General features: G+C 57.2%; 23 protein-coding genes across 23 annotated transcripts in view; 11 read left to right on the top strand and 12 right to left on the bottom strand.

Moving 5' to 3' along the window:
- Positions 1 to 750, top strand: part of PHSY_001702 (phosphatase) — a gene marked incomplete at both ends in the record, with an annotated part of 1,791 nt that extends 1,041 nt beyond the window's left edge. Inside the window, one exon of the mRNA XM_012332330.1 lies at positions 555 to 750. Within this exon, the coding sequence (XP_012187720.1) occupies positions 555 to 750 (196 nt within the window). The remainder of the gene's footprint in view (positions 1 to 554) is intronic.
- A 350-nt stretch (positions 751 to 1,100) lies between these two features.
- On the top strand, positions 1,101 to 3,359 carry PHSY_001701 (macrolide phosphotransferase k; the record flags this gene model as incomplete). The annotated part of the gene is made up of 1 exon (XM_012332329.1): positions 1,101 to 3,359. The coding sequence occupies one exon, from the start codon at positions 1,101 to 1,103 to the stop codon at positions 3,357 to 3,359; it is 2,259 nt and encodes a 752-aa protein (XP_012187719.1).
- Positions 3,360 to 3,636: 277 nt separating this feature from the next.
- PHSY_001700 (endopeptidase) lies at positions 3,637 to 5,524 on the bottom strand (the record flags this gene model as incomplete). The annotated part of the gene is made up of 2 exons (XM_012332328.1): positions 3,637 to 5,064; positions 5,153 to 5,524. 2 exons carry the CDS (start codon positions 5,522 to 5,524, stop codon positions 3,637 to 3,639), a joined length of 1,800 nt encoding a protein of 599 aa, XP_012187718.1.
- Positions 5,525 to 6,958: 1,434 nt separating this feature from the next.
- PHSY_001699 (protein transport protein) lies at positions 6,959 to 7,384 on the top strand (the record flags this gene model as incomplete). Its single annotated transcript, XM_012332327.1, has 1 exon — positions 6,959 to 7,384. One exon carries the CDS (start codon positions 6,959 to 6,961, stop codon positions 7,382 to 7,384), a length of 426 nt encoding a protein of 141 aa, XP_012187717.1.
- Positions 7,385 to 7,691: 307 nt separating this feature from the next.
- PHSY_001698 (hypothetical protein) lies at positions 7,692 to 11,234 on the bottom strand (the record flags this gene model as incomplete). Its single annotated transcript, XM_012332326.1, has 1 exon — positions 7,692 to 11,234. The coding sequence occupies one exon, from the start codon at positions 11,232 to 11,234 to the stop codon at positions 7,692 to 7,694; it is 3,543 nt and encodes a 1,180-aa protein (XP_012187716.1).
- A 537-nt stretch (positions 11,235 to 11,771) lies between these two features.
- Positions 11,772 to 13,766, top strand: PHSY_001697 (hypothetical protein; the record flags this gene model as incomplete). The annotated part of the gene is made up of 1 exon (XM_012332325.1): positions 11,772 to 13,766. One exon carries the CDS (start codon positions 11,772 to 11,774, stop codon positions 13,764 to 13,766), a length of 1,995 nt encoding a protein of 664 aa, XP_012187715.1.
- An 888-nt stretch (positions 13,767 to 14,654) lies between these two features.
- PHSY_001696 (3-hydroxyisobutyrate dehydrogenase) lies at positions 14,655 to 15,986 on the top strand (the record flags this gene model as incomplete). Its single annotated transcript, XM_012332324.1, has 1 exon — positions 14,655 to 15,986. The coding sequence occupies one exon, from the start codon at positions 14,655 to 14,657 to the stop codon at positions 15,984 to 15,986; it is 1,332 nt and encodes a 443-aa protein (XP_012187714.1).
- Positions 15,987 to 16,205: 219 nt separating this feature from the next.
- Positions 16,206 to 18,389, bottom strand: PHSY_001695 (hypothetical protein; the record flags this gene model as incomplete). Its single annotated transcript, XM_012332323.1, has 1 exon — positions 16,206 to 18,389. One exon carries the CDS (start codon positions 18,387 to 18,389, stop codon positions 16,206 to 16,208), a length of 2,184 nt encoding a protein of 727 aa, XP_012187713.1.
- A 1,080-nt stretch (positions 18,390 to 19,469) lies between these two features.
- Positions 19,470 to 25,174, bottom strand: PHSY_001694 (hypothetical protein; the record flags this gene model as incomplete). The annotated part of the gene is made up of 3 exons (XM_012332322.1): positions 19,470 to 20,728; positions 23,108 to 23,257; positions 24,979 to 25,174. 3 exons carry the CDS (start codon positions 25,172 to 25,174, stop codon positions 19,470 to 19,472), a joined length of 1,605 nt encoding a protein of 534 aa, XP_012187712.1.
- Positions 25,175 to 26,380: 1,206 nt separating this feature from the next.
- Positions 26,381 to 28,012, top strand: PHSY_001693 (hypothetical protein; the record flags this gene model as incomplete). The annotated part of the gene is made up of 1 exon (XM_012332321.1): positions 26,381 to 28,012. The coding sequence occupies one exon, from the start codon at positions 26,381 to 26,383 to the stop codon at positions 28,010 to 28,012; it is 1,632 nt and encodes a 543-aa protein (XP_012187711.1).
- Positions 28,013 to 29,398: 1,386 nt separating this feature from the next.
- On the top strand, positions 29,399 to 30,490 carry PHSY_001692 (halotolerance protein; the record flags this gene model as incomplete). The annotated part of the gene is made up of 1 exon (XM_012332320.1): positions 29,399 to 30,490. The coding sequence occupies one exon, from the start codon at positions 29,399 to 29,401 to the stop codon at positions 30,488 to 30,490; it is 1,092 nt and encodes a 363-aa protein (XP_012187710.1).
- A 201-nt stretch (positions 30,491 to 30,691) lies between these two features.
- Positions 30,692 to 34,885, top strand: PHSY_001691 (hypothetical protein; the record flags this gene model as incomplete). The annotated part of the gene is made up of 1 exon (XM_012332319.1): positions 30,692 to 34,885. One exon carries the CDS (start codon positions 30,692 to 30,694, stop codon positions 34,883 to 34,885), a length of 4,194 nt encoding a protein of 1,397 aa, XP_012187709.1.
- Positions 34,886 to 35,230: 345 nt separating this feature from the next.
- Positions 35,231 to 37,453, top strand: PHSY_001690 (cleft lip and palate transmembrane protein; the record flags this gene model as incomplete). Its single annotated transcript, XM_012332318.1, has 1 exon — positions 35,231 to 37,453. The coding sequence occupies one exon, from the start codon at positions 35,231 to 35,233 to the stop codon at positions 37,451 to 37,453; it is 2,223 nt and encodes a 740-aa protein (XP_012187708.1).
- Positions 37,454 to 37,702: 249 nt separating this feature from the next.
- Positions 37,703 to 40,003, bottom strand: PHSY_001689 (transporter; the record flags this gene model as incomplete). Its single annotated transcript, XM_012332317.1, has 1 exon — positions 37,703 to 40,003. The coding sequence occupies one exon, from the start codon at positions 40,001 to 40,003 to the stop codon at positions 37,703 to 37,705; it is 2,301 nt and encodes a 766-aa protein (XP_012187707.1).
- Positions 40,004 to 41,161: 1,158 nt separating this feature from the next.
- On the bottom strand, positions 41,162 to 42,845 carry PHSY_001688 (hypothetical protein; the record flags this gene model as incomplete). The annotated part of the gene is made up of 4 exons (XM_012332316.1): positions 41,162 to 41,512; positions 41,761 to 42,048; positions 42,598 to 42,736; positions 42,817 to 42,845. 4 exons carry the CDS (start codon positions 42,843 to 42,845, stop codon positions 41,162 to 41,164), a joined length of 807 nt encoding a protein of 268 aa, XP_012187706.1.
- A 181-nt stretch (positions 42,846 to 43,026) lies between these two features.
- Positions 43,027 to 44,952, top strand: PHSY_001687 (fatty acid transporter protein; the record flags this gene model as incomplete). The annotated part of the gene is made up of 1 exon (XM_012332315.1): positions 43,027 to 44,952. One exon carries the CDS (start codon positions 43,027 to 43,029, stop codon positions 44,950 to 44,952), a length of 1,926 nt encoding a protein of 641 aa, XP_012187705.1.
- A 107-nt stretch (positions 44,953 to 45,059) lies between these two features.
- PHSY_001686 (potential transcription factor) lies at positions 45,060 to 51,878 on the bottom strand (the record flags this gene model as incomplete). The annotated part of the gene is made up of 1 exon (XM_012332314.1): positions 45,060 to 51,878. One exon carries the CDS (start codon positions 51,876 to 51,878, stop codon positions 45,060 to 45,062), a length of 6,819 nt encoding a protein of 2,272 aa, XP_012187704.1.
- A 2,044-nt stretch (positions 51,879 to 53,922) lies between these two features.
- PHSY_001685 (plasma membrane ATPase) lies at positions 53,923 to 57,180 on the bottom strand (the record flags this gene model as incomplete). Its single annotated transcript, XM_012332313.1, has 2 exons — positions 53,923 to 56,873; positions 57,030 to 57,180. 2 exons carry the CDS (start codon positions 57,178 to 57,180, stop codon positions 53,923 to 53,925), a joined length of 3,102 nt encoding a protein of 1,033 aa, XP_012187703.1.
- A 496-nt stretch (positions 57,181 to 57,676) lies between these two features.
- On the bottom strand, positions 57,677 to 58,171 carry PHSY_001684 (hypothetical protein; the record flags this gene model as incomplete). The annotated part of the gene is made up of 1 exon (XM_012332312.1): positions 57,677 to 58,171. One exon carries the CDS (start codon positions 58,169 to 58,171, stop codon positions 57,677 to 57,679), a length of 495 nt encoding a protein of 164 aa, XP_012187702.1.
- Positions 58,172 to 58,307: 136 nt separating this feature from the next.
- On the bottom strand, positions 58,308 to 59,511 carry PHSY_001683 (tRNA a64-2'-o-ribosylphosphate transferase; the record flags this gene model as incomplete). The annotated part of the gene is made up of 2 exons (XM_012332311.1): positions 58,308 to 58,584; positions 59,204 to 59,511. The coding sequence occupies 2 exons, from the start codon at positions 59,509 to 59,511 to the stop codon at positions 58,308 to 58,310; spliced, it is 585 nt and encodes a 194-aa protein (XP_012187701.1).
- An 881-nt stretch (positions 59,512 to 60,392) lies between these two features.
- On the bottom strand, positions 60,393 to 63,397 carry PHSY_001682 (hypothetical protein; the record flags this gene model as incomplete). Its single annotated transcript, XM_012332310.1, has 4 exons — positions 60,393 to 60,759; positions 60,887 to 60,975; positions 61,152 to 62,058; positions 63,042 to 63,397. 4 exons carry the CDS (start codon positions 63,395 to 63,397, stop codon positions 60,393 to 60,395), a joined length of 1,719 nt encoding a protein of 572 aa, XP_012187700.1.
- Positions 63,398 to 63,592: 195 nt separating this feature from the next.
- PHSY_001681 (single-stranded DNA binding protein) lies at positions 63,593 to 64,003 on the top strand (the record flags this gene model as incomplete). Its single annotated transcript, XM_012332309.1, has 1 exon — positions 63,593 to 64,003. One exon carries the CDS (start codon positions 63,593 to 63,595, stop codon positions 64,001 to 64,003), a length of 411 nt encoding a protein of 136 aa, XP_012187699.1.
- Positions 64,004 to 64,348: 345 nt separating this feature from the next.
- The window catches only part of PHSY_001680 (heterokaryon incompatibility protein), a gene marked incomplete at both ends in the record, with an annotated part of 3,156 nt that continues 1,601 nt past the window's right edge, over positions 64,349 to 65,903 (bottom strand). The window contains one exon of the mRNA XM_012332308.1: positions 64,349 to 65,903. This exon is cut by the window's right edge and continues 1,601 nt beyond it. Within this exon, the coding sequence (XP_012187698.1) occupies positions 64,349 to 65,903 (1,555 nt within the window).

The raw sequence follows: 65,903 nt of genomic DNA, 5'->3' as shown, positions 1-65,903 counted from the left end.
TAAAACAAAATCGAACGAATCCAAGACATCGCGATGTTTTCAGCAGCGCAAGATCTGTTTGCCGACCGGCTGCAACGCACAGTGCGTCCCCAGACCATCCCTTGCCTCGTTATGGCTTGGTCTTTGTCTCCGCCGTCATCGGTCTGCTGCGTGTGTTGCCAGCATTCCGCTCAACGGAATTTCTGGTCACGACACCTCTCTGGGCCCAAGCTTCTTGGTGTCACTCAAGAATCTTGGACGCCGGTGATCAGAGCCATTCTAGTACAGTGCTCACCTGCTGTTTCGCGTCTCGCAAGCAAAGTTGTTGACGCGGGCTCGCCGCTCGTTGCCCCCACATGAAGCTTCGCTTTCGAACTAAATCGGAAGGCTTAGCTTGGTTGGATGATCAAGACGAGGTGTGTCTGAGATCTCGTCGAAAGGCTGCATTAGGCGACTTAAACCTGAACGACAAAGTTGCGCTCTTGCGCTGCAGGTCATGAGTGTGATCGTCTGTTCTCAGCTGGCTCCGAGGCTTGTGACTTTTGCCGAACGCTAGTTCTCTCTTCTTCAGTTAGCCAAAACTATTCAAGACATCATCTTGCCGAAATCCGGAGCGCTCGGCCTTTGTGTTTCACTACCACACCCAACCTCCTCCGTTTCGGCTTTGCTTGCTTGCCGACAACATACTCGCTTCTGGTGGCAGCGGAAGCAACAACGCCGGAGCTAGTGTCTCTCTTCCGTCCTTTTCACACCTCCATCTCCTTCGACTAACCGGCCCCACCTCTCTTTCACGACATCGGCAGCCACCTTCCGCACCGATTTTCCCATGCTCGGAAGCTGGCTCTTCTGAACTTGCATCGTTCTGCGCCCATCCCCGTCGGAACCTGAAACAGCATCAGACCTTCGACCGACCAAAAGTTTCTAAGACATCGCGTTGATCCGTCACCGTAAGCAGCATCTTTTCCGACAAGGCAGCCTGTTCAGAACTCACGTCGTCAGCAACAGGCATCAGGGCAGTTCCTGGTGACCGACTCGCAGCGCGAACACTCCGTTGATTCCGTGGCGGTGGACGCCACCTCGAGTTCCAGACCAGGACCCTGTAGGGCAGCAAGACCGCCGCGATGCTCCACCCTTCTTACGAAATGTCTTCAACGCCTCAACCCATAGAGCCTCTTTCCAGCTCACCCACCATCGAATATCATCCCTGGTCTTCGCATCAAGAACAAGAGTTGCGTGGACAGTCGTCACGATCACAACTCATTATCCCGACAAACGAATCAGTTTCGTTCCATACAGCTTACTCGCACGATCATCATCAGATAGACTATTGGGAGCAACCTGCTCTACAGCCCTCAAGACCCATCTTCACACATATGTCCAAGCGGGAGATGGAGTCACCGACCCTTAGCGGCACCGATGAGGTGCACGAGGATGTCAGTGCCGTCGTTCGCAACAACTTGCAAGAATATGGATTGCACGATGCTCGTGGCAAAAAGACGCTCAAGTTCTGGATTCTCATCCTGGCCTTTTCCATCACGGTAATGTTGACTGCCTTGGATATGACCATGATCTCCACTGCGTTGCCTTCCATTGTCAAGGATCTGCCAATGTCGACGATCGCCGGCGGGTGGGTGACCTCCTCGTATCTCCTAACCGTGACAGCCTTTCAACCCATGTTTGGCGGAATGTCCTGCGTGATCGGTCGAAGATGGTCGCTCGTGTTCGCAGTGATCCTCTTCCTCGGTGGAAGCGTGATCTGCGGCTGCGCGAACAGCATCCTTCTGCTTGTCGTCGGACGCGGTGTTCAGGGCCTCGGAGGTGGCGGAATTCAAGCAATTGGTGAAATCACCATCTCGGACATCACCACGCTTCGCGAACGAGGTTTCTTCGTCGGCATCTTTGGCTTGGTATTCGCTGTCGCCTCGTTTATCGCGCCTGTACTCGGTGGCTACTTCAGCGACCACGACTGGCGCTGGATCTTCTGGATCAACATCCCCATCGGAGCCGTTGCGCTGATCATGCTCGTCCCTACGATGAACCTCCCCGTGCCTTCAATGCCGCTCAAGACCAAGATCGCCAAGATGGACGTTGTCGCCAATACGGTGCTGCTGGGAAGCGTTGTCAGCATCTTGATCGCGGTCACCGAAGGAGGCGTGTCGCACCCGTGGTCGAGCGCCCGTATTTGGGTACCCATGGCCATTGGTATGGTTGGTTTCTTCCTCTTCCTAGCGATCGAATTTGTGCCGAACAGGCTCAGCACGCATCCTGTCTTGCCAGCTAGACTCTTTGGCAACCGTACAGCATGTTCGGCGTTCCTAATGACGTTCTTGCATGGCATCGCCACGTATGGAGCCATCTACGCGCTTCCGATCTACTTCCAGTCGATTAAGGATCAGAAGCCGCTCAAATCGGCTGTTTCCACGTTCCCTTCCACTGCTCCGACCGCGCCCTTTGCCATAGTCGCTGGTATCATTATGGCCGTCACTGGCAAGTACAAGGACCTCACCTTCATCGGATGGGCTTTCACCGCCGGAGGATTCGGATGGATGACCCGCTTCCAGACGGGCACGTCGGAATGGGAGCTCGTCGTCGCCCAGATCGTCACCGGCGTCGGTATTGGTATCCTGTTCGCTATCACTCTGCCGCCTATCCAGGCCAGTCTGCCGATCGAAGAGCTCGAAACCGCCACTGCGACGTATGCCTTTTGTCGGTCGTTCGGCGCCATCTGGGGTATCGCCATCACGACATCGGTGCTCACGGCGCATGTCAGCAGCAAGCTCGGCTCGCTTCCTCAAGCGGCCGAGCTGGGTCTGACGGGTCCCACTGTGCTGGGCTACGTGGAGAACATCAAGAATCTGCCTGAACCCATCCGCGAGCAGGTCAGGCAGATGTACGCGGACGGTCTGCAAAAGGCTATGTACGCCTTCCTGCCTATCGTTGTAGTCGGGTTCGCTTGTTGTTTCTTCATCAAAGATCTGCCCTTGCCCGATTTCATCCGAGGCACCGACGACGGCAGTACCGAAGAGCAACGACAACAGCAGCAGGAGGCGCAGATCGTGACCACTCACCAGGTTTCGTTCCACAGCTCACCTGCATCCTCCTATGAACCTTACCGAGAGAAGCACAGCCCGGGAAGTCCTCACGATGACACACTCGTTGGCTCTGCTTCGGACCACTCCCATCGCTCTCAGCGTCAGCTCGAGAACCACAGCATACCATCAAAGTCAAGCATGCAGCAGGTCTCGAGCTTCCCTGACGCGTACGCCACAGATGCGTACCAACCCAGGGCCTCAACTCCGCATGCAAGGCAATCATCGGAGGCTACAATGGGCGAGGATGGGTACGGCGGCATTGTCGCCCCTGAAAGAGCCCATTGGTAGACCTCGCAGACAAACTCATGTCCACGAGGGCAGATCCTGTATTCCATTAGCATTACCATCCCACACTTCCAGCAAACAGTCTCGGCATCACAATCATTCTGTCTCACAATGCACATTCTTTCTGCTTTCTTTGTTGGCACGTGCAATCTTTTGTATTGAGTTGCGTGATGCTGTGGTTCCTGTCGCAGGTGGCAGGGACACGGTGCAAGGGCTGCACAGGGGGAGGAAGAGGGGGGGAGTAGGGAGGAGAGCAGAAATGGACTCTGTCTCCAAAAGTTTACTGCTTACCGGCAGTCGCCACCGAGGTGTCGGTCGAGTTGAGTTTTGCCAAGCCGATCTTGTTGGCCTTTGTATTGGTGGCAAAGTACGCGTTCTTCAAGAAGGTCGCACCGACCAACCACTCGTTCTTCTGACCGACGTTGCCGGCGCTGATGGCACTAACGCAGTCGCCGGTCAAGTCGTTCGCATCGACGGGGAGGAACAGCATATCCCTGGTGTCGATGGGGAACTGTGTGCCACCGAACGTCAATGCGACCTGATCCGTGGTGGTGCAGGGGATGGTGTAGCCTCCCTGTCCGTCGGATTTGCTGCCCTTGATCTTGGCGTGCAGAGCATCGGCGTCGCTTTGGGGTGCGACGATGAGCGTGGTACCCGTGTCCAAGATCGCCGTCCTGCCGGATAGACCGAGATCATTGCCCGAGACGGAGATTTGGTCGATAGCGGCTTCCCAGAAGCCTTTGGTCGAGACGTTGTCGATCTCGGTGATGTTTCCGGTGTACTTGGCAGGATCCACACCGCCAAAGGTGACCTCGCCGTCGTTGTAGCCGTCTGCAACGCGTCCGAGGTGGTATCCCATGACGGGGGCTTGAACTTTTCCCTCCTTGTACAGCGCATCGATGGGTGTAGGCTGACCGGCGTTGGAGAGCTCGCTTCTAGCGAGACCCATGAGACCGTCGAAGGGAACAGTGTCGTCTGCGAAGTCCGACGATTCTTGCGTGGAAACTGCGAACGTGTAGTTGGTGAGAGCAAGACCAGCGATCTCGATATTGTCGGTTGCCAGGTTTCCCGACACATCGCCTGTTCCGTACTGGATGGAGAATGGGGTGGAGAGGGTCTTGAACGAGTCCGAGTTGGAGGTTCCGAGCTGCGTGTGCGAGCTGCCGCAGGCTTGGCATGCCGTGCTCGGGACCCAGGTGTCGGCAGAACCCGAATCGATCAGCATCCGGAACGTCTGGTTCTGAGAACCGATCTCGATGGTCGCTACGTAACCGATGTCGTTGGATTCGATGTCCAGGCCGAGGCTTTGGACTGCGGTGGGGGCAGAAGCGTTGGTGAGCTTGTCTGATTGAGAGGCAACGTTGGAGATGTCGGGGTATCCCTGTCCGGCAACTTTCTGGATGGTCATTTTAGCTTTCGATCCGGACTCGAGGCCCGTTCGACCAAAGAGATCGTCCATAATGTTGGAGAGGAACCGACGTTGCATGTCACCACCGGACTCGGTATGGGTGGTGTAGCCTTGACGAGGGTTGGTGTGACGGCCGGCACGGCGGTCGAGCTCTGACTCGTCGGAGAGCAGACCGCGACGTGTGAGGATGCTGACCTTGCGTCGTTCGAGCGCCTGTTGCATCTCTTCGGACGTGGGGGCGGTCCGACCGAGGATCGAAGCGAGCTTGGAGTTGGCTCGGTTGATGTGTCGTTGGTAGAGCTGCGTTGTGGAGATGAATGAAAGGTGGATTCAAAGTCAGTCACGGGGTTGTGCTTCTCTTATTAGAAGGGAGTAACTGGACACTCACCATCAATGGGTTGCTGTCTTGATTACGTTCCAGCCGTTTGAGCTGCACCTTCATGCCCACTCTCCCGTTTGCAGTCTCGAACGCTGATCCGCTCGATTGAGCGCCGCCAGAAGTGATTGTATTGAGAGGAGCGGTGCTGCTCTTCATGCTCGCCGTCGAGCCGCTCGTTACTACGATTCCCACACGAGGTTTTCTGGAGCGTGTCTCCAAGGCCGAAGCCCGCGAATTTGCGTATAGCGGTGCGCCAGACGCCACCGGCCAGGAGCTGGCTGTGTCAGAGTGCACATGGTCGAGGAGAGCATTCAAGTTGAAGGCTCCGATGGACAATAGCGCAAGGAGAAGGGTGAGGAAGCGGGTTGAGAACTTCTTCATGGCTGAGCGGGCTCGAGACGAGGGCTTAGTTCGATAGTTGATGGGGTCTCGCTTCGAAAAAAGGGCGCTACTGCTGACGAGTTGTCGTTGTCGAGAAGCCGAGGGAGATTACGGTATGCTTGAGCCTGCAACGAGAGAGATATGCGAATGCTTGCTTGAGCTGAAGAGGTCGAGCGTCCCTCGTGAGTCGATGCTTTTGTCAGCCGATGCTGTTCCTACGCATGCTTCAGAATCGTGGGTAGTACTTACGTCCGGCCTCTGTGTTCCAGAAAGAGTGTATATCGAGCCAAAAAGAGTGTGTCGAGAAAGGAATGTATGTGCGATACCAGACCGGCCAGAACCAAAGGAAAGGGGTGAAGAAGTCAAGAAGGTGCTCCAAAGAAGATCGCCAGGATCAACAATAGCAGCAAGTGGAGTAAAGAAAGGGGTCTAGAGACGGAAACGAAACGAAACGAAAGGGGGATAGAAGAAGTATGAAGGGATTGGAACCAGCCGGTGGTATGGAGGGAGGGAGGATAGATTCAAGAATCTGGAGTAGTGAAGAGATCGTTGCGACAGGACGGGCTTGTGCCTCTGTATGGAAGCACGCGGCAGCGGAGAAAGGCTGGCTGGGCCTTCTCGCAGCCGGCTCAAAGTCTCGAACAAGGTCGCATCTGTCTCAGATCTTTGTGGGCTACGGTCAGCGTCATGGTGACGTCTAGCTGTGTTCATGAAAACTCTGCTGTCTTTGGGTACTGGCTCGATGAAGAATGGCGATCAATCCTGGCTATCCACATGTCTATGTCTTTTGTCCAGGCAAAAGGTCGTCTGGGGATGTTCAGTTCTGCCGACGGGCACCGCTTGACATCTTGCACGCTCCGGAGGCGAGGCCTTTGCAATCGAGTAGCAGGCCATGTCGAAAAATGCGAAGCCGCTTGACGGCCTAGCTACTCGATGTCCAGTTGGGGAAAGCTGGGTACAGCCAATTTTGACAGGCTGGAGAAATCAGCGTGAAGCGACCAGGTAGGAAAGATTAGGAAAGATTCCCGAATTGATATGACACGTCCAACAAGGCGCGACGGTTCATGCAACCTTCACCCCCAATTGGTCAGGCCCCTTGGCGCCTCGGCGTTGGTCAAGAGTCTAAGCAGCTGCGAACCTCGGGTCACTGGTCGCTATGATGTGGACCGATGGGCAATGCACGCTCATAGTGCTGTTTGACGGTGGAAGAGTGAACATGTCGAGGGACGATGAGCTGAATCGCCTCCCGATTTCGATGCCGTCAAGGCGTTGCCCGATGATATCAAGTGGAGGAAGGGCCAAAAAATAACGTGCATGGCGAACGTGCCATCCTCTTGAGCGTCCACGTTTCACTTCCTTCTCGACTCACTTTCTATCATTCATTCTACAACTTTTGCTAGCGCTCAATCCTGCACAATCACACGAAAGGTAGCGATGGTCGAACACGTAGCGCTCTACATTCTCTCTGGCTCGAGTGTTAAAGGTCAAGCCGTACTGGACAACATCCGATCGAGCGACTTTATCGACGAGATCAACAGCGGCGAAGGACCAAGAGAAGAATGCGGGCTGTATAAGCTGATCCAGCTCGTTCAGCCGTCAAACTCATCTGTCAAGTTGAGCTCAGAGAAGGACGTACTCGAATATCACGACAGGCTGGTCAAAGGTGAAGAAACAGCAAAAGCGGACGGAGAGGATGCTAAGTGGAACACCAATTGCATTCTAATCGCCGACAAGGAAAAAGATGACCTGGTCCTTATAGTGGAGATCTCGAAGGGCAAGAAGACTGGGGACACGTTGAAGGCGAGGGCGAGGTCATCCGTCGAGGTAGTGAGTCTTCTCCGCAGCGGCTTGCTCGCTTGATATGAGATGAGACTAACCGAATTCTATTCCCAAACAGGCCTCCAACGTCTCGATCGCCAACATGTCGCTTCAAGAGGTAAGTCAATTGATCGCTTTCAACCGCTCAACTTCATCTCGATCACTGACATCACGTCTCTTCTCATCGTCCCTGACGATCGACCACAGTACAAGGACATGAGCGGTGGGGCCGACGTGTACGATGCTGGACAATAGGTGCATAAACCTCAATCAAACGTCAAACACACAGAAGTGACAATTGTTTGCATGGGGGACATTGGCTCCCCGCGAAACGTTGGCGTCTGTTGCATCAATCGCTATCATCCAGCAAGCTCTTCTTAGACTTGGTCGACGAGTAAGAGGCAGACCTTGAGCCCATCCGCGGTCTCTTTGGCAGCTCAGGCGGCGCAGGCGACGATGACAGTACGGACGCCTGCACAGCTGTGCCGCTGCCGTTCGCGCCGGACGACACTGCGGGAGGCTTGCTTGGAATCGGAGGCGGAGCAGAGCGTCCATTGGCAAGCGATGCTGGCCCTGACGCGATTCTCCTTTCGACGGTCGGCGACGTGGAGATTGTCTTGCGCAGAGGAGCCCCGGGAGTTGGGACAGCTTCTGTGGACCGAGACGCAATGGTGGGTGAGACCGGCGTCGAGCTGACGCTTGAGCGGTCCAAAAGCTCCTTGTTCCTGGCTGACGAAGTCCCATCTCGCGCCTCGTCCGTGGCAGAGAAGATTTGCTTCGATCCTCCTGCGCCGTCTTTGCGGAAAGGATTCATCTCATCCACGCCTCCATCCTCGCTACCGTCGTCTTCGTCAGCAGATCCTGGCTGGTTCCACCACTGCTGATGGTCATCTGAGGGGTCAGGAAGACTCGAGTCATCTGCCGATTCGTCGGACGACACATCAGCTCCTCCTACGATACCATCGGTGGCCTTCTTCTCCAGCAGAAGCTGCTTTCGTATTGTGTCTCGCTTGAGATGGTCGACGATGCGGACAGGTCCAACAAACGAAGCGTACACTGGCCTGTGATCGCTCGTCTTGAGCTCGGCTCTAGCATAGCCTAGCTGACGCAGCCCAAGTCCACGATAGAGGATGCGGTCGGTCCATGCCGGGATGCGCTGCTTTTCCGAAGAGTCGTACTGATCCGAGCCATTATCGTACTTGTATGTGGGCGCAAAAGTGATGGGACCTTCTTGGTAGCCAGGGAAGACTTCGCCGGCGTCTTTGCTGCGACGAAGCTGGTCTCGCGAGTAGAGTCCACCAAGATCCTCTCGTGCCACCATGGAGCGGACAGCGTCGTTGGTCAGATCGATGCGGTAGTTGAAATCGCCGAGCCAGATGACATGGTCGTGGTTGCCGACCGTTTTGCCGCGTGCGAAGGATAGACCGCGGGTGATGGTCCAGTAATCGGCGTTCCTCTCTTCCCACGCCGAATGTCCGGCAGCCAAGTGGGCTGTCACAAAGCATAATGCTGTATCGTAATAGTCCATGCGGATCGCCACACCGCCCTTGTTGCCGCTCATTCCCTTCAAACCAGTCTTGCGTGTTGCTGCTTCGACCAGCCTCACATCGTTGACAAGCTCCTCTTTGATCAGAATCACGAGAGCCGTTCCTACGAGCTGTTCGCTGCGCAGTAGAATGTAGCGCGAGCGTCCGCCCCGCCTGCGCGCGATCGTGTCCATGATCTTGGCCTCCCACGTACGGATTTTGTCAGGATCGGTCATGAGGATCTGCTGAGGCGTCAACTGCACAATCTCCTGAAAACCGATGGCAAAGATGTCCGGCTCGCGATCCTCGCCGTCTGGGAAGAGCCAGGGAATGAGCGACTCGCCGGGCGCTTTGCCGTTGAGGTTGTACGTGCCAACGTGAATTGTGATGTCCCGGCTGGAAGAATACTCGTCGACCCTAGCATTCAGCTCTGCGGTGACGCTATCGAGGACGGGGTCAAATACGGTGACGGGCCTTTGATTTGCCATGTTGCCGAGCAGCGCATCGATGACATTCTGCTTGTTCTTGTCCTGGAAGTTGTTGATGTACATCCTGCCTGCGCTTTTCGCGGCGTCGCTGAGGAGGCCGCCGAGCGTCTTCTTTCCGGTCCTGGTGAAGCTTGTGTTGAGCGCGCCTGTTCCCGCATAGATCTTGGAGAGTGCGTCGCCGTTCTCTGCCCAGAGCACACGATGCGAGACCCAAATGGGATGATGAGGGTCCTGGAACGACACGTAAGAAGGATCGCGACTGGCTGCAGATTCGAAGAAGGTGTCGAGCATGGAACGCGAGAGCATATCCTCGACGACGTTGGTGCGGTCCAAGCAATCGAGGCAGTTTGTTCGGAAGACGCCCTTCTGGCGTCGAAGCAACTTGCCCGTCGCGCCATCGATGAGCGAGTAGCCGAACGCTTTGCGCTTGAGCTGCACAGGACCGAGATAGCGGAGCTCGCTACGGACGCCGTCGATTCCTCCCGTGTTGCGAGAGACCGTGTGGAAGTCGAAATTGGTCAGGCCAAGGCGCTCGGATCCGTCGTCCAGCACAACGTCGCCCTGAACACAGGTCGACTCGTCCGATGGCAGGATTGCGATCTTTTCTGCTGCACTATTTCGCATGTGTTCTGCGTAGGCCGACGTGAGGACCGTCTCTGCATCACGAATGCCGAGGAGATTGATGGCGTGGATGCGGGAGTAGTGCGAGATCAGGTCGGCAAAATGGCGGTCGAAGGCTGGCTGCGAGGCACCGCGTGAGCGAGTGATCTGAATCTTGGCATTGAAGGCTTGAAGACCCTGCTGCTCCCAGAAGAGAGGAACCGAGCCGCGGACTTGATGGTAGGTGAACGTGGCGTTGCCGTCGCTGAAGAGCGTCTCGGTCTCTACGAAGTTGGCGACATTGCCATCATCGTCAACGCCGCGTGTGTTGAAGCGTGTCCCTGCCCTCTTCCAGCTGAGACGACTGATCAAAGCTAATGTTGCCGTTGCCTTTGCAGCCGTGGCTGCTGAATACGAAGAAGTAGCGCCATCGGCAGCTGTCGAACCAGGAACCGCGGATTGCGTCGCTTGGAAGGCGCCGACGAATCCCTGAATGGCCAAGAGCAGGAAGCAACCACTGTCAATCCTGGCTCGATCTGCTTTGTCGAGACGTTCGCGAAAGCTAATGAGCGGTTCGATCATATAGTTGTTCCATACGAAGCGGCCGTCGTAATGCGAGATGTCGTGACCCAGCTTTTGGCCTGATTTCGCACCGGCAAGACGCTGGTCGAGTCGTGTCGAAAGGTCGAAGGTGCCGCCCTGCGCAAAGTAGAAGGTTCCTGTGCTCAGAAGCTTCTTTAAGCTAGTGCATGGATGCTCGTATACGCTTGGCTGTGTGACGGCCCCCTCGTGGCCTGGTCCGTATGATTCGTATGTCTCTGGTTGCGAGCCTGGAGCTTCCGAGATGAGCGTATCGTCCCATGTCGAGCGGTTGACGCAGTAGAAGGAGACGGCGGTGATGCGCATCACCGTCTCGCCGGGTCGAATAGCTCCAACCTCTTGGGCTGCCTTAACGACAGCCACAAACAGGTCTTGGCCAACATTGATGAGACCGAGGCATCCGTATATTGGCTTTGTAGTCAGTCTCTGCAGGTTAAGGGCTTGTATCTCCTCCTCCTTGACCACCTCTACCACCGCCTTGGCGGTCGGGGCCGCATTGGCTGCGGTGGAGCCTGTTAGTGCGGAAGCATTGTCGTTCGTCGCTGCGGCCGCCTGCGTCGAGACGAGGATTGCCGTGGCAGAAGCGAGCTTTTCGGACGCATGGCCGACGATGTTTGTCTCGTTGTCATCTGAGACGAGTGCGATCACTCGCGGCGCATCCTGCAAGTAGACGTGCATGGCATGTTCCTTCTTCGCCGTCCTGCCCACTTTCGATGTCTAGGGACAGTCTATAGCCGGAGCAGTGATACTTGCACAAAATAATCTCTTTCCATCCCTTGCGATGCTGATGCTTCGTGATTTCGTGCTGGGTAGAAGCTGCGGAAGGACGAATGTCTGTGGTGATGGTCGGAAAGAGAGAGGGGGAGGAAGAGGCACCTCTATCCCGTGCCTGGCTACATGCATGTTTGTGGAGGTTGGCCGCGGCGGGTCTTCCGACGCGGTGCAAATCACCATCACGATTCCGAAACCAACGCATGGACCCTGAACCGACAGTCTCGTCCTGTTCCACTGCTCCTGAAGCTCGTCCTACAACACAGTCGGCGTTGCTTCCGCCACAGTCCAATCCGAGCTCTCGCAATATCGCAGTGGCAATGCTCCGAAGCTGAACGCTTTTCGCATCGAAGGAGTCTGTTGGTTCAAGTTTTGATTCAAAAGCAATCCTTTGAATTCTGCGGCTCATGTCACCTCTAGGAGCGCTGCTTGACCGTGCCTAGCATGGCAGCACCCAATAGCGACGGGGGACCTCGGAAGAAGGTCCGAGCCTTCTCCCCTACCGCGGCAACAATGTCTCGAACGGACCCGAGCAGCGTTCTTCCGCCAGAGACTTTCTCATACCTTCTCAGCTTCCTAGAACCGTCAGCACTCACACGGTGTGCTCGCGTGAGCCGCGCATGGAACAGCATCTGCACTGATGAGGCCGTCTGGCGCTATCTCGCCGTTCAATTCGGCTACTGCCAGTCGGAACGTGCCGCTCAAGAGGCGTCGGTCGGCATCCGAGTAGTGGGCAGTGTCTTGCAGCAGTACGACCATTCCGCCGAGCAAGCACAGTCGCATGACCTGTTGCAAGCCACAATACAAAGGTACCGATCGAGGAACACCACCGCTTACTTTGATGACTGCGGAACCTGGCGTTCGTTATGCTGTCTGCTATGGCGTCTCGAATGTAACTGGTCGGGAACGGATCCGATCGGTCTCCCGACGACCGGCTCGAATCCCGACGACGACGGACACGCCGAAGCAACCTCTGGAACTGCCGAGGCGCTTCCATATCTGCTGCCACATCATCGTCTTCTACACGAAAAGACATGCGGTGCTGGAGTCTGGAGGTGCAAGATCGATCCGGAGGAGCGTACTTACATCGTCACGGGCCAAAATGGTGGCATCCAGGTATTCGATCACTCCACCAACACCCTCCTTTGGCACATCGCACGGACGGCGACGAGACCGAGCCCGCATCTCGAGTTCTCGCGCGGCTGGATGATCTTTGACCGTCCGGGCATCGGTCACTTTGAAGTGTGGCGTCGCGAAAGTCTGGTCCCCGACCTCGGACGTGCTCCAGACCGAGGTCACTATCAGCGTTTCACGATCCTCAGCTCCACGCGGCCTATTCGAGCGTACCGCTTCCAGTTCCCGTACCTGTGCGCTGCGAGCCAGGATGGTTTCATTCTGATCTGGGACGTACCACGGCAGGAGCTTGTGGAGACGATCGATTTTCGAAACTCACCGCATCGAGGAGGCAACATCAACTATATTGACTTTGACAACCAGTTTGTCTTTCTCAACGGGCTAGGAGCAAAGTCGGTCTCGGTGTTTTCGCGTCGCACCAAGAGCTTGGTGTGGAACCTCAGCCAGCATTTTGCATCTGGTCAGCCGCCGCCTACGACTTGGCGTCTGAAGCAACCTGCAGCGTCAACCTCGCCACAATCTGCCTTCGTTCGACAGCAACTGGTGAAAGCGCCTCCAAACCTTTGGCAGGCCGGCCCGAATAGCATGAATTGGGCCCAGCTAACCATGACGCCGTACCAGATTTGGTCTGCCGTACATCCGGACCTCAAGACCAAGACGTTGCTGATCCTCGGCCAAGGCACGGTGTTACTGATCAGAGACTACCAGAAATTCTTCAACCATCCTGACAAGCCTCCGGAGCTCTTGGTCGAGATCGAGTTCGAGAATCTGGAAGAATACTATCAGCAGCGCGTCGTGGGGGGTGTCGAGGAGGACCTGTCGGATCTGGGATGGAACAACCCTCGTATGTGGGAGACACTGGGCGATGCACAGTTGACAGTGCACGAAGGCAAAGCTGTCATTGTCAATGATCGCGCGCTGATCCTTGACCTCACTGCGGGAGCGTCAGCGACGCCAGACGACGGTCGAGGCGACGTAGCCGCTGTGCAGAGCACGAAGCAGCATTGCGAAGACGTGCCTGGCTCTCGAAGCTCGTCAGACGATGGATCGACGCAGGCAGAGCAGACTCGGGACGCTGATGCCGATGCGGGCTCTGGTCAGAAACCCGCCCCTCCGATCTCAGTGTTTTGCGAGGCCAATCGGCCTGTACGTGACTCGTACCGACAATGCAGCAGCCTTCAGATGGACGAGGTGGGAGTGTACATGACCGCTGACAGGGATGCGTTCGGCGAGATGCACTGGGGTGGCGTACTCGACACTCTGAGCGACGGAAAGCGTATCCTTCTGCACCTGGACTTTTCTTAACGAGCCCGGTCTACTGAAGACACTTCGGAAGAGATTTCAGAGCAGATTCCTGATTCGGCGGACATGATCTCCGACGATTGAATCACTCGTAGCTGCGACGACGATGCCAGTGTCACAATTCACTGTTACCCGATTTGTGTGGACGTAGTTGACTGTGCTTTGCGAGGATCTGTGATTTCGAGCGGACAAGCTAATGTACAATGCCTCTATCCCCCGTGTGAGGATGTGGCGATGGGAAAATGCGTGTTGAAGGTTTAAGAGGGTGAAGTGTGGCGCTCATCTAGTGTTCCAAGAATCGAACGTCGCCGCGCTTTGGTTCTGCAATATCGGATCGAGGATGGAGAGAAGGAGGGAGTCAGACCATGTCAGAACGACGCTCTTATGAGCAGCAACAATCGTGCTTATACTCACTGACGATGGGATGCAATTGCGCCATGTAGATGATGAACCACATGAGGTACATGCAGGTCAACGCAAGCGTTACCGATGTTCGGATCAATCTGTTGGGGGTCGTCGAAGCCACAACAAAACACAGCCGAGTGTCAGCATCGTAGATCCTGTCCTGGATTTCTGAAGTCAATCGAGCTTACACTTGATTTGGTCCCTTGGGCGTTGTGACCCAGACGGCGCTGCTCGCACCAGCAGCGATGAGAAACACCCAGACGGTCGTCCAGCCCGACATTGTTCGACTATGCTACTGTGGTGTGTGAACGTCTTCACCTGCTGGTCAGCTTTTGCTGTGCTAAAGAGATGTCGTTCAACGAAGTCGCGAGCGGGTGTGAGAAGCCCTTGCAAGATAGAGTGCGAGCGGAAGATAGAGATGATGCTGGTGTGTGACAGGGGTCCCATGAGCGTGCATGCGGCTCCAAAAAGCTGCAGCTTGCTAAAATGCATCGGGGCCCGATTTGCGCCTGGCTTGTGCGTAAGCTTTCGGTTGCTCAGCGCGGGAATTCGCTGCACGCATACGTAGCGTCGGTGAGCTCTTCCACCGAAGATGCGCCGCCCTTTCGTGGAGGTTGCTGCGCATCTTCTTCCTCGCTCTCTTCCTCTTCTCGCCCCTCTCTTTCCTCCCTTGCTCTTACATACCGTCTCTGCTACTCAGTCTTCGTACAAACTCTTCGCAGAATGGCATCTCAATCGCACCTCGGCAGCGCCGACAACGTCAACATTCCCTACAGCACGCCCAGCACGCCTCATCCGCAGCATCAGGTAGGATGGATTGGCCTGGGAAACATGGGCATCAAGATGGCAGCCAACTTGGCTAAGCACATGCGCGAAATGTCCCCACCCTTGCCGCCGCTTCTCGTGTACAACCGTACCGTATCGAAGGCGCAGGCTCTAGAAAAGGAGCTGGACGGGCTCGTCAAGGCTGTAGACTCGGTCGAGGCCATCGGCACACGTTGCGATCTCATCTTTACCAGCTTGTCAGACGACGATGCTGCCGAACAAATCTACGAAGCTCTCTTGCAAGCTGAAGAGAAACGTGTGGGAAAGCATGCCCAGGAGCGGATCTCCTCTGGCTTCTCCACGCTTCTCATCGACACCAGCACGCTTTACCCCGCTACGACGGGTAAGCTGGAACGCAAAATCTCGGCGCTCCCCAAACGTCACTTTGTCGCTGCACCTGCCTTCGGTCCTCCACCCATGGCAGCCACCGCGAAATTGGTGTTCGCCGTCGCAGGGCCCTACAACTCGAAGAAATTCGCCTCGCAATTCCTCGTTCCCGCCATGGGTAGGAAGATCATGGACTTCGGCTCCAACCCCGAACGCGCAGCGAGCTTCAAACTCATCGGCAACTCCATCATCGTTTCCACGATCGAAATGCTCAGCGAAACGATGACGTTGGCGGAAAAGACAGGTGTCGGCAGCGATCGCGTCTACGAATGGCTCGAAGAGTTCTACCCAGCACCATCTGCTCTCGGTTACGGAAAGAAGATCCTCGACAGCAACTTTCAAGGCGAGAACGGATTTACGCTTAACGGGGGGATCAAGGATGCGAGTCACATCATCAAGCTGGGAGAGTCGGTAGACTGTCCTCTACCCATCATTGAGTTGGCCAGGCAGCACATGGTCTCGGCAAGGGCGATTGGCGGCGCTAACCTGGATTGGAGCTCGCTGAGCGCTGGCTTCAGGGTGACCGCCGGTGTGGAACCATTCGAGAAGAAGGAGATGTTGAAGAAGTGGGCAAAGACCGAGAAGGACGGTGGATCGTCTTCTTGAAACGCTGGATCTGCAGGGCATACCGTGCAACTCGGTCTATTACTCCAAGCAATGAAAAATCCTTCAGACTGTTGTATTGTAGCGAATGGTATTGATTCGTGGAGCTGGAATGACAGCAAGAGCGTGCAGAACGCGAACAGCTAAATGTACATGAGGAGACAGAATTGGAAAGGTGAACGAAAACATGCTAAAGTCGAGGGTGAGCGAGGTCGCACCTTCTCAAGCCGCAGTAGGTGCCAACTGCGTGGCCTGCGTTGCCGGTGCGGAAGCGTTCCAGAGCTTGTCCTTGGCGCTGACCTTGATATCGCCATAGGCCTCATCCTGTTGCAGCTTGACGCAGTCCTTGGTACCGAGCACGAGCATCTCGAAGAAGAATCCTGCTGCAGCACGACGCGAAGCGTTGGTCGAGATCTTTGCGAAAGACAGCTTCTTCTCTTCCGTCTCTTGGTCGACTTCGACGAATCGCGATTGCGTCTGCGTCTGTGCAGTCTCGTCGTCATCAGCGATGGCGGATTCGGCAGAGAGTTGCGATCGGACGACGCGCAAAGCACGGACGGTGCTCTTGGCCCAACCCTTTGTGGAGGCTTCTGCGTCCTCCGATGCCCGCAGTTGCGATGCTGCTGCCTGCTCGCCTGCTGTTGCCGACTCCTCGGTGGGTCGCACATCAAACACGCCGAGTGGGTTGGTGGAGCTCACAGCGAGCGAGTCGAGTCCGCCGTCGTCGATCTCGGGTGTCGACATGCGCGACAGAGCGGGCAAACGACCCGTTACATCGCCTTCCGCGTCCGCCTCCATTTCCGCACGCGACTTGCGCGAAGATCGGCGCAGACCATCGTCGCCAAAGTCAAGACCTTCAGCAGGTGGCAGGTCGAACGCGCCATCGCCACCCATGCTGAAGTCGAAACCGGATTGGTCCTGGTCCATGTCACCGAAGCCAACAGATTCGCGCTGCCCTTGTGCGCGGCGGGCGACACCCATATCTTCGTAGTACTCGTCACCAAGACGGGCGCGCTTGTTGGGGCTGTCGTCGTCGCCGAGCGCAGCCGCGCGTCGGCGTCGCATGGCACCGAGATCGAACGTGAAAAGCTCGCTGAGCTCCGAGGCAAGTCCATTGGGTCCGATAAATTGCGAGCTTTTGTCCTTGTTCGAAGGGTCTGCGAATGGCATAAAGTGCGAGAAGGGGTCTTCGCGGATGGTGAGCAGGCGCAGGTAGGCTCGCGATCGTGGGAGGTAGCGCTCTTCTGTCAAGATGTCCGAGAGATTGGCGGCCTGACCGACAGCGCCTTGGCTGAGGCCTTGGCTGAGGCCACCGAGCTGCGTCTCGGGCAGCTCAGTGAGCGCATCGACGATCTGTTTGCGGGCCTTGGCCTGTCGCGTAGCAGCCTCGTCCTGCTGGCGCTGCTGAGCGACGTCACGAATGCGCGCCGCTGTTCTCGGTGTCATGTCGGCCATTGCGAGCGCCATGCTGTTGTCGCCGGGAGGAGGCGTCGTCTGACGATCGATGTCCATGGGTGCGTCGAGGCCGAGATCGAGCCCGTCATTGTCCAGTCCGAGGTCGAGTCCGTCTCCGCCAAGATCAAAGTCGGGCATGCCGACGCTGGGAGCCTGCGATCCACCTGCCGAGCCAAGAGTGATGTCGTTGTCCATGCCGAGATTGAGCATCGATGCGACAGATTGGCGACCAGCTTCGCTGGGTGCGTCACGACCTACGCCGATGCTGAGTGAGTCGTCCTCCGGAAGCGGATCGCCGTTCTCATCGACTAGCTGACCAGCGTCGTTCCTGCGACCTTCGACCTCGGGGAAGTCGTCTTCGAGACCGAGATCCAATCCACCATCGGGATCAAAGTCTTGTGATGCAATACCATCGATGCCAGACGAGACGTCGAATGTATCGTCGAAGGCACTATAGTCCACGGTGGGAAGGGTGATGTCGGCGGCGCGAGCGGTGTGTGCGGTGGGGTTGTCGGCGAGCTTCTTAGCTTTTTTGGCCGCAAGCTTTTCAAAGTCAATATCATAGTCGTTCATTGCCTGGTCTGGCAGCAAGATGTCGAGATCGGTGCGGATGTCAGGAAGCGTGATGGCGTTTCTGGAGATGTTGAGCTGGTCGCTGGTCATATCGACGGCACCGGAGCGGAAGGCCATTTTGATCTTTAGCAGGGCCTCGTTGCAGTCCTCGAGGAGGTACTTGGCTTTGCGAGAGTAGATGCGTACGACACCGAGCAGCAGCTGACCAGAAAGACGCAGCGCCATAGGGACGACCTCTTGGCCCATGATGGCGCTGACACTCTTTTCGATGCTGGTCTGGAGAAACTGCGTTTTGCTGAGCTTGCGCTCCCAGTGAGCAGCGAGCCAGACACGAGCCAGCGGCCCGCGCTTGGCAAGGATGACGTCGCTGTAAAACATGATCACGGAGCTATCGAGTGGCGGCCAAGGGTATCTTGCTAGTCAACGCGCCCGAGATCCTCGTGGAACAGATGCTGTCAAAATTTGTGGGCGTCCACGTACAAACAGAGACTCAAGCGCCGATGGTGCGCTCTACCTCGTCAGCAGTGATGTTGCACGCGAAAGTTCCTAGCAATAGGGCGAGTGACTGAGTATTAGCGTCAAGGGAGTGTGCTTCGGACACGTCGGCGCTGCTGCTTGGGCTGAGTCGATGACGGGGCAATATTGATAGTGTTCGCCTGCACTTGGGGTGTCGATCCGGCGTGACGATAGGAACAGGGCCGATGATGGCGAGGTGGAAAGGGCGTCCAAGATGGTTGAAAGGACGGAAGGATGAGTCAATGGTCCGATCAAGTGAATGGATGGATGGAAGACTGCCGACACGCACAGCAGGAAATGCGAGGGCCCCTGCAAATGCGGATGCGGATGCATCCGAAATATTGCACGACACGAGAACAGGCGTGAAGCGCGGAGCTGAACGCGTTTTCCCACGAAAGAGTGCGCAGAGGCTGCTCGGCCCAAATCGTCACTAAACTTCTACTTTCAACGCCCCGATGTCTCAGCGACAATTTCGGAGGAGCCGCGTCCAGCTACTCAACGCGACGGAGCGCAGAATGAAGAACGCGGCTTCTCGATTTCGCCCTTCGTCGGCTGTTGGGGCGCACACTGCTTGAACAGATCATCATGCTCTGCAACGGCGGTCTTATTGCTCTTGACCTCGACGAGGCCAGCGCACGAAGCAAGATGCATCCCAAATCTCGAGAATTTGCTCAGGCTCAAGCTCAGGCTCAGGTTCACGCTCAGGCTCAACGGTTGTTGTACACACAAAGCGAGCCAGCCGATGGTTCTGTGGAGTTCTCACGGTCAAGGTGGAAAGGCTCCTCGGCTGGCACTGCGGAACCTTGTCAAGCTCAGATCAAAGGAATCGATCCGGTGTTCAGGCTTGAACGCGAGCAAATCGCGCTTGTGGATGACGAGGGAAAGATTGTCCTGGTATGCATTGTTCTTGAACACAGCATGCTGATGGCAGATTGCAAATGACTAGGCTTTCTGCGTTTTGGCTCGATCGATGTTGCGCTCGTGCGTCTTTTGGGTATGATACGAACTAATGGGGTTTTGTGCACCAGCTCGGGCCCTGCTCATGTTGCGCGAGAGCAGTGTTTCCGTCGGCAGATCCGGCATGGGTCCCATGGGACGAGACGGCATGGAAGCACGGGGGCTAGTTCTGTCGACGCGAGAGTGTGATCCTCGCGGCTCTCTGGCAAGCTTCGGTCCGCCGTCCGTCTTACTGTAGCTCTGACGGTCGCGGTACGATCTGCTACGATCCGGGTCAGCCGGTCCTATCTTCGTCCGACCAGCGTCCTGAGAAGCGCGCAGCTGGGGCGAGACTGGCGTTGGTCCTGACCGTCTCTGTTTCGCTGTCGAGGCGATCGGCAGATATCTGGTGTCAAGCGGGGTCTCAGCTTCCGCCGGTGCCAGAGCTGAGATGATGACGCGGTCGGGTCCAGATCCGCGCACCGCCTGGAAGCCGTCAGCCTGCGACGTCTTACCAAGGGGATACGAGCCTCCTTTGGCCGATCGGTAGTTGCCGAGACGCGGACGGAGCTCCTCCTTGTTCTGCAAGGTAGCCGTGGACGAGTTCCAATTGCGCTCTTCGAGCTCTGCTTTCCAAGCGGTGCGTGTGTTCTTCGACTTGCTCGGCTTTGCCGAGGGCCGAGGTAAAGGAGGCCGTACGGACGAGTCCGAACTGCTGCGTGCCTCGTCATGCTTGGGTTTGCCGAGGATCTCCCTGCGCAGTGAGTGGGTGGGTGTGTTGAACGCGACCTTTCGAGGAACGCGAGGTTCATGTTTGTTTTTGTCCTTCGATGCGTTTCCGTTCACGGCATCCGAGGAGGTCTCGGTATGAGATGAGCGCATCGAGGTCATGGAAGGTCGCCCATCTGCTCGTGGTCGCTCCCTCGACGTCTCGGCCTGCTTGCGGCCTGTCGATTCCGGGAAGTACTCTGCGTGGTCGCCCCTGGCATCGCCGCGACTCCTATCCATTGAACGATATGGTTTGACAGGCGCTTGTGACTGATTTGCAAATGACGATGTCGTGCGCTGATGCGGCCTTGTCGTTGCTGGTGGTCGGGAATGGGACTGCGGCGCCGGTGGGCGACTCTCGTTGAAAGAACGCTTGGGATCTTCGGGTTGAGTCTCGCCTGTAAGATCGACGCTACCGAGTCCCAGCAGCACCGAGAAGAAGCCCGTGCTTTCCTTTGCTTTTGCTTGTGTCATGATGGCAGATGACACGACGATGGCTACCGAAACATGTGTGAGTTGCCTATAGCGCGGTCGCTGGTCGACCTTTCGACCTGCCCTCGTCGTTGCGGGGGTAGCGCAAGCAATTCAGAGGTGGTGGTGCAGAGGCGTTTGAGGGTAGAGGTGGAAGATGGACGATGAGACGCTGGTTCACAGCTTCGGCCCTGACCACGGGCGAGTCTCGGAGCGGCCAGGCAAAGGTGGTTTGAAGCGATCGATCAGAACTCAAGCCCACGTTCCCATTCAGCAAAATCAATCAGGAAGAAATCTCCGCAAATCTCAGGTGAGGACAATCGAATCCAGGCGTTCTGCATGAAGCACATTTCGTAAGACCCTGGCCAGATCCTTGCTAAACGAAGCCTCTCGCCTACGAGGCGTCCTGAGTTCTTGGCGACAAGATACAGCAGCACAGCCGAGACGGCTGGTCGTTTGGCGACTAAGAACAGAAATGCGGCTTTCCCCGCACAGATGATGCCGTTGCGCGCCTTCTTTCGTGCTGGGATCGTTCGTGACACCGTCGACGGCTTGCAGATGAAATCAAAAGCGCAGGTGGGTGCAGCAAAATCTCGTGTCAATTAACGAGTTGGTTCGTAATTCTTGCTCGGCCCGGCGGCCCTGAAAAACACTCTCGAAATGAAAGCACGACGGACGTCGCTTATGTCAATAACTGTATGAACTGTCCCTGGCTCGTCGATGACTTCAGCCTGGGTCACCAAGGGCAGTAGCGAGTCCCCGTTTCATGGGCCCCATTCCGCTTGGCTTTGGTCATTCCGATCCCACACTCGGCGGTGACTGATCGTGTCGAAGGGCAAGCTCGGCTAGGGTAATTTGGCCGGCACGGCACAGCGAACAGGGGCTGCGAGAGAGGGCTGATACGATTTGCGTCTGGTATTCAGTCTTCAACAAGATGTGACCTCGAGGTCGCGACTCTTGGCGTCCGAGCTAAGCTGGGGAAATGAATTCCCTGCGGGGTGACGCAAGCGGTTGATCTCGCGATTGTGTGGCGGCTAGGCCATCGGGATCGCGACTTTGTCGGTTTTCGAAGGGTTCCCTTCTTTTTTCGTCCGAAGAAGGTGGTCGAGCGATTTTTCAACCATGGCGGACCTCGGAGACCACGGTCTAACAAGCAGCGCGACTCATCTGTCTTGCCACCTCTTCTCTTTCCTCTCTCCATCTTTGCAATCGTGGGCCGGTGTCGAAAATGGACCTGCTAGGCAGGCCCATACCTCGGAGCGGTGGCGCGACCCCGAAACCCAGGGGTGAGGAAAGCATTACTATATTTCGCGACCTCTTTTCAAGGCTGGTTTTTTTTTCCACAGGACCAAACGTGATGCTTCACCACACATTAGCTTCAGTCGCGACTCGCAGAATCGTTGTTGCGCCAGGCGTTGTAGGTGAAAGCCCAGCGGTTCTAGCCATACCACCGCGCATCAGACGCCATTCGCACCACCGCAAGGCATCCAGCGCGCACACGACGAATGCAATGCCGGCAAACACAGGAGTATGGCTGCACAGGGAAGGGGGCCGCGGCGAAAATGCAGTGGCTTCGTGCGCCACGTGACGGCATCGCGGCATGCGCGTCTCTGGACAGCCTCGGCAAAATTCACGGAAAAGACTCGAGAAGAGATGACAGTGACTGGACCCTGAACGCTGTCGATCGAGTGCAACACTTTTCGCTGGTCGAGTGGTCGTGCACAAACAGCCTTGCTTTTTAACTCAATGTCGAAAGAAGGAGTGCATATCCTAAGGAAGGAAACACTCGGGAAGCCTAGAATATCGACTCTTCACAAGGTACGAAGCGACCGCGCTCGGATGTTTGAAACATATTATGTCCGCAGCGATGGGCAAAAAAGTGACCTCTTCGAAAAAGATAGTCATACGATCAATTATTATAAAATCCGGAAAATCCACAATGCATGGTTGTGATTTCATGAAGGGATGTGATAATAGAGAGGGATCGGCAGGCGACGTGTCCACAGCAGCGTCTGCTTGGGCGTGCATGTGATATAAACATTACGGTACTTACTGAGTTACTCTCCCATGCAGACGATCAAGGCGACCATCGCTACTGCTCACAGGCGCTCCCCGTGTCGATAGCGCGAGGCAGCACGCTGCATGACCGTGGGAGCCATCAGTGGGGATCCCGAGATTTTGATTGCGATCCCGCGCTCCGCACTTTCGGTGGCCATGACACACACACTCTCATACGTCGTGAATGAAAGGAAGGGTCTCGTCAGAATGTCTTGCGAGGCAGATCGCCGATGACTTCAAGTAAGGGTCGGTTGATCCGTCGCAACGAACAAGGCGCTATGAAACGGGAGCTCGCATGCGAGCCGATGCTGCACGCATGGCATGACGTACTGTGACAGGGGTCTCACCAGCGACAATTTGTTTGTCGACGGCATGAGCACCACAAGATGACAGGTGCCGATCAGGAACGATACAGATACACTGTACTTCATTGCGCCAATTGTCAATCCTGCCCTGCATGTGGTGCCGCTGCTGAAAGTTCGTCCTCTCTGACACTTCTATAGGATGCGAAGTGAGGTGACCCATCAGAAAAGAGACGTTTCCTTGCCTGAGAATCTTGTCGGCTCGCCTGCGATGCTTGTCCGGGTGTTCAGTCGTACACATAGTGCAAGATATGACCGATCTCGTGGCGGCACACTGGCACTATGCCGGAACAGAAGACGCCGCTGCAGTCAATAGCCTTGACGAATCGACGTGCCAATCGTTCATAAATCGATGCACGCTGTGACAGTGCGTCGAATGTGGTCAATGGTCCTTCTGTTGTACATGCCGGCGCAGGTCTCGGCCGCAAATTCATGCTCTGCGCTTCTACGATCGCATGAAGAAGTGGTGTAACAGTGAAATTCGGTGCTCAGATTTGTCTCCTGTGCCCTGTCCGTCGGATCTGCCTCTTTGTGGACGATGCTGCCAAGCATTGACCGACGACAAGACGGAAGGGTAGAAGCGCCCGGATGCTCGCCAGCAAAAGAAACTAGATCGGAGACCAGAAGCGGAGATCAGACGGCGACAGCCAACCGCCGAGAGCCGACGCACCACGCGTCCTCCTCGAAATTGTTCTGGCTTGCCACTTCCCGACGCGGGCTGCAGGCGAACGAGTGATCTCAAGCATGCGTTGCCTTCGCTTCTTGAAAGTCGGAACCGGTCGATCGACGAAGCTGCATTCCTGCGGCAATCGCGAGGTCGAAGCGATCCTGCGTATGCGGTGACACAGAGACCACCAATTTGAAACCTGCCGCTGGATGCAATGGTTGCAGAATATTCACCACACACCGTGCTCCGGGGACGACATCACAGCGACGGAACGGCGAGGAGAGAGATCGGGGTATCGCTCATCGCACGACTGTCCATCAGCAGCTGGTGATTAGCTGCGCTGCGGTCATCGAATCGATTGCTCGTCAGTGTCGACTTGCCGACGGAGTGCGGGGTTGACCCAGCAAGAGGGTTAAGCCACAATCTGTTGGTGAGTCTCCATAGAAGGCAGTCCGTCTGCAGCGATGAGACACAGCCACCCCTCACAGCCAAGGTCGTCTCCACCATGATGCTGAGTTGTCGAGCGTTGATCTGGCTCCGCTATCTGAGATTCTTGCTGGCTCGTCCGGACAGATGCGAGCCGTCGCCGAACCCTTTCCATGCCGTGCAAAGTGTGCGAAAATCGCACGAAGAAGACTGTAATTTGACGATTCATTCTGAAGTTGTTTTTCTGTTGTTCAAGAACGTTCTGAACCGGACAGCCGGCCAATTTCATGCCAAGTTATTGTGTTTGTTTCTTGCTCAAAGCCATCTCCGATTGCGATTGCAAGTCTTCTCAGTCGTTGGTGACCAGCCATGCCCGGTGCGCTTCGACTGAGCTGTCAGGATTACTCTTTAATGCGGAAGCCCGTGGCGTTGCCATTCAGGATCATACCCTGTATGCGTGGGACCGTTGCCCGCGATCGAGCCTAATATCCTTTTTGCGTCTGTCACAATTCGACTGACGCTCTCGTGCAGAAGCGAGACAGCACAGCTCGAGCACATTGAGACACACGATACGAGGCGAGGTGGCGCGCCGTGAAGACATCGCGAAGATCATGTATACAACGTCGCGACTCTGCATCCTGCTCGTCCTTCTCCGCTCGGCTTCGAGGCAGATGGCGTCGGGATCCGACCGGAAAACAGATTGAAGCTCGAGGCTGTTGCCAGGGTGGGAGAGGATCAGGGCGTGTTTGCGATCCAGACCGACCTCGCAAACCCAGCTGCATGAGGCTGCTGTGTGCCTGCTTGACGGTGTGAGCTGTTGTTCGGTTGTGAGAGTAACCTGGCCGTGTTGTTTCTTCGGTCTCTGCTGTGCTGCCATGATTTCTCGCTTGGGTCGGTGACAGGTCCCAAGTTGGTGTGCGGCCGTGCAGCTCGTATGCACGCTCGACATTTCGCTGCATATCGCTTTGTTCTTTTTGGTGTGTTTTGTTATTTCATTTTCTTGTTTTTCTCGGTCCCCTCTTGCACACGGGCGAGCTTCAAACCTGTCCGATTGCTGCTGCCTGCCGCTAATTATGATGGATGGATACGATGCACGTCGGATGAAGTGTGACTTCTTGGTGTCGAGCGCTCCAGCTGCGTGGTGAACGGAGAGTCGGGCCAAACGCTGCGCAGACTGTCTCCGTTGCTGTTGCTGTTGCTGTCTCTTGTCCCTTTGATCCTCGTCACCCACTCAACGGCTGCTCTGCATTCCCTTTCATTTCTCAAAAGTCACATCCTCGACTCCATCTCCCATCATCCTCATCCTCATCCTCATTGCAACTCTCCCCATCACCATCATCCTCCCCTCCATTCGTGGCGTTTCGGTATCGTTGGCTTCCTCGCTTTCTGCCAACCGACGCTTCTTCCTCCCCCCTCACTTCCCTGCAGCATTTCGCTTCCGCACAAAAGTCAGCACAGTTCGATTCAGCTCGTGACTACACCTACATTCCATCCGGTGCTGCACAGTTGCTTGCTCAAGTCCAACGCGGTAACCTCTATACGCCTGCCCACCTGATTCACGACCCTTTCTGCACGACCACCTCTGCGCTGCTCACTCACCTGTTGAGAGCGCCAGAGATTCATACCCATCTTGCTTCCTCCTGATCTCCCGACTCGCCTTTCTCCTTCCTCGGCATTGCATCTTTTTTCTCCGTCTCGTCATCTCATCTGTTACGCTCCATCGACATCCAAGCATATCACCAAATCCCCTCCGTGCTCCCATGCGCATCTGTCTCGTTTCCATCGCATCGTCTTAATCCCTGCGCCAAGTCTTTCATCAAGACTTAAAGCACCCCTCCCACTGCTTTCCGTGTCACCATGGCTCAACCTGCCGTCAGAGTAAGTCTTCCCTCTCGCCCATGTATGCGCTCATCGACTACTGTGCCGGGCATGCATACTGACCGTTTGCTTTGCGCCTCCTCTCCGCCGCGAACTCATATCGCTTTCAGCTCCAGCCCACAGCCACTAGATCACGCATCGCCCGGCCAGGGGGCCTTCCTGCTTCTCGTAGCGGCGATCGTATTCATCTCACAGAAGCGGCTTCTTCTAGTCACACAGCCAAGGCCAAGGCACCAAAACTGGTTGGCACTTCTGCCGCCGGCAAGTCGCGAGCCGATTCCAGACCCATGCCGCAACGCCCGGCTCTTTCGGACGTCAGCAACCGTGCTGGCGTCGCGAGAGACCACGTTATCCCAGATGGCGCCGTCAAATTGGCACCTGGTCACAACGGCCTGCGTGCTCAGCACACCAAAAGCATGACCCGCCTCCGCGATGCCCGATCCCGGTCAACGACCCAGGAAGGACTGCCAGGACCAACGCGTTCCATCTCAGAACAGCGCAATCTTGCGTCTGGCGGCGTTCAGTCCATGGACGTCGAAGCGCCGCGACTCTTGCCGCCGTTCCAAAGCTCCGCGTCTGTCAAGGCGGGCATCAACAGCGAGGCAGGGAGCAGCAGACTGCAGCAAGATGCAGAGATCTACGACCTTGCCGCCTCTCAGCACGACGACGATGTCATTGACGAGGACGACATGTCGGACGTCGATTCGACCTCGAGCAGCGATGAGGATACCGCAGAGGACGCCGGCGTAGACCAGGCCAACTGGCTCGAGTCGGAGCGTCTCGACGCAGGCGGACGACCCGAAAGCGTCACCTCGGCAGAAGACGGTGACTTGCTTGACTTCAACTTTGATCCAGAAGGGCTCGTTTCGTTGCATCCAGAGCTCGAGGAAGCAGCGCGGCGCAAGGTAGCCTCGATCAAGTCTCGTTACCTGGAGGAAGTCATCCAGCCCCGCGCAGTGCTCGCCCAAGCTCAACGTGCAGAGGCGGTCGCCGCTGGTCAGCTCTCGGCAGACCTGGCTGCGCACGAAGATGAGCTGATCGTCATGGGCCTCGATCCAGAGGAGGTGCGCGACACCAGCATGATGGCCGAGTACTCGAACGAAATCTTCAGCTACATGGCGCGCTGCGAACGCGAGACCATGGCCAATCCCAACTACATGGAGTTCCAGAGCGAGATCCACTGGCACATGCGTGCAACGCTCGTCGATTGGCTCTTGCAGGTCCACATGCGCTACCACATGCTCCCCGAGACGCTCTGGATCGCCATCAACGTGGTCGACCGCTTTCTCAGTGTGCGCGTGGTCAGCCTCGCCAAGCTGCAGCTCGTCGGTGTCACCGCCATGTTCATCGCCGCCAAGTACGAAGAGATCTTGGCGCCCAGCGTCAAGGAGTTCGTCTACATGACGGAAGGCGGATACTCGCAGGAGGAAATCCTCAAGGGAGAGCGTATCATCCTTTCGACGCTCGACTTCAACATCTCGTCGTACTGCTCGCCGTACTCGTGGGTGCGCAAGATCTCCAAGGCCGACGACTACGACATCCGCACGCGCACGTTGTCCAAGTTCTTGATGGAGCTTGCGCTGCTCGATCATCGCTTCTTGCGTGCTCGACCGAGCCTGGTGGCAGCTGTTGGCATGTTCCTGGCAAAGAAGATGCTCGGAGGCGAGTGGGACGATGCGTTCGTCTACTACTCTGACTTTACCGAGGAGCAGCTGGTGCCCGGAGCGAACCTGTTGCTAGAGCGTTTGCTAGATCAGGGCTTCGAGGATCAGTTTGTGTACCGCAAGTACTCAAACAAGAAGTTCCTCAAGGCCAGCGTGTTCGCCCGCGATTGGGCCTTCCAGAACCACGAGGCGCTGCTCGCGGCAGCGGCGGCGGCGGCGGCGGCGGCAGCGGTAGCAGGCCAGCAGGCGCAATAGATACTCCGGGTCCTGGCCAAAGGAGCTCCGACGAAACCAATGCTGGAACCGGCGGGTCTCTTTCTGCGTTGTTCAGGTTGACACCCACACTCTTTTTGTTTTGCTATTATCTCCAACTGTCAGCCTGAGCACCGCAGCCGACTTGCATGTTTCTGATCGAGCTGCTTAGCTTGTAACGCATATTGCCATCGACTTGATCGCGTATTGGCGATCTTGTGCTCTGCCCCTCAACCCCTCCATCTCGCCCTATATCATTCGACTTCTGCATTTGATTCGCTCCCTGATATCAACTTGATTTTCTGTACCCTTTTCAACTAGTAGCTTGCATATACCTTTGCGCTAACAATGCATACATCATCCTCGTTCCATTTCTTAGTGTGAGTGGCATAGAGGCGTCAAGGTACAGTGCGTGCCGACTGCATGGGCAATCTTGCGATCGTCACGCTCAATGATCTGCTAGGAACCAAGATTGGTTGGAGGGATGAAGCGACGCAACGTCAAAGCTCGTGGCAATCTTGGACGTGGCATGTCGCTTCTTGACACCGAGCCATGTGATGTGCGTGTTGCGAAGGACAAGTCAGGGGTACCTGCGGGGCGAAGTGATCGCCGAATCAACTCGACGCCACAGCCGAAGCCGACGTCAAATTGCGCATAGAGGCCAAGAGAAGCAGAGTGTTGGGATGATGGAAGAATTCGAAGATGCAAGGAGGTCCTGCTGTCCTCGGACGAATTCATGCTCGGCAAAGCGGTGCATGGCTAGCTGAATCGCTCATAAATGGCGAAATCCACATCCAAAGCTGTTGTTTCTTAGCCAATAGCTTTCCAGTCTCATCACGCGGGTGAAGCTGCGAGCTCAAGATGTTATGCTGTATGCAGTTCGTGCTGTACAAGAGGCAGAAAGAGCGACTGCAACACCACATTGCAGCCCCAGCCACAACAGGGGTTGCAGAAGCGCGCCTTGCCTGTGCATTCTCACTCGTGAAGCGCAGCGCCTGCCATACCTCGAAGAGCAGCCGCACATGGTTCAAACTTCCGTTCTTGACTGTGAGGAGGCTACAGAAGCGATTGCGGCGGACAGGAATCAAGACCGGCTAGCGGGCTTGTCGAGGTCGTGGGGAGCGAGTCGGGATCTCCTCCGCAAACCCTCACCCGAGCTGACAGGCAGTCATAGTCAGATCGAGCACAGGGAAACGGCTGATCCGAGGGTAAAGCCAATCTCACAAAAGCTGGACCCTTTCTTTTTCCATTTCAAACAGGCTCAGCTTCGGCGCGACGCTCGAGTGCCGCCGCTGCGACACGGTTCGAGAGTGATGCAAGGCACTGTCCAACTCAGCCTGATTTTCCCGTTCGACGACGGAAGGGCCAAACGCGGCTCAGAATGGCGAAATGGCGAAATGGAGCGAAAAAGAAAAGAAAAGGGCCACAGCCAAAACCAGCCATTTGAGACGGGCGGCGGCGGCAGCAGCAGCAGCAGCAGCAGCACCAGACAAGCAGAGACCAAAGGCCGAGAGACAAGGCCAGACGACCAAGCGACTGACAGCGACGTTTTGCTTGATTGCATTTGCAGCCCTGCAGCAGCCAATTGACGCCCTGACGCCCGTCTCTCCCATCGAAATTGTGCCTGATTTCTGCCTTGAAATTCTGCGCTCGCTTCACCTCTGCTCAGCCAGCTTGCAGGTCCGCTCTTTGCTTGCTCGTCGTCGTCGTCATCCATTGAATGCCTGCTCCGACCTTTCGTCTCCATCGAGCATCAGCCATCCTCCTTCTACTTTCTCTTTCTTGCTATCATCTACCGGCATCGCAAATGCCCGTCGAAGAACGCTCTCCTTTGTTCACCGGCATCTGACCCAAGTTGTTTGTCTTGGTACATCGCTTTCTATCAACCGCGCCCCTTTCGACTCAGCTCGACCTGGCCCGCCTCTTCTCGCAAACAACACTCTTCGACAGTCGCGCCGTCAATCTACTATCTCGTCTGCAAGCAAACATCCATTCACTCATCCATCCATCAGTGCAACTATCTATCTTTTCGAGCAACTGCATACCATACGCCAACGTCTGCAACAGCATCACCTTCCGCCACCAAAGCGTTGTTCGTTCCAGTCACATTTTGCTTCTACCAAGCGCCTCTATCGCCATCGTATCAGTACCATCGCACGGTCTCAACCTTCGAGTAGTAGGCTTACTCGGCTGAACCGGCCCATTGCATCAGAGTCTGGCCATTCTGTCTCACCAGCTGCAGTTTGCTCTGGAAGCGCCTACGAGCCGTTCACACGCTGCATCACATTTCTCCTACAATCAACATACCACCCTAGCTTCTGGATCTTTGTTCAAGCCGGTCAGCGACGTTCTGCGACGGTCTATCCATCTGTTCGAGCCAGCTGTCAGTGCACGCCCGACAGCAACTCCTGCATCGCTCACAAGCGCATACTTCAAATTCAGTCCGTCGACTTGCCTAGCGCTCTTCACGACCGGCACTAGAGCAAACCGACCCAGCCAGCCCCTCCGTGTTGCTTGATGTCCGTACTGTAGCCTTTCGTGGCCCTCTGCGCTTGATTCCTGCGGCAATACTTCCGACAGTCGCACTTCTTGCGCTCGCCGCCTATCATCCCGAAGTGACTTTCTGCACTCATCTCGGTCCGTACGCACCTCGCTGCGTACGCGATCCCTGTTTCCTCCAAGATGCGGGAGTCCAATTTTTGCAATCCCGCCCAGAACAAGGCGAGCGTTTGCATCTCATCCGCCGTCTATGATCGTCGAGCCATCGATTGCACGGCAACCCTGCCGCTCATCAACTCGCTCAACCATCTGGCCTACCTCACTTCGACTTCGCCACGTATTCGAGAGATGGTCACACTCGACGGCGGTCTCGAACGTCTCATTCGCATTCTTCGCACCGTGCCCAAATCCCCGTCACCACAGGTCCGCGCTTTCTCCATCAAGGAGATGCAGGCTGTGTGGAAGTGGAGTCTCGCTTTTCAGTGCGTCGTCAACATTGGCGTCCGCGGCAGCGAAAGCGTCCGCACACGCGTCGTCGAGGCAGGTATGGTGCCCGTCACCATCCGTGTGCTCGAATCCTATCTTCGAAGCATGGACAGGCTCAAGGAAGAACGACGCAAGGAGGCCTTGCTCCATCATCAACGGCATGAAGCACGTCGAGAGGATCGCTCGCATCGGGATCGTCTCGAGCCCTCTACATCGCACGCCCACCTTGCTACCCTGGAAGGCGATGATCGTGCACGTTGGCAGCATCATACCACTCGTGAAGACCTCGTGCAAGCGCCGCATCAGGCTGATGCAACCTACACCGCAGCCGCCTCGGTCGATCCTCTACAAAGTACGCATTTTGCAGCGGTGCAGCCAACGCGAAATGGGTCGATCCCGCCCAACGCACACGACCGTCTGCTCACAGAAACGCGGCCGACCACGCCGCTCGAAGACCCCATCTCGGCACGGCGCTCCTCCGTGTTTGCCGACATGGAAGCACAGAGCAGCGTCGACGACTACCTGCCGCCACAAGCTTCGCCCATCCCCGTTGTCGATGCCGACGAGTCCCATGCCACCATGCCCATAATCGATGCCATTGCCATCAACTCGTCCGGCGGCGCCCCTTCTGCAGCGTCCGATGGAACACCGCGAGCGCTGGCGTCTGCGCAAGCTCGAGACAGCGATCTGGCGGAGGTCAGCTCCTTGGAAGACCTGCGAAGTCACGCGGCAGAGGCGAGCGGCAGCGGTTCCGAGGGCCCCGAGGACGCCGAGATGTTTGCAGACGATGCTGACGATAGCGAGGTCGATGCAATCCCGTCATCTACCACACGCTCGGTCGACTCGGATCACATGTCTGGCAGCGGTCAGGTCGAGATCGACGCGGATGACGACAATGTCGAGGAGCGTCGAACCCCACGGCCAGCTCGCCGTGCACTGGCTCCACTGTCTGGCCCCGACTCGCCGCCTCGGGCTGCGCAGACCTTTTTCACGCCCAACAGGCCAACCAATGCCGTGGCGCCGCCTCTGTTCGAACGGCAGGATACGGTACGACCATCGAGAAACTTGCCAACAACTTCCACTTCTCGTCACGCTGCCTCGACCAACTTGGCTTCCACAGCGCTCGCCGCGCAAATTGGCTCTCACAACGAACCCAATGATCGCAGCTCGCTCTTTGATCGACACCTGTCCCGCGAACAACCGCACGCTCAGGTACGTGCCCAGCCAGGTGCATCGCACTCGAGGCAAGATCACCAGCTTCAGCACCATCATCATCACCACCAGCACCACCACCGCCACACGCGAGACGACGCGAGTCAATCGCATAGTGCACACTCGGCGGGTCGTGACGGTGAGCCACAGCAGCCACAGCAACGAAGCGTGGCTCCACGCGACGAAGCACGCACCGCAGAAGCAAGGACCACGCTGCCAGCGACCGAGGCGGCCGTGGCTCATCCGGCCGTTGTGCAGCTGAGCAATCTGGCCGACACGAACGCACGTGCCGGCATCGACGTCGTCTACCGCGAAGAAGAGGTCCTCCTCAGCCTGCAATTGCTGGCCTATCTCTCGAAGTATGCACACGTCCGCATCTTGTTCCATTCGTCCGACTTCACCGGGGCATCGCTCATGGGTCCGCTCGACGCGCTCAACGAGGAGCTGGAGCAGGCCACCAAGCGCAACAAGAGTTGGGACCCGTCCGAGCCCCCGCGTCGCAATGTCTTTTCGCTTGCCGAAAAGTTCACTCTGCGTTCCTCGCGCAGCAACTCAGCTGCTTATCCCGCGCCTCGCCTTTCTATGGAGATCCAGTACTGGGCCGGCGTCATTATGCGCAATGCCTGTCGCAAGGACGAGTCGCGAGGCGGCATCCGCCAGTGCGCCAACATGCTGTGTGGAAAGTGGGAAGAGTATCCACGCGAATTCGCAAAGTGTCGACGTTGCCGCAAAGCCAAGTACTGCAGCAAACAGTGTCAGAGCAAGGGCTGGCAGATGGGACACCGCTACTGGTGCAGTGCCAAGGCGGACGAGGGCGAGGCCAAGGACAAGGAGCGCGAAAAGGCCAATGATCCTCACCGAATCGGACGTAACGAAGACGGTGGTGCCGGTCCTCAGATCGTGCCTTTGAACAATCACAACGACGAAAACGCAGGTTTTGCTGCCGCACTCGCCAATGCAGCCGGTCAAGGACTTGGCAACGCCGACGGACCGCGCCTAAGGCTGAACGGGGATGTCGGTCTGGACGGTGTGGACGATAATGGAATCAATGCCAGGCGATGGCAAGCTGGAGAGGCGGCGCGCGATACTCAGGCCCGCGACGCGCGAGCTCGTAGCCACTCGCGCCAAGAAATCGACCTGCCGTCATCCGAAAACGCAAGCGTGCGAGGAGCACGTCTACAGCCTGTCGATCTCGGTTCAGCATTACCTAGCACCTCGGAGTCGGGCGACGCAGCGATGGATGGTACCTATACCGGTGCTGACGGTCGGCAAGATGGACCTTCAGAGATGCATCGTCTCACCTCTTCGGCGTCGTCTTCGGTCGACATGATCGTGGAGCCGAGGCATGCTGTCAGTGCCAGCGAGGATGACGAGGCATGGATCGGCGGTGCCTCCGGCCCCCAGGCTCCCCGTCTCGGCATGATGCCTTCGCCTTTCACGGACACAAACGGTGACGCTGGACCCTCGGCATCCTCAGCCTGGTACGCTGCTGGACCTGTCGATGGGGTAGAACGCCGCCACGACGCTGCGCATGCTTTTTCGTCGAACACTTCGTCGCCGTTGCGAGACACGACGACCGACGGCGGGTCGCAAGCGCCTCGTGGTGCTCGTCGAGGTGTACTGCCTGGATCCCTCGGGCTACCTTCGACGATGCTGCGACAGGATCTTCGCGACCGTAGAGTGACGAGCCTTGCCAGCCTAGACACCGTGGACGGATCGGACGCTAGCGATGACGAGACGGAGCGGCGGCTAGCTCAGACGCAGGGAATCCTTCCCGCCTTCGCTGCCGCCGCTGCTGCGGCTGGGCTGCGCGCTCGAGAAGGCGAAGCCCCGCCTCAACCTCCGCAGCGCACGGATTTGGCCGGCCGCCCATTGCCGCCTCCCGTGATTGCGTCACAGAATGGCGAAGAGGATGAGCTGGCGTTGGGTGGTCGCGCCACACCTGGCGTAGCTGGCGAGCAAGACTTCGCGACGGGCGAGATCGACCAGATGCTCGGTCACTGGGCGACGAGGAGACCAGGAGGCATCGGTTTGCAGCACCGATTGGCCGAGGTACGTGCTGACCTGCCATCTCCGGAGCGATCGTTGTCCCCCGAAGCAGGCTCATACGGAAACACTGCCGAGGCTTCCGAAGTTGCGATGGGCGCTCGGTCAGACGACGAGGATCTGGGATCTGCATCTAGGGCTGCCAGATACGGGGGGCTGTACGGACAGGCGCCGTTCCACGCCGGCATCGTGCGCGGGCAAACGCCACAGCCGCACCATCGACTGCATCAGCAAAGGTCGGCGAGCGGCTTCAGCCAGTACGGCACTCACGGCACGCGGTTTGGCTATGGCGAATCGATGGGCGAGCCGTCGACGCTGCAGGCGTATCATCCGTCGATGGTGTCGTCTCCGCTTGCACAGACACCTGTCCGTCGCACGAGCGGGCAGGATGACGGCGATGCGTCGACCAATGTAGTCCACGGTCTCGAACAGGCTGCACACACTCTGAGGCAGATTCATCAACGGCCCGTTAGCAGCAGTGGCATCGTGTACGGCAGCGAGGACGTTGCCATGATGCACGACGCCGGATCGGAGCAAGGCGCGGGAGAGTCGATGCATGATCGACCGGCAGCGCCCGAAGACGAGGTGCTCGAGGATGCGGACGACCGCGACGATATCAGTATGGATCTCTGAGCGGGGTGAGGGGTGAGAGGCAGTTTCAGCAATTATTTATCATTTCATCATGTTTGGTCAGGTGTGTGTGATGTTGAGAGTGGATCGTGAGGCACCTTCCCGACGAGATGGTGTGAGGGGGGCCCGCGATGACGGACACGTGCGCTCTGGGATAAGTCGTTTTTGGCGCCTTTTTCTTACCAGCGGAAGAGCCTGCGTTGGGACGCGGGTGCACGGACGCGACATCGTATTGTTTTTCGAAATTTCTTCCGGTATCGCTTTCGAAGCTCCTCCTTACTCGTTTCCATATGGACTTTGTCTACGGTGCATACTCATATCTCACCCCGGAACTTCCGGAAAGCAAGTATGTCGTCGAATGCGCGCGCGACAGGCGGGACACAGCAAGCGGCGCCGGGTGCCGCGCAGCCCGCACGAACCGATTGGAAGTGGACGGTTGCGCGTGCGCTCCTCATGTATGCCGGGGTCAATGCGGTGACCAACCCGAAGAGTCCGGTTGCAGGGTACGTGAACAAGCTTATGGGACGGGAGTGGAGTACGCCTCCCGTTGGGTCGTCCAGCGATAGCGTTGGTACGACGAGTGGAGGGTCAGCGGATGCAGCGTCAACCACTGCGCCGGTTCAGGGGTTGTTCACCCCTCCAGAAGCACCAGCTAAAGGACCACCGAATGTCGCACTCCCCATCTGGTCGGACGACGCACAACTGGACTTCTACATCTACATCTCCGCTTCAACCCCTCCCACCCACGAACTGGTCAGGACCCAGGCGTCGGATCTGATCCCACAAAGCGGGTTGGGGAACGCACCCGAGATTCCGTTTGACGCTTTCGCCGAGCTGCTGCGCGATCCTCTGCACGAAGCGAAGGTGCTATATCCGCGGGAGGGGAGGGGGAGCGCAGGCGAGCTGGAACCGATGGCAGCCGTCAAGTGGTCCGATATCACGTTGGGCGATCTGTCGTTGTCGCGGGATGTGGATCTCGAGTTGAAGCTGGGCGAAGGCGTGAGGAGCGGGAACGGCAGTGTTTGGGCGGATTTCGTCGTCACGCAGAAGGGCGTGAGTCCGGACCCGAGCGATAAGGCGTACCATCCGTTGGGCGTGGTGAGGAGCAGAAAGCTGCTGTCGAGGTTGATGCCGTTGAAGAGGAAGAGGGTGGAGAAGAATCTGTTCGACAAGACGAACTCAACCCGTACGGAGCAGGAAGAAGAGGAAGAGGAGGAGGAGGATGGCAAGATCGTCGGTCACTGGCACAACAACTTGACGCTTGCGCTTGTGCAGGATGCCGGGGATGCGGGGGTCCAGTTGAGTCAACTTCCGCCGCCGCTGTTGCAGTACGTCTCCGTAGTGAGGGATCCGACGAGCGGCGATATGGTCGTCGCCCCTCCACCGACGGACCCTCAGCAGGCGGCGGTGCTGCAGCAGGCCTATGCGACAGGTCGACCTCCCAACGTCCTACGCTACCCGACCGTCTTCCCCAACGACTTTTGGCTGCTCAAATCGCACATGCATCCCATCAACGAGACGGTCGAATCGCTCTCATTGCACGTCCATCTGTACCATCAATCGTGGTTCAAGTTCCAGATGCTCGCTGCGCTGTCCGATTCATTCGACAAGCAAGCCGGTGGTGCTACCGGCTCCGCCACCGGTAGCGAGGTCGACATGATCAAGACCATGCTCTTGGAGACGAACCCTTGGTTCCTGGCCTTGACGATCATCGTCTCCATCCTCCACTCGGTCTTTGAATTCCTGGCGTTCTCGAGCGACGTTCGTCACTGGAAGAACAAAGACGATCTCGCAGGCGTCAGCGTAGGCAGCATCGTCACCAACATTGTGGTTCAGCTGATCATCACCCTGTACCTGTTGGACAATAACGAGGACACCAGCTGGATGATCCTCGCCGGACAGGCGGTGGGTGTCGTGGTGGAATGCTGGAAGTTGACCAAAGCGGTTTCGGTGTCGATCGTGAGACGAGACGGGTTGATCCCGTACCGGATCAAGGTCGATTCGAAGCACAAGTTGTCGGTGGAAGAGCAGAAGACGCAAGAGTACGATCGATTGGCGTTCAAGTACGTCGGAATCGCCATCGGTCCACTCCTCTTCGCCTACACGATCTACTCGGCTCTCTACCAGACCCACCGTGGATGGTGGAGCTTCATCATCTCCACCGCGACGTCGTTCGTCTACGCGTTCGGCTTCGTCTCGCTCGTCCCGCAGCTGATCGTCAATTACAAGCTCAAATCGACGGCAGGCATGAACAGCAAGACGTTCGTCTACAAGATCTTGGGCACGTTTGTCGACGACATGTTTGCGTTCTGCATCAAGATGCCGACGTTGCACAGGCTGGCGTGTTTCAGGGACGACGTAGTGTTCTTTGTGGCGTTGTATCAGAGGTGGATCTATGGGGTGGATCCCACGAGGAGGAACGAATTTGGACAGACGTTGGAGAAGAAGGATGAGGATGCGAAAGACAAAGCGAAGGAGAAGGAGGGTGAAGAGCAGGTGGACGGAGAGAAGGTGGCAGCCAAGACTTCGGCATTGGAGGAAAAGACTAGTGGGCTCAAGAAGAGAGGTTGACGGTAGAGTCCCCATCAGGTTTCATCACACGGTGCTTTGGTTCCTCTTTGTGACACGGCGATGCAATCGCAGTGTGAAAGCGGCTCACTCAAACAGGTGCTCGGAGTCGGGATGGCTTTGTGTGGCTTTGTGGATTGCATTCGATTCAAGATGTGATGATGCAACGTGACCAGAAATGAAATTGCGAAAAAATAACAAGACATGAAGCTTGAACGACAAACGATGAGGAAAGCGTGAGCGGGCTTCTTTTCATAAGATGCTGGTGGGAGGCATGCGCTTCGGATTGTTGCAGTCGGAACAGTCTTGTGGATGGGTATCGGTTGCGTCCCAACCTGCGGGAGTTTCGCTGCCGGAGCTGATCGTGCCTTGATCGTCCGTGCGGCGATCCACGTCCTGCGCAGCCTGCTTCTCTCTCTCGATCGAATCGTCGTGGTCAATCATCTTTTCCTCGTCGACAGGCTGGTTGTCTCCACCCGAAGCGGCTTGACGAGCGGCACGTACAGCCCTTCTCGCAGCGCGTCGTTGCTGCTTTTCCTCTTCGTGCGCGTAGAATTTCGCCGCCTCCTGTTCTTCCGCCTCCAACGCCATCGCTGCTCGACTATGTTTCCTGATACGTTCGCCGTATCTGAGCAGCACGAATGGCACGACACCAAGCAGAGCGGCGATGCACGCCAACAGCGTAGATGCGTACTTGGGAGTGAGTTGAGTGTACATCTGCTGCGAAAATAGAGGGAAGGTCGAGGCAAAACAGTTACGCAAGAAGCTCTGGGCAGCCAGCGAAGACGAAGCATATCGTTCGTAACAATCCGCAAGATAGCTAAAAACTGCCTGATACACAGGAAAAAGACCGGCGTTGAAGACAATCAAACCAATGATGGGCGCGGCGGGAGAGATGCCGGATCGGCCAGTCCATGCAAAGATGAAGAGACCGACGGGAGCGAGGATGGCACCGGCAGAGGCGTAGTAGAGACGAGCTTCCGGAGGAGGCTTACCGCCGTGCTTGCGAGCTGTGGCTGCATACAGCTTCTCTTGGTGGAAATTGGCAACGTAGCCGATCAGACCACCGACAGCAATGGTGAGCAGAGCCATGTGCTGCTGTTCCGAGTTCCAGCCGTAAGTGGCAAAGACGATGGGAATGGCCTCGAGAGAGATGAAGATGATGCCCCACAGGAAGCCGATCCAGAGGGCAAAGCTGGTGACGATTGGTTCGAAAAGGAGATACTGCATGGGCCGAACGAGCGAGATTTTGACCATGACGAAGAACGACTGCCTCTCGTCGTCGGCTCTGCACTTGTGAAGACGACCGGTCTCCTTGGTGAGCTTCTTGGCGCGTCTGGAGAGCAGGACCGGTCCTCTCGTCTCTTTAAGAATGAGGAACATGAGAGCGTAGGTCAGAAGCGCGAGGCCACCTTGCCACCAAAACATGATGCGCCAGCCTGCTCGGTTGACGGTAACCGAGGAGATGTACGGTGAGATACCTTGCGCCATGTAGACCGCGATAGAGTAGAGCGACATGGGGAAGCCTCGTTCGTTGGCATGAAAGACGTCCGAGACACTCCCGGCGACCAGAGAGTTGCCGACCGAAGCCGCCATACCCTGGAACCATCTTACCACGATGATGGTGGTGATGTTCTTTGCGAGCGCCTGGGGAATGTAGAGCACGGTGAAGAAGAAGACCGCAGTGAGGTAGATGGGGCTTCGTCCGTATACCTCGCTGAGCGGCGCAAGGATGAGGGGCGTGATGGCGACAGCAAAGAGGAAGACCGTGTTGCCGACGAGATAGACGAGCTGCGTGGTGCCCAGATCGAGCGAGGCTTGGTACGAGGCAGACGGGTAGCCGCAACCGTTGAAAGCGGTGCAGGCTGTGAAGAGGAAGCATACAGAGACGAGGAGCCATCTTCTAGATTTTGGCCAATTGAAAGGGTTCTCTGGGTCGTCGGCAGCCCAGTCGATGTACACTGCGTCCGGATCCTCCGACTTTGTGAGGGTGAGGGCGAGTGCAGAAGCTGGATAGTGAGGATCGACACATCGATGCACGGAAGATACGCGCGAAGACGCACGCTGCAACTCGGCCGGCCTGTTGGCGGCGTCGAGGTAAGATACAGAGCGATTCGACGCTGAACGAGGTCGGCCGTTGCTAGCTTTGTCCTTACCATCGCTGACCTGCTGGATCTTGGAACGCGAGTCTGCCCTAGAAAGACGCGATGTCAATGGCTGCAACACATTGGTGGTCGGGAGCGGGCCAGGTAGATCCCCATGCTCCTCGTGGTCGGTGGAAGAGTGAAGCGACGCGGCCGAAGAAGTCGTATCATTGTGAGGCTTCTTCTTAGGCTCGTTCGAGTCAGAGGATGAGAGCTTGCTTTGCGGATCCAAGTGGGTTTCTGTTGTAGCAGATGAAGTGGGCGCGCTCAACGAGTGGGACGAATTGTTGCGCGATTGTGCCCGAGAAGCCGACGGGGTCTGTAGGGAAAGAGGGGGTTGGTCCGCGCCGTGGTAAGCTGGCGGATGGTGCGGACCATGCTGACTGTTGTTCCTGTTCGTGGAGGTCATGTTGATGGTGATGGTAAGGTTGATATGTGCTGGTGCATGTCAAGCCAGATGCGGTCGTTGGACGAGGAGGATCGGGTTTGGTGCAAGGTGGGGGAAATCCGGTTTTATCGCGCCTGTTGTACACAATCCAAGTCCGTGACAATACGCGAAGACAGAACAGATGAGTACGAATCCGATGGAGAGAAGAAGCATTGAGTCCGGCCTTGATTGACGGTGTGGGAGAGAGAAGATACGGGAGGGAAGTAGGTTACGATGGGATGTGACTAGGAAGGCCGAAGGTGATGTCGAGAGCGGGCAGCCTCTGCGCTATATCAGAGCCTCTTAGGCAGAAAGAAAATCCGGCAAATAAACCAAAAATTCGCTCGGCCTTGTTTGACATCGCCAAAGCCGTAAGGCGCGGTAGTTTAGTCGGCGCAGCCGTTCGTTAATCATCGTCGAGAAATGCAAAGCCGACCAAATGACCGAGCCAACGCCACGCCAGAACACCGTGTTTGATCGGCGTGGGCGACTGCCTTCTATTGGCATATCACCGTCACGACACGCCAGGGGCTCAACATGCTCGACTCCGTTGGGTTATCATGTGCTTACAGCACACTCACCGTCAGGAGCGTGCACGTTGAGCCTGAGATTACCCGGTCCACTGCAACCACTTCGTCAACTCTGTCGACTACGCCGCCATCGTGCCCATCGCTCCCACCGGCGGTGCTTTTAGAGCTTGCATCACGAAGGTCTGTCACATTGTTCGAATGTGTGTGAGCGAGATTGGCTTCGTCGCAACAGGGGCATGACCCTCGCTCACGCAGCCGAGCCCCTTCGATGATAGCATGCTGTTCGGCTGAATGACCGCGTCCGCTGCTGTTCGGTCCTTTGACCGGGATCAGCATTTCCGTTTCCTGGAAAATGAGCGCGAAGTGGGCAGAAGGGCAAGTCTGCAGGTGCCGCAAAATTGGCTGACACCTAAGTCCGACAATTACACCGGAATCGGACGATCTGAAATCAAATCGGGCCTGATCACACAGCATACTCAAGTTTCTGAGCGTCACCTCATGATCCTAGCTCAGACTTCATCGAACAGAGAATGAATTGATGGTTCTTCTCAGCCAAGGTTACATCCAGATATCACTACGACGAATAGTTTGCTACATTGCTTGAACTAGTTTAGGCTGCCGACGGCTCATACGCAGGCAAAGAGTTCTCGTCCAGTTCTTCTTGTTGCCTCTTCTGCCACAGCGTCCTTGCTTTGTCGACGGCATCGCGGAAAGCTATGCCGCCGGCTTCCATGAACCAAAGCTTGAGCTTGCCGACCGGATGAGCTTCTTCGCCAGGCCGTCGCTCCGGTAGTCCACCTTGCGCAACCGAGTAGACGTCTGCTTGGAGGTACGGCGCGGTGAAGATGGGGATGGTGTACTTGCTCGAGTGGAAATGGTCAAGAGGCACCGAGAGCGAGTTGAGATTGGACGATGCTACAAGCTCTCCGGAAGGTAGTTGAGGCTGGCGAATGAAAACAAACTGTACAAATGCAGCATTTGCGGTGACATCAAGGCATAGGGTCAGACGGGCTTTGTTGGGATGGACCATTTGAACAAAGGTGAGCACTCACACGATGGGACGAGATCAGCGCATCGCCTTCGGCCTTGTACGTGACACCGAGAGACGCATATTCGAGCCTGTAATCGTAGCCAGGAGCACCAAGGTGAGTCTCGAGATTGTCAGCGAAGCGATCTCGTCTGAGCCTCAAGAAAGCGCTATGCACTCACTGCAACGATGCCTTGCGCACCTGGCATAGCACCTCTTCCTGTGGAAGCGGTAGTGGTTTGCGACCGCTCTGGTCCAGCATGACCCAATTCAGCGCCATTGCTAGGCTTTGACTGCCTCAGGTCGAGGCGAGCTGACTCTGAAGAGCGTTCGTAGGGGGACCGCTTTTGCTCGCTCGTTCGGACGGCAGACCGAAAAGCGATGTGAGGACCACAGTCAGATAGCGAGCAATGGCAGCGCACGTGCCAGTCCTGCACCACTTTGATGTGGCCTTTAGCGCTGCTCGGCAGCTGTCAGAAGGAGTTACAATCCGTGTCACACCCAGCGCAATTCTTTGTCGTCCGACCCAGGAGTCGAGTCAAATCGAGTACGCTAACTTAGCCTGGAAACCAGGTCGCAGAAGCTTGCGGACCGTGGCGGCTCAGAAGCGGAAGGTCCGCTGGCTTTGATGCACTGGTTCAGCTTGTAGACAGCACCGAGCTATCGGGACTGCCGATTAGGTTGCTGCCGAAGCGAGCCCAAAGCTGTTGGTTTGGCTTGGGTTGAGATTGCGATGGTCTGCGACCAGGTGGATGAAGCTCAGCTTTTGGCTTGGACTGAACCCCAATGCTCTCTGTCGCTGTTCCACCCCACAAAGGCGGGCGAAAGACCGCAGGAATCAGCATCGTCGATCCGTGAAAGCGCGGCCTTTGATTTCTTTCAATTTCCTTTGCCTCTCGCTATCAAATATAGATTTGAAATCGACGCCCAGGGCTGAAAGCCAAAAAGCAGAACGGCAGCCTGCATGGTGACCGCAAAAAGCCAAAGTGGAGACAAGCTCGCCTGAAATTGCGAGGCACCAGCCCAGCAGCATTTTCGCCGTGTTGCGACTGCTCGCTTCTCAGCGACGCTTTCAAACGCCTTTTTGGTTGAATGCAACTTGCGGGGTTGGCCTGCAACCGTTGGTATCGGCTTGGTCCCACCGTGACACAGAAACGTCTGTACAGAGACCAAGAAAGAACAAGAGGACGCTTGCCGTTGCACTCTAGTCACCACCAGCCCGCTTCTTTTGTTCCTACCCGTCCTCATTTCCTGACCCCACCTTCATCAGCGTTCATATCCCGCTCCTTCTCGAATCGGCTTCGCTCATCTTTTGAGCAGAAAGCATCCGAAAAGTCTCCGAATCGGTATCAGGCAGCTAGAGCCTCCTTGCTGTAGTCAACTTTCTAGAAGAGGGCACCGAGCATCTCCATCTGCCTTTTGCTTGCTGTGTCTCGCAACTGTCAACCATGGCCGCCATCGCAAAAGCTGCAGCCAGCTTGGCCGCCGTCGCCTACCTCGATGCCAAGCACGGCATGTCGAACGATCTCACGCTCGGTCGCGGAGCATCCGGCGGCGAGATCCGACACAAAATCCGCAAGTGGCGCAACAAGCTCTCGATCTACGAATATTTCGACTATCAAGCCACCAAACGGCCCGATGCCGTCGCATACGTCTACCTCGGCAAGAACTTCACCTGGGGCGAAGTAGCCAAAGACGTCCATCGTCTCGCCAACTACCTCTTGTCCCGAGGTTACAAAGCAGGCGATCGCGTGGCCATTTTCATGGGCAATTCGGTGGCCATCCTGGAGTGGTACTTTGCATGCATGTGCATCAATGTGATCCCTGCCTTTATCAACAATTCGTTGACCGACAAGGGCTTGGTCCATTGTGTCACGGTTGCACGTGCCAAGTTGCTCGTGTACGAGCCCTACCTGGAGGGCGCGGTGTCGGACGTCCAGGATCAGCTGCTTGAAAGCTCGCAGCTTGAGGGCTTCTTGCGATACGACGACGGAGTCACGCCGGTCGACGGCGATACCGAGAAAGCGCCCATCGAGGTCGCAAAGCCGCTCGCCAAAAAGATCGAATTTGGTCCCTCAGAGCTGCTCAAGTACTCGGCCAAGCGTGTCCCGGACAAGTACCGAAAGGACATCGAAGAGTCGAGCACCGCTGCCCTCATCTATACCAGTGGTACCACCGGCTTGCCCAAGGCAGCGCTCTGCTCTCACGGTCGTATGGGAACCGCCTGCAGCGTCTGGCCCATCTTCAACGGCTTCACTGCCAAGGACAGGATCTACACGCCCATGCCTCTCTACCACTCTTCGGCGCTCTTCCTGTGCATCTGCGCCTGCCTCTGCTCCGGAAGTACCGTCATCATCGGGCGCAAGTTCTCTGCGCGCAAGTACTGGGACGAGGTGCGCAAGTACGACGCCACCGTAGTGCAGTACATCGGTGAGATTGCGCGATACCTGCTCGCCGTACCACCTTCTCCGCTCGACAAGCAGCACAACGTTCGCATGGCCTACGGAAACGGTATGCGACCCGATGTGTGGGAGAAGTTCCGCGAGCGATACGGCGTCCGCACCATCTCCGAGTTCTTTGCATCCTCCGAAGGAAACGGTGCGCTGCTCAACTACAACACGGGACCCTTTGGAGCTGGTGCAGTCGGTCGAATGGGTACGCTGGCATCCAAGTTGCGACCCGACTTCAAGATCATCCGCGTCGACGCCATCACTGAAGACATTTACCGCGATCCAAAGACGGGCATGTGCATCGAGTGCGGACCGAACGAACCGGGAGAGTTTGTCATGCGCATCGGCAACACTTCCATCTCCAAGTTCCAAGGGTATGCCGACAACCCGGAAGCCACCAGCAAGAAGATCCTGAAGGATGCGCTCAAGAAGGGAGATGCTTGGTTCAGGAGTGGTGATCTGATGAGCAAGGATGCCGATGGTTTCTTCTACTTTGGTGACAGGATGGGCGATACGTTCCGATGGAGGAGCGAGAACGTCTCTACCACGGAGGTGGCGAATGCCCTCGGTCAACTGGTCGGAGAAGCCAACGTGTACGGTGTCCTGGTACCCCAGCACGATGGACGAGCCGGTTGTGCAGCCATTCCTGCAGACGACGCAGCTCGGGTCGACTGGAAGATGCTCGCCGCGGTAGCGCGTAAGAGTCTCCCCAAGTACGCCGTACCCCTCTTCATCCGTGTCGTGCCTACCATGGAGCAGACCGGAACCGTCAAACAGCAAAAGGTGCAGCTCCGAAACCAAGGTATCGAACACGACAAGTGCGGAAGCGATCAGCTTTACTGGTTGCCCCCCAACGCCGATGGCTACCAACCCTTCCTGCCGCAGCACTTGAAAGAGATTCAGGCAGGCAAGGTTCGTCTTTAGAGGAAAAAGCATTGGAAATTCTCAGATCTCGTTGTTTGGTTCAAAATTCTCGAGTGTGTTGCGTGATTTGTGACGGGTGACATTGCATGTGATGTATGGAACGGCTGTTAGGCGGACTCACCGCCGCCGATAAAGTTCTGAACCAGACGTTCGATCTCCGCTTCCGAGGCATCGGGACGCATACGACGAGCCATCTGTCTAGCTTGCTGTCGAACGTTTTCCAGATCCTGTTCGTCTTCCTTGCGCTCCTTCTTGATCTCGGCGTTTTCAGCCTCGGTGAGTTCGGTGACGTCCTTTGCGACGCTGGGCACGGGACTCTTTGCCTCGCTGCGTGGCGCCGGTGCCGGTGCTGGGACGGGGCTGCTGGTCAGGTTCGGGTCGATCTGTCCGGCTGCATCGTCGGCCATCATGGCTGGGTCGAGAGGCAAGTAGGTGGAGGCATTTGCAGAAGGGTCCGCCTTGGCCGATGCGTACGTCGGCATGGTGGGAGGTGCTCCCCGGTGTCCATTGACGTCCGGGTGTGATGACGAGCTGCGACCCACGTGGTACGGTGGGACCTTGTCGGTTGCCGAATGAAGGCCGTGCGTCGAACCGGAGGCGGGATATGCACTCGGCACCGCCGAGGCGTTTGCGGGACTTCGAGCGTAGGTGGGCATGACCTCACGCGGCACATTCGATCGCATGGCCGGCGAGGCACCCTGTGCACCCGGAGCAGACGACGGAGCAGCTGCTGCTGCAGGCGGTGCAGCGGGTGAACGCATCGAATCGCCGAAGCGCGCTTCCCGACCTTCACGCACGTTGTGGGGATCCGTCTCACGCTCGCGTTCGCGCTCGTAGTCGCGGTCATTGCCAAGCCTCTGAGACGGAATCATGGCGGGTGACCTCATACTAATTCGGCCGTTCGACGGCACCACCGGTGGATCGCGTCGCTGGGCTCCGTAGTGTCCTTCATCGCGGCCGTAGGCGCTGCGAGGATACATGCGGTCGTCCAACTCGCTGCCGTAGCCAGAGGCTTGAGCAGCACGCTCCGCTCTGGCGCTGTGGCGCTCGAGAGCAGCTGAGATGACGCGTGTCCCCTCGGGATCGCCGGCATGCAGACGGATCGCTTCGCCCAGAGAGACTTCGATGATGTTGCCAGCTGAATCCCGTACCGGGTGGATGAGCGTGCGGCCGTTCCAGGCAATGTAGAATCGCATCAGCATCGCATCGGTGATGCCGCGACGGTAGAGGTTGTCCATGCCTTCGGCGTGTCTTCGGCGTGCCGACTGCGCCCAGTCGAAGCTGGCGCTGCCGGGCGACGGGTCGACCTTGGCATCCCAGGGAGGAGGCGAGTCCGCTGCGAACAATTCGTCGTTCCTCGCCGACTTGGACGCAGGCGTCTCGGCCACTGACGTCGAAGCAGGCACGATACCGCGTGCTGCCTCGCTCGGGACAGGAGGTGGTGCGTAAGGAAGGGCGCCGCTGTCCTTGGCTGGAGTAGAGTCCGACCGACCGAGGGAGGGTCGTGCCTTGGTGGGAGTGTCCGATTCGAGACGGGCACGCTTCGTGATCTGCGAGTGCACCTCTTCCGCATGAATCGCCGGCGTGAACTTCTCGAGATGCAGGACGATACGTTTGTTTTCCGGGCTGCTCCACGACTGAATCTTGCTGACGGGCTTCTCGAGCGATCGCAGCGTGGCACGAATGTCGAGCCACAGATCTGGATCGGTGACGCCAATGTCCTTGACCCGTACCTCCGCTTGAGGGTACTTGCGCTCGGCCTTGATGCAGCACATTGGGCAGATCCAGGGCTCATTGCCGAGATTCGGCGGGTCATCGAGGCGCACACAGTTGGTGTGGAACCACAGCATGCACTTGTCGCAAGCAATCATGCGACCGCTCTCGGGCTCGTGGCAAAGACAGTAGATCGGCTGACGATCTCGGTACGCGCCGATGCCGATCTCCTCGCGGAAGACGAGCTTGGCACGCTTGCCTCGCTTTGCTTTGCGCTTGCGGTCGTCGCGGATGGCGGGAGAGCCAGAGTCGCGATCAGCGGGTGCAGGAGCACGAGATGAGCTCGGCAAGGGCGCCGCTGTCTCGTCAGAGCGCGATGGAGTCTGCGCCTTGGCACGTTCCATATGCATCGAAGATCCGCCTTCGCCCTGCTGAGGACCGAGAGCAAGCAGATTTTCGCTGATGAGATCGAGCATGTTGACTTTCTCCGGGCCCAAAACATCGACGGGGCAGCCAATGGCTCGACGCAGCCAGTGAGCGAGGATGGCTTGCTTCTGGTCCCTGCGCATGAGCGAGAGGGTCTTGATCATGCGCTTTGCTGCTGTCTCGAAGCGCTTGGCCTTTGCAACCACTTCCTCGATAGCGTCCCACTCAAGCGGCAGGAACTTGAAATGGTCCCGTCGATGGTCTTGATCGTACACGAGCTTGGACAGATCAGTGATGCTAATTGCTTTGCGACTCTTAAGGAAAGGAGCGTTGCCGTACCATGGGCAGAACTGACAGATCCATCCATCTTCGGCGCGCGATACCTCGGACGAACGCACTTTGATGCACGAAAGGTGGTAGCGCACTTGACAGCGAGAGCACTCCGCTCCGGTCGACGAAGGAATGGAGATCGGGACCGAGCTTCGACAGATGCAGTTGCGTACGTGAGGTCTGTACTGGTCGTCGGCAGGATCAGTTGCATTCTCGACTCGCTCCACCAGCTTGTCGAGTTCGCCATCGCGGTCTGCGTCAGTGAGCCGACGCGATCCGCTGGCGACGGTCTGCATGATCTGGTTGAATGTCGCTCGCCAGGCGTCGTAGACCTCGACCGCCTTCTGAACGTCTTGCGCGTACTCGAGATCGAGTTTGTTGGACTTGACGGCGCGAAGCACGCGGCGGGCGTCGGGGAGCAGAGCCATGCGCTCAGCGGCTTCGCTGTTCTCCGAGATCGAGATCATGGATAGATCGCCATCCGCATCGGCTGCAGATGGAACTTGGGCTCCGGCGTGCAAGCTCTTGTACAATGTCTGGAAGGTCTTTTGCAGCTCCTTGGCCTTGGAGAGTGCGTCACTGACGTCTTGCGCAACTTCCAGCACGACAGGCACATCGGTTGAAGCCTCTGAAAGCTCTTCTAGCACACCAACGGTGATGGGCGTGGAACCCGCGAGCGCTTCTCTCGCACGCTCGGTCCAGCGCTGGCCAGCTTCGCGTCTTTGTTCGAGGTCCTTGCGCAGCTCGTGGTCGTTGAGGCCACAGCTATCGGCGCGCTCCAGGAATTCCTGGACCTCGTGATAATAGAGATACGTATCGCGAGATTCTGTCACCTCTTGGATCCACTTGCGGCGTTCGACGTAGTCGGAAAGCTCCTTGATCTGAGGTGCATCAACGTTGAGCGAGCTGCCGAGCGACAGGACACTTTCGCAGTCCTTGAGGTTTGCCTCGGGCTCTTGCCGCAAGACCTCGGTGCATCGGCCGATAAATTCCTCCAACTCCTGCACCATCGAACGGAGAGATGCGATCTCAGGCGCGTCAAAGTGCAGGCTGTCGAGCTCTTCGATCAACGCATACAGCGCTTCGGGACTGCGATCGCTGGTCACGTCGACGTCGTCGGCGGAAGTGTCCATGCTGTACCTTCTGTTGACGCTGTCGTCAGCGCCTGCCCCGCCCTTGGATCGTCGACCTCTCGCACCAGGAACAACTGCAGTCTCGCCGCGTCGCTTGTGGAGCTTGCGGACCAAAAAGACGTTGGCTCGCTCGACCCACGAGTTGGCGCAAGCGACAAAGATCTTGAGATCCTCCAACGGCTCCAGCGAGAAAGCGATCTTTTCGCCTTCGTGCACCAGCGACCTCAGCGTCTTGAGAGGAGGATTGGGACCGAGCGCAAGGGTCTTCTTGAGTCGCTGGATCCAGTTGCGTGGTACAGCAGCCTTCTCGCAAACTTTGGCAAGGATCGAGCGAAGCGCATCGTCCGAGAAGCGCAACTTCAAGGTCCACTTGACGGGAGCGTTCGCGTTGCACACCTCAAAGCCGTGATCCAGGCAGGCGACGCCGTCCGTTTTGGGACTGGTCAATTGGCCTAGATAGGAGAAGAGCGTGCAGTGGGTGCAAATGTACTGGCTCTCGGCAACGTCTTCGTCGTAGACCTCTTCCTTGAGGTCCGGGATGATCTCACGCAGTGCGTTGCGCTTGGCGATCTCGCGGTCGACCATTTCTTGCATGGCTGCCTCCAGCCACACGGCCGTCTCGATGGTCTGGCTCTGCTGCGAGACCGTGATGAGCAGCTGGTCGTGAGAGAATACGGCGGGTTTGCGGAAATGCTGATATCTGCGGACGGATTCGAGATCGTCAAAGATCCAGTCCGGAAGGGCAAAGTTGACAGCTTCGTTGAGGTTGAGACCGTGATTGAAGCCGCTGTGATAGGCCTTGGGGAACGTGACGACGAACTCGTTGGCACGTTGATCGCAGGCTACGACGCGAACGCCCTCCTTTTTGAGCTTCTCCGGGCTCATCATGGTGGTGAGATGGAAGAGCAGGTCCGGAAGCGTTTCGAACAGATCGGGCGCCGCTTTGCGCATGGCGTTCTCAAACTTCTCGGCGTCCTCGCCCGGAATGCCGTACCATGTTTTTGTCTCGCCCCAGTGCTGGTAGTTGATCGAGTAGGTGAAGTGGTCCTCGTTGTGCCAGCAGAAGGTGGAGAAGATCATACCGACGTAAATCCAAGGCACGGTCATGCCAGAGATGTCAGACTTGATGTACTGCAGCAGCGAGCCGGGCAGGATGGGCAGGTTGTTAAGGTTCCACTTGTCGCGCGAGTACGGGCTCAACGGGTGAGTCTCTTGCGTCGGAAGGGCGCTGCCATGCGTGGTCGAGTGCACGTCGGCTCCGTATTCGACCTCGACCTCCTCTTGCTGGCTGTGGACCAGTCTCCAAAACTCGCGCTCCACGTCATCCTCGGACACGACGAGATCTGTGCCATGAATGCGGCGAGCAAGACCATTCGTAACTGAGCCGGGTTCGGACGCCGTCGTGCCCTCGGACTCGGGATTCCAAAGCCGTTCTTGATGCTTGGACCACCAGTCGCGCTTGAAGGCTTCGGCCCGCTGCCAAAAGGTGTAGAGGCTGTGAGTTTCACCGTCATCGAAGCCAAAATCGTGGCCGGTGCCAACGAGGCACGGAGGGCAGAACCACTGCGATTTGGGGACCGAGGTGAGCGCAGGCTGCAGACAGTACATGTGGTAGCCACGGTTGCACTCGTCGCAGAGCAGCATGCTGGGGCCATCCTCACCTCGAAGGCAGATCTCGCACATCTGCTCCTCTTGACCGTTGGCAGCTTGCACGCGCACATGTGAGTCGATTTCGACGTGAGGGCTGACGCCTTTCCTGCGTCTGGAAGTCAGCGATGTAGCAGGGCTGGAGGCTAGCTGCAGTGGGTTGCGCGAGGACGATGCGGGAGTATTCGCCGCCTCCGACTTCTTGCGTGCGCTGCGACGTGTGCTCGCCACGGCCGATGGGCTCTGAGCTGCCAATTCAATTACAGGCGTAGCGTTGGCGAGCGCCTCGGCAGCACCGGCAGCAGTAAAGGGTTCGGGCGTCTTGGCGTGGGCACCGACATCGCCATTGATGGAAGCGTCGAGGCCAGGCGACATTGAGGCGTGCGTGACCCCATTCTCTTGCGGTTCCGTGGATGCGGAATCGCCCATGGTGGCATTCTGGGCCAATTGTGGACTCACAGACGTGCCGTTGGCGCGAGACTGCTCCTTGGCTGTTGCCAAAAATTCTTCGAAGGGCAAGATGATGCGGGTGTAGGCAGCTTTGACCTGTGTGGAAAGCTGACCGCTGTCCTTGTCACTGTACCCGATCTTGCGCGTGACCTCCGACCACTTGCGACCGCGGCAGACGGAATCGAAGCCACCCGAGCTGGAAACGACGAGTTTGAGCTGGTACAGATCGACGGAGCGGCCGTCGATGACGGGGACGTTCACGCGCTTGCGGCCTTGCTGCGCATGGAACTTTTGGAGTTGCTCCTGGTAGTTCTGCGAAGCGCGAGCATCGGCGCTCAGCGAGTTGAGTCGCTGAACGCGAGTGCGGAAGCGGAAAGTCTGCTCGTCGAGCACGCACTCCGGGTTCCAGCCCTCGGGAGGGACGATCTTGACGATACCGTACGCCTTGCCGTTGCCACCGTGGGGGTCTGCGATCCACGAAATGTACTTCATGGGATCTGCAAACTCTTCCGACGTTGGATAGAAGGTCGGCGCCTCATCAAGCTCAAAGAGCCTCGGACGCAACCTCGGTGGTGGATCGTGTGGTGTGCTCGAGTGCACGGGGATGGCAGGCTGTGCCGAGGTAGACGCGGAGGCGGAATCGAAATGCGAGTTGGTGGACGCAGATGTTGTGTCGAAGATCAGAGACGGAAAGGGCTGGTGCTGGAGCATTTTGCGTGCCGGGTGAGCTGCCGGATTGCCGGGCACGGCGGTGAGGCCACTTTGAGTCGAGGCAGCAGCGGCGGCAGCCGCAGCCGATGACGATGACTGACCATCGAGCGGAGACGTTTCTTTGGCCGTGATGGCGGTCATAGCATCTGCTTTGCTCTTGCGACCGAGTCTCTTGGCGGCGGTACTGGCGCCTTTGTTGAGTTCCGACTCGCCGTCGTCAGACTCTTCGTCGCTGTCGCCTCCAGCGCTGGGGCCGAACTCGCGAGACGAGACGAGGATGGGGTCTACACGTCTTGGTCGACCCGGCGACTTGGACGGGCTTGAGGGCGCGGCTGATTTTGTTGGAGAGGAAAGGGGCGAGTCGAACTGAGACGGTGTGGATAGCAGGGCGGATGCGCTCGACGAGGACGCCGGCTCCATCTTGATGGGCTCATGGCCATTGACGGATTTGACGACGATACGCTGAGGAGTGTCGCTCGAGCCGGAGGGCTGCGAGCCCGTCTTTGCTGGGGTCATGGCTGGAGTGAGAGTGATCGGCGTTCCTCAGTCGACGAACAAAGGTGGATTCTGCACGTTGACAGAATTGGACGATGGAGAGCAGGCGCAACGATAGCGAATGTCAGGCGAGGATGGTGCTGAGCGGCGCAAGTGATGTGGTCGTTGGACAAGAGCAGCAGATTCTTGGTGGGTGTATGCACTCTGAGAGCAGTGTACGAGCGCAGCGTCAGCGGCACGTTCCGATGCTGATTACGGCAGCACCGACATGAACCTCGAAGCCCGAGCTGTGCGTTACTGCCAAAACGACGGCCGATCTGACAAGAGCAATGTACAGAACAGAATGTCGCAACGCAAGGGATCACTGTAGTTGGAGCAGAAGTGTCGATCAAGCGGGTTCTGCTCGATTTGATAGCCACACAAATTCGAAACCTGCCCGAGGCGTGCTCGATCAAAGCACAGTGGCCAAGCGCCGATCGAGGGGCAGAGGAGCAATCAGGGCGACGAATGTTCGAGCTCTGGGAGAGATGTGAAGAGACGGTAGGAGGGCGAAGGACGTCGCTTTCCAAAGGTGGCGGTGGTAGCGTGAGTCGTGACAACGTCGTTGGTCGAGCACACGATCACAGAACCCGAAAAATGGCTCAGATGATGAGGAGGGCCCTACGTCCTCCAGTGGCTCGCTACACTCACACACACCACGGTCAGAGCCTGTCAAAAAGAAAAGGCTCAGCGTGCATTAATCTTGGTGCAGAAGCAACGGCAGCTAGAACTTAGCAGCAACCAGTGTGTGGGTCTCCAGCCTCACTAATTTCAACGGGAAAAAAAGTGGGTCGCAAGGAGGGCCGGCCTGGGCTTTCGAAAATCTGCAGCGCGAGGTTTCAGGGACATGAATTGCACACTGCCAGTGCGCCCCTTCTGTCAAGCACGGCGAAACTCGCCGTCTTGCCGCGTGAAGCTCAGCCCAGAAGCGCTCGCCCTTTTGGACGGGCTCCCTTCGCCCTATCTCTCGCCCGACTCCTCCGCGCAGAGAGCTCTCCTTTGCCGAGCCCGCCCGCCTGTCGGTTTTGGCCACGGCACTATTCCACCCTGTCCAATAAGGGAAATCAGCGGTCGTCGCCTTGACTCTCGGCTCGTGCCTGGCTCTGCTTCCGGTTCCGCCTCTGATCCTGCTTTCTGTCTCTGCCTCCCTCTCCCACGCGTGTCGGTAGTCTTCTCCTCTCAACCCTCCCGAGCTCGCGCCTGGAAACAGCTTCCGTTCGATGGATGAGAGGGACTGAAGAATTGATCGAGTCGGCGTAGTGTTGTGTGCGTCTCATTTCGCCGCCTGATGCCAGGACATGTTCAATTGCAATGGTCAGCACGCTGTCGACCAGCCAACAGCCCGATACATGTGTCACTGGCTGCTAGCATTGCACTGTCGGAATATCCCTGCTATCTTGTCATCACGTGAGGTGCAGACCGAACTTGCCGAACTGCACTAGTACCTGCCTGTTCCTTATCTGAACGAGTGGTGCAACGACCAGACACGTGTGCTCATCGGCTCGAGACCCAGCATTGCTCGCCTCACATCTCAATGTGGCATCTACACTGCTCCGCCTCGCATGCTCGCTGGTCAGTCTCATCGCACCACATACACAAACAGACAGGAGGTGATCAGAGGTACGAAGCTGGGTAATTGCGAATCGTGCACGAGGAATGCGTCAATATAATCGAGAACGGAGAAGAAGAAAAAATGATAAGAGAAGGGCGAAATCGAAGGAGAAGTAGTTTTATACGTGACGCAAGCAAACGTGTTGCTGCTGCGCCGTCGAGGACGATCAGAGTGGGTCCTGAAAAATTAAGTACCGGTCAATCGTGAAGAGAGTGTAGATCTAGTTGGAAGGTTGAGGCGCACAGGCACGATAGCTCGAACAACGGCTACGGCCTCGGCCAAAGGGAGAAGGGCGAAGCGTGGGGCCAAAGCCGCCGCCGCTGTCCCTGCAGAATTGCTTCTGCAGAGAGAGCCAGACAGCACATCGTCCGCGATTCGATTCCGAAATTTCGGGGAGAGGCGGCAGCATTACATCTACTCGTCCTCGATCTCGGTGCGTGGGTGGAAGGCCCAGAGATCCTCGCCGTCGTCGTTCTTCTCGTGGACGATGGTGAGACGCTGCAGGTTGACGAAGAAGTCCTCGAGGAGCGGGTTCTTCTGCGATCGGGTGCGGCGTCCGAGGTTGTTGAGCCAGGTCCACTTGTTGAGCAGGTAGTAGACGGCACCGACGATGGCGGTGACACCGATCGAGTAGGCGTAGACACGAACGACAGTGACAATGTCGGTCCAGCCACCGTGGGGAGCGGTGACAGGGTTGCGGTGAGGAGCGCCCGAGAGCCATCCGAAGAGACAGAAGAGGGTGGCAATGACATCGACACCGAGAACGGCGCCGACGAGCTGCCACGAGGGGAGCGTGATGTCGGATTCACCACCGCCGAGACGTGTGATGAAGATGAGCCAGTTCTCGGTGAGCGACACTTCGAGGAAGAGGATCTCCTGGGTGTTACCAAAGTTGGCGATGACACCGCCGTTGTTGAGGAAGAGCGTACCGCGGATGATCCAGGTACCTGCGGCGAGGAGGAGACCGAGGATGACCGAGATGATCCAGATCTTGGGCAGCTGCCACTCGACGGGAGCCTTGGCGTGGGGAGCGTTGTCGTAGGCGATGGCGATGGTGGCAACGTCGGCGAAGAGGGCAATGAAGACGATGAGGTTCGATCGGATCACCTCGTCGAGGATGAGGATGGTGAGCACGAGGTAGATCTCGAGGTGGAGACAGAGCGAGATACGGTACTGGATGTAGGCCTTCATGCGGTGGAAAATCTGACGGGCGACCTTGATCGAGGTGATGATGGTCGAGAGACCCTCGTCGAGGAAGACGACATCGGCAGCAGATCGGGCGGCGTCCGAGGCACCTTCGACGGCGATACCACAGTCGGCCTTCTTGAGCGAGGGGGCGTCGTTGACACCGTCACCGGTCATGGCGGTCAAGTGGCCACGGTGCTGGAGCATCTCGACGACCTGGTACTTGTGTTCGGGGAAAACCTCGGCGAAACCGTCGGCAGCCTCGACAAAGTCGTGGATGGCCGAACCAGACATACCGCCGGCGCCGATGAGACGGTGCGAGTCGTAAACCTTGGTGCCGAGGGCAAGCATCTTGCACGTCTCCTTGGCGATAGCGACGGCGTCACCGGTAAGCATCTTGACCGAGATACCGAGCGACTGGGCCTCGGCGATGGTAGCAGCAGTGTCGGAACGGGGAGGGTCGAACATGGGCAGCAGACCGAGGAGCTTCCACTGGCCATCGGTGTTCATGGCGACACCGAGCGAACGGAAACCACGCGAGGCAAAGTCACCAGCCACCTTTCGGTACTGGGCGGCGGTTTCGGCGTCGGGAGCGCAGAGCTTGAGGATCGCATTGGGGGCACCCTTGGCAGCAATGTACTGCTTGCCGTCCTTCTCGACTTCGGCGGTGATGCGCTTGGAGACGGGGTCGAAGGGGGTGAACTTGTGGGTGGTCCAGCCGGAGGCGAGCTCGTCCTGGGCGCCGGGGTAGTCCTTGAGCGTCGAGATGGTGACCTTGTCAATGGGGTCGAGCGACTTGACGTTGTGCGACGAGGCAAGAGCGGCGACGGCCATCATGTAGTTGACGTCGACACCCTCCGAGGTGAAGGGCTCGTGGATGGAGAGCTTGTTGGCAGTGAGAGTACCAGTCTTGTCGGAGCAGAGAACGTCGACACCGGCGAGCGACTCGATGGCAGTGAGCTTCTGGACGATGGCCTGGCGCTTGGCAAGGTAGGCGGCACCGACGGCCATGGTGGTGGTCGTGACACAGGGGAGACCGACGGGAACACCAACAATGAGGAAGATCAGGGTGTAGATGAGCAAGTTGTTGTCGGTGGGCGTGGCGATACCAGTGTTGCGGAAGAAGCCGCCGATCCAGAAGATGAGGGTGAACACGATGACGAGGAAAAGCAGAGCGGAGCCGATGGAGCCCATGACCTTCTGGAAGTGACCCTCGGTCTCGCCACCAAGGACGAGAGCGGCAGTACGACCGACAAAGGTCTGCTTGGCGATGTCCGTGGCGAGAACGTAGGCCTTTCCACGCTTGCAACCGGTAGTGTAGAAGACGGTGTCGCCGATGTGCTTGTCAACGGCGAGCGACTCTCCGGTGATGGCCGACTGGTCACAAGCGATGATGGCGGGTCCCTTGTCGACACCCTCGTCATCGTCATCGTCGCCGTGGCGGGTAGCGCGAGCCTTTTCGAGGATGGCGGCGGCCTGGGAGCCGTCCTTGTCCTCGTAAGCAGCCAAAACGCGGCCGTCGCAGGGAACCGTCTTGCCGTCCTCGATGACGACAATGTCACCGGGAACAAGGTCACGAGCCTCGATCTCGACCTCGCGGCCGTCACGGACAACAGTGGAACGAAGGGCGATACCAGCCTTGAGCTGGGCAACAATGTCACCGGCCTGCTTCTCCTGGTACCAACCGACGAAGGCGTTAAGGAGCAAGATGGCAATGATGACACCAAAGTCGATCCAGTCACGGAGACCGGCGGCGAGGATGACGGCGAGTTCCATCACGTACAGGACAGGACCACGGAAGAAACCGATAAACTTGAGGAGCAGGTTCTCCTTGGGAGACTCGAGCTCGTTGTAACCGAAGAGGGAGCGACGGTGGCTGACCTCGGACTCGCTGACACCCTTGAGCATGTCGGTCTCGAGCCACGAGGCGGGGACCTTCTGGGCGACCTCCTCGGCCTCACCGTGCTTGTTGACACGGATCTCCTTGGTCTGCCAGAAGAAGGGGAAGTTGCGCTTCTTGACAACATGAGTCTCGTCAGCGCCCTCATCGTCGCCGCCAGCCGTTTTCTGGGCGCGAATGAACTCGATGAGGGTGGCGTACTCTTCCGAGACGCCCTCGATGCCCTTCTCGTTCCTACCCTCTTGGGTAGCCGAGCTGTCAGACATGATGAAGTGGAACTCTTAAAGAGAGATGCTTGATGACTGCAGCGAATATCCACGAATCGATAGGGAAAATTGCGACGAGGGTCCAGGAAGGGACGGGCAAGTAGGCGAATCAGAATGGAGGGGGAAATGTGTCAGCTGTCTGTGCTCTGCGTAGATGTGCAATCCACAACTTTGCTGTATGGCTATGCGGCTGAAGAGGACGTTGTCCGATGACATCCGATAGGGGTCGCTCCAGCGGCTGACTCCTTGCAAGATCCGCAAAAAAACGAGCCGCAAGGAGATTTGGAGGTATCCAATGATGTGTGCTGCAGGGCCGTCCATGCGAGCCGGCGGCGCTAGAGATGTCGATGATGCTGGCTGTGGGTGCGCTCTGCACTGCCGTGTACTGTGAACCTTCGAAAAGATACTCACGTCTTGTTGATTTGGGATTGGCTCAATCAATTGCGATCGGCACTGGAAGAAAAGGACTCCCTGTCACTCTACCAAACGGTACTGATTCGACGATTCGAAACAGTAGGATGGGTAGACGGTGAAGTGCGCTTCGACAGACGTTGGTCGTCGTTTGCGAGAGAAGAGGGGGAAGGGAAGAGGGAGGGGATCTTGAGGATGATGGTGAGGAAGGAGAAGAGGAAGAGGGATGGCGTTGACGAGATAGCGACAAGGGAAAGCGAAGCACAACCGCCCTTGTGTTTATGAGGCCAAGGCGACGAGACAGAGCGGAAGAGGGCGACAACGGCTCGCTTGTCCAGGTTATCGGATTCCAAGGCGAGAGCGAAAGCGGCTGGTGCGCACAGAAGCACTTCAAAGAGCGGAGCAATCAGCAGCGGCAGCAGCAGCAGCAGCAGCCGCGCAACGGCAGAGCAAAATTACGATTGCGGCGGACAACGAGAGGGCAATATAGGATGACAAGCGAGGAGAGCGAGGGAAATTGTTCGAGGGCTTTTCCCCTGCCCTCTCGAAGAGTGCGCACCCGGGATCCAAAACAACAAGCGAGGGCACGGCAGAAATGGAGGACAAAACAGATGCAGAAAAAGCACGAAAACATCAGCGCCCGCCTTCTGTGCAGGTAGAAATTATCGAAGCCGCATTTGCTCTCTCGTCGACGCACGGGTCGAGACAAGTGAATTTCCACCAAAATATTTTGAAATGCTGCAAACGGCGCACGGAAGCTGTAGAGTCGATCAGCTAGCTGTTCTCCCTGCTGCTCTGCCGCATTTCCTCCCTTCCCTGTACTGTGCGCTGCAGCCAATTTCAACCGGCGCACCAGTCTGCCGTTGGTTCTGTCAACCCCAACCTCGATTTCGCAGCGCATGGCTCGAGAGCGTCTGCGCTGCAACAAAAAAGAAAGATGCCCCCGATCAAGAAGAGGAAAATAAAGCCGATTCGTCAACAGCAACCACGCCCATCTGGTATTCAGAACATCGGAGGCCTCTCGTCATCGTCGAACGTCACCAAAGCCGGCACCGGTGCGAGCGGACGAAAGTTTGCCGATACTCTTGAAAAGCGTACGCAAAGAATGTTTGCCAGAAGCTCAGTGGGGGACCTAAGAGGTAGATCCAATGGAACCGATCACCTCCAGGGCTCTCAGTCACTCGTGCCTCGCCGGCGGCGCTGCACCTCTGCAGCAGCGGAACGGCATTTCCGACTGCAGAGTCGACAGGATGAAAAGCAGTCATGACACTTTCTTGCATCTGGCTCGCTAAAAGCAGCGGCAGAGGCTGGTCGCTTCCAAAAAAAAATAAGTCGCAAGGCTGCAGGTCCAGAGCGCGCAGAGAGGAGCAAAGTTCGAAATCTGGTGCATGTGGACCCCAGACTGCACGACAAATTGGAAAAACAGGCACGGATCCGGCTTGGATTTGCAACCGCCGATGACAGGTGCAGCAGGTTTTCGGCATCTGGCATCGAGCTGCTCTCATCCCATTGGAGCACCATGGAGATCGTCATCAAGTGGGAGCGCACACGGATCGTCCTGGCTGGCGTCGCAAAGGTCACGGCGAGAGAAATCCGACGCGATGTCGAACGCACATTCAGAAAAACGATGAGACCCACGGAAGCTGAAGTCCGCTCGTCACGCTAACGTCTGCGTACAGGCAGGCAGTCGGTCAGCATACAGCTTCACAGAGCCTTGGAGAACCTCCGTTGGTGTAGATCGGCAAAATTGATTTCATTGCGAAGACCTTGATCGCGTATCTCTCGCTCTTTCCGGGCTTATGGGTCTCACGCTGTTGAGCAGAAAAAGCTGCACCACGAGGCTGGAACAAGATTGGTCGCACGCACTTCGGCCACCTTCGGTTCTGTAGGAACGATATGGGCCCCACGCCGCTTCTTCGAACTGACTGCGTACCGTACGCTCATGGTGGTGTTTTGATTGCTACGGCCCGACGGTCGTGAAGCACGTCGGATGCACGTCGCTTTCTTTCGCCTGCAGAAAGCGATGGCGGTGGCTGCTTGTTTTGTTTTCAAGGAGGAAAAGTCAGAGATGCACCGTAGATGTTTTTCCACTCCAGTTTTCTTACTTTTTTCCTTCTTTCCAGAAGGAATTTCCAACGCCTTGCTTGGCTGCTGCTGCTTTGCTGCGTCCCTGTCACACTCCTCCGCGAGGACGACGACGAAGGAAGCTTCGGTTGCTTTGAGAATGGTGTCCGCGTACATGGGTAGTTGAAGCAAGTCGGCCTAGTCATTGCGACGTGGTCAGACAGCGGGATCTCGCAACTCACCCTCCAATGCGGAGCAAGTCGCAAGATCGTCGAGGCGCAGCAGCACGCATATGTGGGCCGGCTTTCTCAGTGCCTCTTCGTGAGCCCGGGCCTCGGATTGCCGTTTGTGGTGAAGGCGACAAGAGCAGCTTCGGGCTTGTCTGGGGCGCTTGTCTCTCGTCGTGTCGAAGCTTGCCTGTTGTTGGCATCACACGCCCACGTACCGCAAGGAGCCAAGCGCAGTTCGTCGCCGTGTGCCTCATAGTCGCGCCATCTTTGGAGCTCCTTCGCGGCTTTCGCTACGATGATGGTGCACTTGCGTCAGTTTAATCGGTGTTCGTCGACGCAAACAATAGTCGTTCAGACCTAGCGAAGTATGCACTGCGCGCTGGACCGCGGCATTGTCGAACCTACCAGCCGGCTCTTCCGATGCACGCCTGAGCAGGCAAAGATCAGCAATGCTGACGCCAGTCCGCCCTACACGGCGTGAAGGCGTCATAAGGCAGCTTCCCTGACAGACGGCGAGCACCCGTGTGGACACGACTGGAAGAGCCTTCGGCTCGAAGGCATTTGTATGTCCGACATTTCGAGATAAGCTTTGTGACAAGGTCGCGAGCCAGAGAGGCGCTTTTGTTCGGCACGCCCACGAGCTCAGAGCGACCAATCAGAATTCGTTGAAACTGTTCCGGACGACAGCAGCCGATCTCACCGCAAGGAACAAAAGTCCTCCCGATCACGAACATCCGTCTCATGTCATCTGTCTGTATGCCCGCACTTTGTTCGCTCGGAAGATCACCGCTCGCACTGGACGGAATCGCCGCTCATTCCATGGCGCCTTCATTGCGAGGCGTCCGCATATCTGGCGGCGATTGCTCTCCGGAGCAGCGCAAGGGACGCGGCGGTGCCACTCGACAGTCTTTTGTCAGCTTCGCAACATCGCAGTCTGTTGTTTGAGCCTGCCACGTTTGAGACGACCGAAAACTGTCCCGCCAAGTCGGGTATGCCGAGACCTGGCTCTCTCTTGAGAATCAACGCCGCGGCATTGCCGTTGTCGGCTTTGCTCGCAAGACTCCACCACCGCTCCGAACCATGCGGTCGCCCCTGAGGAAGTGGGCGAGAAGGTCCGAAACCGTCCATGCCGAAGTCAGTTCGAAATTTTCCGAGCGACCCTCGCCCGCTCTCGCCATTCCGATGCCGTTCAGTCCTGTCGGAACCCCTTTCTCACAGCGTCACGTCGCGTCAGGTGGGCCCAGGGCAGAGTAAGCGCCGTGCAGGATGGCAAAGACGGCTTCTGCTCCGCCGGCCGGATCGATGTTCTTCCAAGAACCTACTGAACGAAAGGCAAGCGCAGCCGCTGAGCAGACACGCTATTGTCCGTACAAATCTCCGCTTCGAAAAATGTCACGCGAAAAAGGAGGCTCTGAAATGAGACCAAGACCGTCTTGACAACTTTAACATTTTTACTGATGGGGCTTAACTCAAGGTGATACAGAGAAGCTCTACCGGTCCGTCCAGAGTCGGATCGTGCGCAGAGGGAAAGACAGACAGTGCAAGGGGTTCGAGCGCCGAAACCTTTGGCCTTTGCAGATCCACTACCTTTGCCTTGAGCCCGAACGACTCGAGCGACGCTTTGAATGAGTCGTACGTCTTCGAGTTACGGATTGTGCTAGCCACCAGAGCCTTGCACGCCCCCGTGCCTGCCTGCAGACAAGCTCGAATCGTCTCTACCAACGGCTCGATGAGACCGGGATCGTACACCACATCAGCGGCGAGGATCAGCGTCGGTCTGGCTTCTGCGACGAACCTGACGGTGGGCAGATCGTCTCGCTGTTGACTTTGCTGACGTTCAGCGACGAGCTCTAGCCAGTCGAGCTCTTTGACCTCGACGATGCCACTGGCTGCGTCGAGGCCGTTCAGGTGCAGAGTATCACGGAGGCGCGCCGACACCTGTCCAGGCATATCGGTCATGAACGTGTGCACATCTCGTTGCGAGGATGACATCTGCTGAGTCGCGCAAATTGCTCCAACTATTCCTGTTCCTGATCCGAGCTCCAGAATACGTGTACCAGGCGATATAATCACGGAAGGATCGCTGATCAGATGCGCCGCCAAACGCAGCCCAGCTTCCCATGCACGCAGTCCTGTGGTGCCCTTTGAGATGGCAGTCCCTTCTTGCCGGATCGTGACACTCAGGTAGCACTTGAGCAGATCAACGTCCTCGTCGTCCCCGCCTGTCGTCGATGTAGACGTCGCCGATGCAGGCCACGAGTGCGTAGTGAACTCGGCGTCTGGAGTAGATCCCGCCGCCATCACTGATGCGCCAGAAGAGCCGGAAGCCATCACTTCGATGTACCTTTCGAGCAGCGCCGCATCAACCTCTGGATACTCGATCTCGTCTACGCCCTGTGCTCGGAGCACTTTGCACTCCTCCTGAACCGCAGCATCGAGCCTTGCGCACAGCTCGCGGAGAAAGAGTGTTCGGTACCTCGTGGAAGCCTCAAACCTTGGGTTGTGAAACAGATCGTGATTCAGTCTGCCTTGAATGCGTAACAAGACTGCATGCGACGGCCATACGAATGCCTGTGACCGTGGCGGGATTCGTGCTTCGTATTGGAGAAGGAGGACCCGACGTGCGTGTCGTAGAGTTGATGGCCCCGGGCCGTCGTCTTTCGTAGGCCCACCGAGTGCGCTCATCGGATGCCAGCCAAACCGAACGATGGTTCGGAATAAGGCGCAAGATGTGTGTGTTTTCTGTCAAGAAGAAAGACTAGAGCGAAGAGCCTTAGCTCGCGCTGAAAGGCAGCCTGTCCAGAGAATGTTGCCCGCCCGCCTTCCGCACGGAAATTCCAGACTCGATGCTGTCCCAAAGTTACACTCGACGCGTAAATTGAAGAGTCGCGCGTTCTTGGCTCGAATAACCAACACGTTGATTTCTGGACACAAAGCTCAGTTCTTGCGGCGTGGCGCAGCACTTCCAAGCTGCGCAACCGACTTCTTCGAGGCCATTCACATCCTTCTCCACACCATCCTCACTCATCCCCACATTTCCCTCGATCGGATCGTCCTCTCATCATGTTCAACAACGGTTAGTGTTTGATGGCACCTTTGGCGGCACCGCCAAAAGCCTCAGAGGCATAGCCATCGTATCCCGATCCTTGCAGGAGCAAGCATGTGACTGACAAGGAGCAATTGTCTCATCATCTTGTTTTTCTGCTTACTCCATCGTCCAACGGGGCTGTACCCAAACCTTAATGCGATCACGAAATAGGCTTCGGAGGAGAAAGCAACCCATACGCTCAGAACTATGCAACAGGAGGAGGGGCGAGCGGAGGAGGCTTTCTAGCCAACGGAAGCCAGAACGATTCGCCGAGCGGAAAGGTTCGTAGACAGCAAAGTGCTTCCGCAACGTCAACCAGCAGATATATAGATCAACCTCGGCTGACAAGTCTCCATCCCTTCTTTCTTCATCGTACACCATCCACGCACCGACCGATCTGCAACGGTCTCTCGCAATCACGTAACGCTTTTCGACAACTATGGTTGCGAGTCAACAGAGAGCGGGCAACAACACCTTGCGCCCCGTCACCATCAGGCAGATCCTCAATGCTGAACAGCCGCATCCCGATGCCGATTTCACTCTCGATGGCGCCGAGCTCGGTCAATTGACCTTTGTTGCAGTAGTTAGAAACGTCTCGAGGAACGCTACCAACGTTGCGTACAGCGTCGAGGATGGAACCGGTCAGATCGAGGTGCGACAGTGGCTTGACAGCTCGAGCGATGACAGCTCCAAGACCTCCGACATTCGGTAAGTGCTTCTTGATTGCAGCGCTTTTGGTCCGCATTTCGACCAGATGCGGATCTGCTCGTCTTGCAAATGGGACCTGGAGAGGTGATTGCGGAGACACGCGGAAGGGGCGTGACTGATTGCTGACCCGCACACATCTTTTGCGTCCGCACCTTGCAGCCAAAACGTCTACGTACGAGTTCTCGGCACGCTCAAATCCTTCCAGAACCGACGCTCCATCTCTGCGGGACACATGCGACCCGTAATCGACTACAACGAAGTCATGTTCCATCGACTCGAAGCCGTCCACTCTCACCTGCAGGCTACACGTGGACCCAACGCATCCACCGCCAACGGCGGTGCTCCCACCGCGCTCTTCAACCAAGGCGGAGCAAACCAGAACAACGACATCAACGCCTACTCGGGCAGCAACAAGCAAAACATCCTCGACCAGTACAAGAGCCTCGACGAGCTGCCGAGGCAGATCATGGCGATCGTCACGCAGGAAGCCGAGAAGCACCACGATGGTGTCCATGTCAACTTGATCGCCAGGATGTTGAAGGGGGTGGATGTGAGCGAGGTCAAGAGTGCGGTCGAGGATTTGAGTTCCGAGGGGTATCTGTATACGGCTGCTGATGACGATCATGTGCTGCCTACTGCGTGAGTGGGCAGGAGGAGTTGGGAGCGTCGAAATGCAACGTCTTATTGCCATGTCGTACGCTGTCGGGGTCGGAGCGAAGATCCGCGAAGATTGTGGTGAGCAGAGGGTGCGTGAGAGGCAAGTGCGGGAGCGCGAGGTGGAGCAGAAACGCCCATGGTTGAGCTGGAGGGAGTTGACCAGGCGTGCAGTGCGAATGCTGAGGCAACGTTGGTGAGAGGAACACGTCAATGCACATACACGTGAAAGTTGAACGGCTTGATCACAGAAGGATTGAGAGGACGATTGATATAGATTGCGATTTCACAAAGCGCAGCGATGGGAGGACAAGATTCGATGATGATTGTGTTTCTAGTAACCACCGCCGTAACCGCCGCCGTAACCACCGCCGCCCTGGTTGTACCCGCCTTGGTTGTATCCGCCCTGGTTGTAGCCGCCTTGACCGTATCCGCCGGGATCAGGGTATTGCTGTGGTGGCTGCTGGCCGTAGCCTTGGGGTGGCCCACCGTATCCTCCGCCCTGCTGCTGTCCGTATTCGGGTTGACCGTAACCTCCGCCGTATCCGCCTTGTCCGGGGGGAGGTCCAGCAGGAGGCGCGTAACCGTCGTGACCACCGAATCCGCCGTGTTGACCCGTCGGCTCGGCTTGTGGGAACGACGGCCGGTTGTGCTCGTACGAACTCTCGTTCTCGTCGCGTCTACCGCCGTAGCTAGAGTCTCTTCCAGGTCCTCCGGGACCACTGTGCTCATACGAACTCTCATTTTCGTCGCGTCCACCGCCGTAGCCAGACTCCACTCCAGGTCCTCCAGGGCCACCTGAACCACCTTCGGGAAGTTCACGGAAGAACTGGTTGCCACCGGGGATGCGTCCACCGACAAAACCGTGCACCTGGTTCGACACGTAGTTGCTCGCATAGCCCGCCATCTGCGCTCCGATGCTGTTGCCACCCCCTCCACCACCACCGCTGCTGCCGGGATAGCCTCCTCCTCCTCCACCACCACCGCCACTGCCGTAGTGGTGGTTGCTCTGGAAGTTGTGGGCGGCCTGACTGTTGGCACCGCCCATGAAGGAGCTGATGTTCGGCTGATCGTCGCCGTGCGTGTGAGGTTCCGCCTTTCCAGAGCGCGTGTTGGTGTGGGCTCGCACGCTCTGCTTGCTCAGCCGTCCGATCTCGGTCGAGTGGCTCCTGGCCCAGTTGGCGACGTAGTCCATCATCTCCTTCTGCACCGGCGCAGCACCTTGCTGGTTGAACCAGTACGGGTGGAACATGGGCGCAAGGCATTCGTCCGCAACGCGCGCAGCATCGAGGCTGCGATCGTCCCACGCCTTGACAACTCGGGTCACAGTGTTGCGTACAATGATCTTGGCAACGTTGCCAGCGACCTCGTTGAGGATGAGACCGAAGTGGTCTTTGCTGAGCATCGAGTGGGTCGGGTCCGAAGCGTTGGGGTCGTCGAACACTTCGAATTGCTCCTGCTTGTTGATGACGGCACCGGATCCCATCTTGAGAGCGCTCATTCCCTGTTCCATGATCGGCTTCGCATACGGCTCGATGAGCGTCAGGGTAAAAATCGACAGCTCATTGCCCAGCTTCTCCACGAGCGCATTGAGACCAGGGATCTTTTCAATCGTGCCTGCGATGCCCTTCATGATGCGGTCGCGAAGTTCGAGGATCTTCCAGAGGTTGGCGTACATCTCCTGTGGAGACATCTGGGCAGGGTCGGTGACGGGACCGCGGGAGACGTCCTCGAGATCGCGCGAGACGTTGCTGCCGCCACCGCCGGGAATCTTGGTGAGCATGCCGAGGAGGTCTTGGACAGAGCTGCGGTTGTTACCGCTCGACTGCCGCTTGGCGTCGTCCATGGCCTTGTTGAGATCCGAGATAGAGGCTTCCGACAGGTGATCC

The sequence above is a fragment of the Pseudozyma hubeiensis genome (assembly GCF_000403515.1).
Source record: "Pseudozyma hubeiensis SY62 DNA, scaffold: PHS19, whole genome shotgun sequence".
Taxonomy (NCBI): Eukaryota; Fungi; Basidiomycota; class Ustilaginomycetes; order Ustilaginales; family Ustilaginaceae; genus Pseudozyma; species Pseudozyma hubeiensis.
Note: the sequence above shows the minus strand (reverse complement) of the source record. Positions and strands in the feature narration are given on the sequence as shown.